This window comes from Ichthyophthirius multifiliis (genome assembly GCF_000220395.1).
Source record: "Ichthyophthirius multifiliis unplaced genomic scaffold scaff_1120509249450, whole genome shotgun sequence".
Lineage (NCBI taxonomy): Eukaryota > Ciliophora > Oligohymenophorea > Hymenostomatida > Ichthyophthirius > Ichthyophthirius multifiliis.
Genome location: NW_004087699.1, coordinates 1 through 55,110, shown reverse-complemented (window position 1 = coordinate 55,110; position 55,110 = coordinate 1). Strand labels below are relative to the sequence as shown.

At 14.8% G+C, this 55,110-nt stretch overlaps 5 protein-coding genes across 5 annotated transcripts in view, besides 87 other annotated features; 4 read left to right on the top strand and 1 right to left on the bottom strand. All coding sequences in view use genetic code 6, as the record gives it.

Annotated features, from left to right (window-relative positions):
- IMG5_005330 (ubiquitin-like modifier activating enzyme 2, putative) overlaps positions 1 to 79 on the top strand; it is a gene marked incomplete at both ends in the record, with an annotated part of 3,046 nt that extends 2,967 nt beyond the window's left edge. The window contains one exon of the mRNA XM_004039895.1: positions 1 to 79. This exon is cut by the window's left edge and continues 33 nt beyond it. Within this exon, the coding sequence (XP_004039943.1) occupies positions 1 to 79 (79 nt within the window).
- A 148-nt stretch (positions 80 to 227) lies between these two features.
- Positions 228 to 267: a microsatellite.
- A 353-nt stretch (positions 268 to 620) lies between these two features.
- Positions 621 to 686: a microsatellite.
- Positions 687 to 1,131: 445 nt separating this feature from the next.
- Positions 1,132 to 1,176: a microsatellite.
- Positions 1,177 to 1,599: 423 nt separating this feature from the next.
- Positions 1,600 to 1,670: a microsatellite.
- Positions 1,601 to 1,705: a microsatellite.
- Positions 1,706 to 1,801: 96 nt separating this feature from the next.
- Positions 1,802 to 1,844: a microsatellite.
- A 545-nt stretch (positions 1,845 to 2,389) lies between these two features.
- Positions 2,390 to 2,424: a microsatellite.
- Positions 2,425 to 3,058: 634 nt separating this feature from the next.
- Positions 3,059 to 3,098: a microsatellite.
- A 100-nt stretch (positions 3,099 to 3,198) lies between these two features.
- Positions 3,199 to 3,266: a microsatellite.
- Positions 3,267 to 4,765: 1,499 nt separating this feature from the next.
- Positions 4,766 to 4,800: a microsatellite.
- Positions 4,801 to 6,339: 1,539 nt separating this feature from the next.
- Positions 6,340 to 6,419: a microsatellite.
- A 246-nt stretch (positions 6,420 to 6,665) lies between these two features.
- Positions 6,666 to 6,734: a microsatellite.
- Positions 6,693 to 6,742: a microsatellite.
- Positions 6,706 to 6,761: a microsatellite.
- Positions 6,709 to 6,761: a microsatellite.
- Positions 6,762 to 7,437: 676 nt separating this feature from the next.
- Positions 7,438 to 7,496: a microsatellite.
- Positions 7,497 to 8,073: 577 nt separating this feature from the next.
- Positions 8,074 to 8,118: a microsatellite.
- Positions 8,119 to 8,398: 280 nt separating this feature from the next.
- Positions 8,399 to 8,430: a microsatellite.
- A 965-nt stretch (positions 8,431 to 9,395) lies between these two features.
- Positions 9,396 to 9,447: a microsatellite.
- Positions 9,448 to 9,993: 546 nt separating this feature from the next.
- IMG5_005320 (hypothetical protein) lies at positions 9,994 to 13,783 on the bottom strand (the record flags this gene model as incomplete). The annotated part of the gene is made up of 9 exons (XM_004039894.1): positions 9,994 to 10,123; positions 10,235 to 10,377; positions 10,430 to 10,722; positions 10,939 to 11,290; positions 11,373 to 11,411; positions 12,365 to 12,489; positions 13,376 to 13,433; positions 13,533 to 13,665; positions 13,754 to 13,783. Coding segments are annotated over 9 exons (1,303 nt in total), but the record flags the coding sequence as incomplete, so codon positions are not given.
- Positions 10,183 to 10,222: a microsatellite.
- Positions 10,567 to 10,615: a microsatellite.
- Positions 13,438 to 13,526: a microsatellite.
- Positions 13,439 to 13,512: a microsatellite.
- Positions 13,439 to 13,528: a microsatellite.
- Positions 13,468 to 13,528: a microsatellite.
- Positions 13,784 to 15,705: 1,922 nt separating the features above from the next.
- IMG5_005310 (hypothetical protein) lies at positions 15,706 to 17,553 on the top strand (the record flags this gene model as incomplete). Its single annotated transcript, XM_004039893.1, has 4 exons — positions 15,706 to 16,343; positions 16,394 to 16,563; positions 16,617 to 17,045; positions 17,117 to 17,553. 4 exons carry the CDS (start codon positions 15,706 to 15,708, stop codon positions 17,551 to 17,553), a joined length of 1,674 nt encoding a protein of 557 aa, XP_004039941.1.
- A 228-nt stretch (positions 17,554 to 17,781) lies between these two features.
- Positions 17,782 to 17,925: a microsatellite.
- Positions 17,926 to 20,097: 2,172 nt separating this feature from the next.
- Positions 20,098 to 20,384: a microsatellite.
- A 343-nt stretch (positions 20,385 to 20,727) lies between these two features.
- Positions 20,728 to 20,757: a microsatellite.
- Positions 20,758 to 21,255: 498 nt separating this feature from the next.
- Positions 21,256 to 21,312: a microsatellite.
- A 722-nt stretch (positions 21,313 to 22,034) lies between these two features.
- Positions 22,035 to 22,089: a microsatellite.
- A 396-nt stretch (positions 22,090 to 22,485) lies between these two features.
- Positions 22,486 to 22,564: a microsatellite.
- Positions 22,533 to 22,585: a microsatellite.
- Positions 22,586 to 22,758: 173 nt separating this feature from the next.
- Positions 22,759 to 22,801: a microsatellite.
- Positions 22,802 to 23,553: 752 nt separating this feature from the next.
- Positions 23,554 to 23,597: a microsatellite.
- Positions 23,598 to 23,663: 66 nt separating this feature from the next.
- Positions 23,664 to 23,704: a microsatellite.
- A 7-nt stretch (positions 23,705 to 23,711) lies between these two features.
- Positions 23,712 to 23,748: a microsatellite.
- Positions 23,749 to 25,342: 1,594 nt separating this feature from the next.
- Positions 25,343 to 25,392: a microsatellite.
- Positions 25,393 to 25,627: 235 nt separating this feature from the next.
- Positions 25,628 to 25,662: a microsatellite.
- A 3-nt stretch (positions 25,663 to 25,665) lies between these two features.
- Positions 25,666 to 25,701: a microsatellite.
- A 663-nt stretch (positions 25,702 to 26,364) lies between these two features.
- Positions 26,365 to 26,420: a microsatellite.
- Positions 26,421 to 26,909: 489 nt separating this feature from the next.
- Positions 26,910 to 26,954: a microsatellite.
- Positions 26,955 to 27,222: 268 nt separating this feature from the next.
- Positions 27,223 to 27,261: a microsatellite.
- Positions 27,262 to 27,400: 139 nt separating this feature from the next.
- Positions 27,401 to 27,436: a microsatellite.
- Positions 27,437 to 29,556: 2,120 nt separating this feature from the next.
- Positions 29,557 to 29,600: a microsatellite.
- Positions 29,601 to 29,875: 275 nt separating this feature from the next.
- Positions 29,876 to 29,916: a microsatellite.
- Positions 29,917 to 30,579: 663 nt separating this feature from the next.
- Positions 30,580 to 30,644: a microsatellite.
- Positions 30,645 to 31,605: 961 nt separating this feature from the next.
- Positions 31,606 to 31,644: a microsatellite.
- Positions 31,611 to 31,698: a microsatellite.
- Positions 31,632 to 31,693: a microsatellite.
- Positions 31,651 to 31,698: a microsatellite.
- A 2,042-nt stretch (positions 31,699 to 33,740) lies between these two features.
- Positions 33,741 to 33,795: a microsatellite.
- Positions 33,796 to 33,932: 137 nt separating this feature from the next.
- Positions 33,933 to 33,978: a microsatellite.
- Positions 33,979 to 34,210: 232 nt separating this feature from the next.
- Positions 34,211 to 34,243: a microsatellite.
- Positions 34,244 to 34,411: 168 nt separating this feature from the next.
- Positions 34,412 to 34,473: a microsatellite.
- Positions 34,424 to 34,470: a microsatellite.
- Positions 34,474 to 35,897: 1,424 nt separating the features above from the next.
- Positions 35,898 to 35,945: a microsatellite.
- Positions 35,920 to 35,960: a microsatellite.
- A 2,282-nt stretch (positions 35,961 to 38,242) lies between these two features.
- Positions 38,243 to 38,325: a microsatellite.
- Positions 38,246 to 38,325: a microsatellite.
- A 129-nt stretch (positions 38,326 to 38,454) lies between these two features.
- Positions 38,455 to 38,514: a microsatellite.
- A 202-nt stretch (positions 38,515 to 38,716) lies between these two features.
- Positions 38,717 to 38,780: a microsatellite.
- Positions 38,781 to 39,046: 266 nt separating this feature from the next.
- Positions 39,047 to 39,103: a microsatellite.
- Positions 39,072 to 39,126: a microsatellite.
- Positions 39,123 to 39,197: a microsatellite.
- Positions 39,145 to 39,211: a microsatellite.
- Positions 39,203 to 39,240: a microsatellite.
- A 766-nt stretch (positions 39,241 to 40,006) lies between these two features.
- Positions 40,007 to 40,083: a microsatellite.
- Positions 40,007 to 40,089: a microsatellite.
- Positions 40,035 to 40,089: a microsatellite.
- Positions 40,090 to 40,227: 138 nt separating this feature from the next.
- Positions 40,228 to 40,267: a microsatellite.
- Positions 40,237 to 40,279: a microsatellite.
- Positions 40,280 to 40,470: 191 nt separating this feature from the next.
- Positions 40,471 to 40,517: a microsatellite.
- Positions 40,518 to 41,146: 629 nt separating this feature from the next.
- Positions 41,147 to 41,203: a microsatellite.
- A 113-nt stretch (positions 41,204 to 41,316) lies between these two features.
- Positions 41,317 to 41,381: a microsatellite.
- Positions 41,382 to 41,535: 154 nt separating this feature from the next.
- Positions 41,536 to 41,595: a microsatellite.
- Positions 41,538 to 41,595: a microsatellite.
- Positions 41,556 to 41,597: a microsatellite.
- A 460-nt stretch (positions 41,598 to 42,057) lies between these two features.
- Positions 42,058 to 42,091: a microsatellite.
- A 995-nt stretch (positions 42,092 to 43,086) lies between these two features.
- IMG5_005290 (hypothetical protein) lies at positions 43,087 to 49,443 on the top strand (the record flags this gene model as incomplete). The annotated part of the gene is made up of 4 exons (XM_004039892.1): positions 43,087 to 43,154; positions 45,654 to 45,732; positions 48,063 to 48,615; positions 48,671 to 49,443. The coding sequence occupies 4 exons, from the start codon at positions 43,087 to 43,089 to the stop codon at positions 49,441 to 49,443; spliced, it is 1,473 nt and encodes a 490-aa protein (XP_004039940.1).
- Positions 46,481 to 46,519: a microsatellite.
- Positions 46,685 to 46,736: a microsatellite.
- Positions 49,444 to 49,772: 329 nt separating the features above from the next.
- On the top strand, positions 49,773 to 50,354 carry IMG5_005280 (hypothetical protein; the record flags this gene model as incomplete). The annotated part of the gene is made up of 1 exon (XM_004039891.1): positions 49,773 to 50,354. Exon 1 carries the CDS (start codon positions 49,836 to 49,838, stop codon positions 50,352 to 50,354), a length of 519 nt encoding a protein of 172 aa, XP_004039939.1. The 5' UTR covers positions 49,773 to 49,835.
- Positions 50,211 to 50,254: a microsatellite.
- A 16-nt stretch (positions 50,355 to 50,370) lies between the features above and the next one.
- Positions 50,371 to 50,455: a microsatellite.
- Positions 50,456 to 53,607: 3,152 nt separating this feature from the next.
- Positions 53,608 to 53,665: a microsatellite.
- Positions 53,666 to 54,289: 624 nt separating this feature from the next.
- Positions 54,290 to 54,334: a microsatellite.
- A 242-nt stretch (positions 54,335 to 54,576) lies between these two features.
- Positions 54,577 to 54,611: a microsatellite.
- Positions 54,612 to 54,644: 33 nt separating this feature from the next.
- Positions 54,645 to 54,682: a microsatellite.
- A 324-nt stretch (positions 54,683 to 55,006) lies between these two features.
- Positions 55,007 to 55,110: a microsatellite.

The following is a 55,110-nucleotide window of genomic DNA, read 5'->3' as shown; positions in this document are numbered from 1 at the left end:
AAAAAAAATTCATTTTTTTAATAAATATTTTTTTTTTTTCCCCCTCCCCCCCTCATTATTTGTTATTATTATTTTCTGAATTTTAAAATAAAATATTTTCATAATCTTATAATTCTTTATCTTAGTCATCTAAAATTTTTTGCAAATATTCAATTTTAACATTATAGTTTTCTTACCCATCCTAATATTGATGGGAATCCAATTTATTTTTATAAATATAATTAGATTTTTTTAATAGTTAAATTTTATTTTATAATAATTATATTTAGTCTTCATAGTCATTTTAAAGGATTGTTTGTTCTTATTCAAATTATAATAAATCTTTAATTATATTTTATTTTTCATCATTTATTTATTTTCTTAAATATTAAATAGATTTAATTTATGAATTTTCTTTGTTTTCTAAATATTGTCTTAATTATTAATTCACGAACTATAATTCTTTTATTTATTAATTGTATAAGGATTCATTTTAAATAAAAGACTATTATTCTTAATTAACTTTAAAATTTAGAATCTTATTTTTTATTAAATCTATTTAAATTAAAACTTGTTCTTACATATTTAATTTTTTATTAATATATACAATATTATTTTATAAAAATATTTTAAATAAATACATATATATATATATATATATATATATATATATATATATATATATATATACATATACATATATATATTTTTAAAAACTAAAAAAAAGAATAAAAAGAAAAAAGGAAAAAAAAATGATATAAAATGATGAAAATGATCAAAATTATTACAAATAATAAATAAGCAAAAACCTTATAGTTGATTTAAAGCGAAAAGGAGATTGTATAGCCTAAGCTTTTTTTATTGCCAAAATAGTTGGAGGAGTAGATTTTCAAAGCGATGATGGTTTATTTTGCGAGTTAATTTTAGATATAGGACCTTAATGGAATTTATTAAGAGGTGCTTAATTAAAAAGTAGTAATATATAATAAGGAAAGGAATATAAATCAATATAAACATAAACTTCTTATGCAGAATAAGGATAAATGTTTGTTTGGAGTCATCCCATTGATTTGGAGTTTATTATAGGAAATATTAGTGGATGGCCTAAGGCTATTTTTAAAGTTTGGAGATTAGATTAAACTAATAAAATTGATATAAGTATAAATAAAAATAAAAATATAAAAAAGAATATAAATAGTTTCTTATGGGAGTATGAATTTCCCAAAATAAGAAGGTTATCATAAAATTGAAGTTTAAACTTGGTCTCCTATTGGAAATTGGTCTTTCATAAATTTAAAACATTATTTAGGTTCGTAACCAAGATTAGCTTCTTTTGATGTTACATAATTTAATAATAAATAAAATTAATTGACGGGTTTTTCAAATGGTAAAGTAATTGTAGAATTCGAAGTATTTTATTTATTATTTATTTAGAAAAAATAAATATTTTTTAGGTTTTGTTTAGAAATTTTTCTATAATAGATGTTACAGGATAAATTTGAATTTTTGTGATTATAATTTTTTATTTATAAAAATTTTATAAAAAAAAAGTAAAAATAAGAATGTAAATTAATATAAATATTTTTTACATATATAAATAACTTAAAAAGATGGCAAATAATATATATATATATATATATATATATATATTATTTTTATAAATATTTTATTTATAAATTATATATATATATTAAATTCTTTATATTATTTATTAAAATTTTTTTTAGTTATTTTAGTATACAAAAAATATAAATATATATTTATTTAATTTTTTATAACTTTATAATAAAAAAATTCCAATCAGCATTTTAAAAGATAAATAATTTATTTTTACTATTATTTTTTATTTATTTATTTTTATTTATATTTTTTAAGAAAAATATAAACTTAATTTATTTTTATTTTCATTAGAACTTGTAATCACTTAAATCTAATTTATATTCTTCTTAATTTTTATTTAACTCCTTTAGTAGTTATCTAAAATTATATTTAATTCCTCCTTTTACAATTTCTTCGTCACTAGAAACATCATCATCTTATTTCTTTAAAAACTTAAAAAAATAGAAAAAAATATTATTTATACATGTTATATAATCTATTAATATTATTCTGGAATATTCAAATGTTTATCTTTAAAAATTTTACAATATAATTAAAATTCATTTAATTTTTAAATTTCATGGTAAATTTTTTTTTTAGGGGTAATTTATTTTTTTGGTTTTTATTCCTTTTAGATTATTAAAAATTAGTTTTCTTATTTTATTTTATTATTAATATCTGTAATATCATTAAAAACAATTCTTTGTGTATTTTCAAGTTTTTATTCAATATATTTTTTCTAAATGTTTTTTTTTATTTTTTTTTCAACACAGTATTTAATTTTTAAATCAACTTTTCTTTTAATTTAATCTTATTTTTTCTATTTTTTTATTTATTTTATTTTTTAAATAAATAATTAAATTTTACTTATTAACTATAAAACGTTGGTTACCATATACATTAACTTTTTTTCATTTATTTATATTATTTATTTTATTTTATTTTTTTATTATTTTAAAATTTAAAATATGTTTTATTTATAAATAAAATAAAACTTATCAATAAGTTAATATTTATTATTATTTAAAATTTAAAATTTAAAATCAAATTCAATTATAAAAATATAAAAAAAAATACGTTGACAAAAAAATTTTTTTTTCTAATATTATTATAATAAAAATATATATATATATGTAGTAAGAATTTTTTAATTTATATATATTTAATAAAAATATAGTTTTTTTGATTATTTTTATAATTTCATTAATTTAATTAATATATTTTTTTATAAAAATAACATTCAAATAATTAATTTTATAAATTTAATAAATTAATATTTTATATTTTTTTAAAAAAACATATAAAATATATTACTTATTTTTTAAAAATATACAATTAATTTTTTTTGCAAACATGCATTTGTTTATAATAAGACTTGAATCTCGAAAAATCACATAATATAATTAAATTATATATCTCAATATTTGTTAATATTTGAAATATTATTTTTTAAAGAAATATTTATATTATAAGTGTAAATTTTATATATAATAAAATAATTTATATGTAAAAAAATAATTATTTAAAATAATTAGAATAAAAATTTAAAATATATATTTGAATCGAATAAAAAACAAAAAAATATAAATAAATATTAAATAACATTAATATTTTAAATAAATATAAAATGTATATAAAAAAATAATTTATATATAAAATAGAAATAAAAAAATAATATTATTTATAAATGATTTTATTTTAAAAAAAATGGTTTATTTATATTATAACATTATTATTTATAATAATAGATGAATTATTATAAAGTTTTATAATACTTCCTTCAAATTAAAAAAAATCTAATTTGATAATAAATATTGAATATGTTCGATTATTTTATTTTATAATTTAATTTATTTCATAATGTATATACAGAACATATCAATTTATAGTAAATATAAATGATAAATAAAAGCTATAGCAAACATAAAAACCATAAAATAAATAAAAATAATAAGTTCTAACTTTAATAACATTTTCAAATGAACAATAATTGGAAAAAACTTAAATATAATACTTTTTTATAATTAATTTTATATTGAATAATATAATGCTTTTTTAGATAAATTTAGAACTTGAATTATAATATAATTAAATTATTAATATTAAAATGATTTCTTTAAATTTAATTTAAATTAATATTTGTTAAAAAATGCAGTAGGATTTATTAATTTTAACTTCCTTGTATTTATAACATTTTATATAGTAGCTTTTCAATAACTAAAGTAATAAAATTGATGTTTTTGTTTATTAAATTTTATCAATTACGTTTATGTATGTAGTTTTTGCAGTAAATATAAAACATATTAAATATTTTAATGACAAAAATTAACCTAAATAGGATAGTAAATGTAAAAATAATAATATTTTCAAACATAATTCAAATCAGGTAAGTAAAAAATAAATAAAAGAAACATTAAAATAATAAAATAGTGATAATTTATAATAATTAAGTATTGATAATAATATAAAAAGATCTATAATTGAAAGAAAATTATATTTTTCTAGATAATCAAATGGCCAAAATAATCTTTAAGAAGAAAAAACTGATATTTAATAACCAATTTCCTTAAATTAAAATGAATTTTTTTTCAAGGAAGTTATGAAACAAATTTCTAATGGAGTTGCTATATTTGATGTAATTAAAAAAATAAAAGGATAAAAGATAAATATTTTTTTTTATATTTTTAGTTATAAAATAATTTGATATTTTAAAATAAAGAAATTATAAATACTTTTGATTTACAAAATTCATCTATTTATGATAAAATATTAAATAAGAAAAATTTATTAAGCAAAAATAAATATTCAATAAATCATTTATATAAAAATACAATGAATTTAAGTTCTTCTCAATTGAAAAAGGCCACTTATTCAATAGATAATATAAACTCGACAATAATGTCTGTTAATATATAATAAAACTTTGAGATTTTATAAAATCATTTAAATAAAGAATGCTTCTAAACCTTGGATTTAAAAACATATAAAATGATAAATTGGGTAAAATCTATTATTGTAAATGCCCTACTATAAGCATTTTATATCATTATATGTTATAATAATTATCTTAGTTATAAGACTAAGTGAAATAAAATAATTAGAATATTAATGATTTGGAAAATATATTGGAAAAACATAATTTAAATATTTAATACAAGATGTTGATTAAATCAAATAATTATAGCACTATTAATTAATAATAAAAATATTAATTTAATAAAATTAATACAAATTAAAATATAAATGAAAGTAATGAACTTAAAATATATGAGATTATATTATCTTAATTGTTTATAAATAACTAATTTTATATAGTATTATAAACAATAGATGTAAGTTTATATAATTAAGTAAGAACTCTTTAATAAATAAACTAAAACTAATCTATTATTCTTAGTTAAGTGGCACATGAAATAAAAAATCCACTATCATATGTTATTAGAATGATATAAAATATGAAAAAAGTAAAAAAAATAAAAAAATTAAACTTTAAATAAAAATAATAAATTAAAAGAAAATTATTTAATATGAACAATAATTTATATATTTTTTAATATATATAAATAATTAAGAATAATATAAAAGATATATCTTTAGAACTTGCTTTATCAAATTCTTTAATATTAAAAAATTTACTTAATGATATATTAGACATGTCTTAATTAAAAGCTGGTAAATTTTCTCTTTCAATCTAATAATTTAGCCTCCTTGAAGTAATAAAAGATGTAATAGTATTAATGACTGTAATTGCTTAAACAAAAAATATAGAAATTAATTTAATGGTCAATGAGTTTTAGAATGAAATTATTTTATCATCAGATTAATATAGAATACGTTAAATACTAATAAATTTGATAAACAATTCAATAAAATATACATAATAAGGTTGTATTTATATAGAATTAAATCAATATTCAGACTCAAAATGCGTATAAGTGTCAGTAAAAGATACAGGAGTAGGTATAAAACAAGAACAAAAACACATTATTTTCAAAGCTTTTTAAAATATAGAAGGCAATCACGAAATAAACTCCTAAATAGTTTATTTAGGATTGATAATAAGTAATTCTTTAGCAATAAATTTATTACCAAAAAGAATTTCTGGTAGTTAAAGAGGACTTTAATGCGAGGATTGGGAAAAAGGAACTGTTTTTTCGTTTTTAATATATGATTATTAATAGAAATTTTCTTAAGAAAATTCATAGGATATTTAGTCGGAAAAAAATAATGATTCGGTTGGGTAAATAAATAATTTTAACTCTGTTATGTTTAAAATGAGTAATATACAAGAAAATTCTAAAATTATATAAAGTAAACATTAAACTGAATAGAATTTTGTTAATGATTATTCAATTGTTATTATTTAAAAATCATATAAGTATAATATTCTTATTGTAGATGATAATGTTTTCTATATTTCTGTATTAGAATAGTAAATATAGGAAATACTTAATGCTAATTAAATTAATATTGATAAGGTTTACTCAGGAGAATAGTGTATATGTTAGGTTAGGTAGAATGATTATGATGCCATTTTTATGGATTATGATATGCCTGAAATTAATGGGGTTAGCACTGCGTAAATAGTTTTAGGAATCAAACCTAATATTCCGGTATATTTGTGTTCAGGGTATGAAAATATATAATTTAATGTGGATAATATTAAATAATTTTTGTAAAAACCGATTAGTAAGAAGAGTTTGATAGAGGTTTTGAAAAGTATATATAAATTATGAATATTAAATGTTAATTTCGATTAATTATATATATATATATATATATATATATATATATATATATATATATATTAATATATATATATATATATATATACATATATAATGTTTTTAAAATATTATTTTAATGTATATTTAAATAATAATTAAAAACATATATATTAAATATAAAATTTTTATTATTTTATTTAATAAATATATAAAAATTATAATAATTAATATAAAATTATTTTTTATATTCATATGTTATTATTATAATGAAATCATATTATATTTTTATCCAATTAACATAAATAAAATAAATTTATTTGAAAAAATATTTTAATAATATATAATTGATATATTTTCAAATATATATAAATTATTAATTATTTGAGTATATTTTTATAATAAATATATTAATATTTAATATTATTATATTTATATTAAATTTAAAATATATTATATAATTCTATATTTTTTATTTATTAATTTGTTTTAATATCTTTTTGACCAAAATATTTATCTTTTAAAATTATAAAAATTTATTATTATATTAACTACTAATCATTATAGTTTTATTTTTAATAATAATAAATTAGCTTTAAATTGTATAAGAAAAATACAATAAAATGTCATATTGTTCTAATTGGTAAGTATTTTCTTAAAATAATATAACTTATAAAAAATAGTAAGAAGTTTGTTGATTAAGATAAAATTTTATTACACGAAGCATATTGTATAAGAAATATTTTATAATGTAACTAATGCCGTGTTTATTATGATAAAAAAGATATTAAGGATCATTTAGATAAACATGAATTTGTATAATATTTTTAATATATTATTTTGAAATTAATATAAAAAGATAAAATGCTAATATTGTCCTATTTCTATCGAAAACTAATATATTGAAAAGCATTAGAAAGTAGAGATTTAGAACAGGACTTAATAATGTAATTATTGTAAAGAATTTATATTAAACGAAAAATAAAATGAGCATGTTAACATATGTTCTTAAAGAACAAGTTATTGTGATAAATGCAGTTAATCTATAATATTATCTTGTAAAAAAATAATAATAACATTTAATATATAATAAAATAAATATTTTGATGAAAAATTAATAGTTTTTTTTAAAATTTATATAAATGTATAAATATATATATATATATATATATATATATATATATATATATATATTTTAATTTAATTTAACCCTATTAATAAAGAATTTGATATCCATATATGCTCAGTGTAATAAAATAAATTTTAGAATCAAAATAATTTATAATTTTAGCATTCATAATATAATATTTCTAATTTAAATAAACAGGATTTTTAATTTTTTACTTAGTTTAGCAATTATTAGAAATAAAAAAATAAAAATAAAAATTTAATTGTTTAAAAAGTTAAAAAAGTTTAAAAAATTATCAAAAAGAATTTAAAATAAAAACAAAAATATTAAAAATAATTTAAAAGTGTAAAAAAAGCAAGTATTTTATTTAATATTGTTTTATTTTATAATAAAATCTATATTTTAAACAGTTGATAATTAGCAAATTTAACTATAAAATTAAGAAAAAGATGAATGCTTTTTAAAAGCTTTAGAATTATCCAGAAAGTTTTATTGAGAATTATTAAAATAACCTATTTTTGAAATTATAACTTTCTAAAAACCGAAAATATTATTATAATATATAATTTTATATATTTTAATTAAAAATTTGATTATAAAATTTTAATAAAAAAAAAATAATTAAATTTTTTTTTTATTAAATTATATTTTTAAATTAAAGTTTATATTTTTCACATAAAGTTTATAGAATCAATATTATTGAATTCCTTAATCATTTTAAATCTATTTTTTCCTTATCTTAATTAATATTCAATCTTTAAATTTACATATATTAAATTAAATTATTGATGTTTTTCTATATATATATTTTTAATTTACTTGTGTAAAGTTTTTTCTTGGTATTTGTGCATTTTATTTAAATTAAGCCTAAATATATTTCTTCAGGCTTGATTTTGTTGGCTTTATTTATGAAATATTTAAATAATATAAATAAATAATTATTAAATTATAATTTAATATTATTAAGTAAAAAAATAAAAATAAAAAAATATAAATAAACCTCGTAAATAAACTTACTTCAGATTTGATATTTGCAAATTTTAATGTTTCTCTATAAAATTATAATACTGAAAGTTATAATTAAGATTTTCTTGGTATTCTTGACATATTTTTTTTTTATTTAATTATTTATATAAAATAATTAAAAAACAAAAAAAACAATTTTATTAAATATTTTATTTTCATAAAAATAAAAGAGTAAAAATAATTTTTTAATCAAATCAATAAATATCTATACTTATATTAAAAAATTTTAATAAATATATAAAATGAAAAAAGCTACATATTTTGTTTCTCGTTTAATACCTACAATAGTACATGGTGGTGTTTATGTAGGTACAATATCATTGGTATTATCTTAAATAGATAAGAAATATTGGGATAAGGAAAAATTAAAATACATAGGATATTTTTATATGGGATATATGACTCCAATGAAGATATTTTAAAGCTTTGTAAATAAACAAATTTTGAAAAATATGGGACTTCCAAATTATAATTTTTTTTATTTGGCTGAAAAAAAAACACTGCTATTTGATATAGGAATAAACCATATATTGTTTCATTTAATAAATATATGTGTATTATATAATTTTATGTAAAATATGTATCCTAATAAGTTCATTCCTAAAGAATAAACTGTCAGAAAATTTAAAGATTAGAATTAGAATGAGATTTAATAATAAAAGAATATACTAAAAGACATTGCAATTTTTAGATTACATATATCAGCCGTTAGTATTTTGTGGGATATGGGATTTAATTAGTTTGATATGCTTAGGTAGAAAGAATAAATTGTTACTAATATATCAAGGAATGGGTAGAAAATTTAATTTTTAAAAGGACTTATTATTGGAATTGTGTGGAATGTATATACTATTGAAAAATATTTTGATTATCATCACTGAAGAATTATATATATTATTTAAATTTTATTTTTAAAATCATATATTTAGATAAAATTTTTTATATTTTTTTATTATTTCTTCTTGTTTATTATTTTTTTCTTTTTTTCTTATATATATTATTCTAAATAATTTTTAACATTCATAATCATTATTTTCAGCCTATTTAATTGTATTTAATTTTATATTTTTTTATTATTTACCATATTTTATTCATATATCTTTAAAACATTACATATATTATTTTCAAAATTAAATGCAATTTCTATTATAGGCTAAAGTAAATTTTCCAATAGAATGTACTATATATATATGAATAAATTATTATATATATATATATATATTATATTTATATTTACTATATTCACTTTTTAATTAAAGTAGTTTTAATTGTATTAATTTCTAGTTTTAAATATTTTCCGTATTTCTCATAATCAATATCAAATGTATATTTATTTACATCTATTATTGCATAAAAATATTCTAAGCAGAATTATCTTGCTATATTTTCCCAAAGAATTTATTAATATTCTTTTGGAACTCTTTTGTTTATTATTTAATAGTAATCTTCACATTCTTCTAATAAATTTAGTATAGAAAAATTGTCTAAAATTAATAAAAAATTACAAAAATTTATTATATATGTTTAAATAAATACATTATTTTTAAAATATTTCTAATTCTAATTCTTTAAATTATTAGTATTCAAAATTAGTATTTATTTTAGAAAATAAGTTTTTTTTCCAAAAATGTGAAACAATTAATTTTGATGTTAATTTTGAAATATCCTAATTAATTTATTTTTTAATATAAAATAAATATTATATAAATAAAATTATTATTTAAAATATATATATATAATATCATATATATATATATATTTATATTTAATGTTTTACATTTGCAATATTTAAGAATTCATTTTTTACTCCTTGAATTGTATTTATATTCATTTTAATTATATTTTCTTATATATTTTTTATTTATTCACTTAAGAAATATAGATTTCCAAATCTAAAGCATACAGATTTTAATTCTTTTACTTTAAATAAAAAAATATTATAATTTTTTTGTTAAAAAATAGATTAGATTACAATTAGAAATAACTTCATTTTCATTATTTTTTTAATTATTTTTAGAAATAGAAGCTTTAGTGAAAATCGGATTATTTATAGAATTTAAATAATTTAAACTATTTTTAATTTCCTTAGAATAATCATTCATAGATTCATTTATTAATATTTCAAATTTTTTCTTTATATATTATTTAAATTTATTCTAATCATTTACATCTATTAAATCTTGTAATATCTCTATACTTTTAAATAATAAAGAACAATAGTCTATAACTGATTTTGTATAAAGGGATTAACCTTCTCCACTTTACCTTTATATTATAAAATAAATATATAACAATATTATAAGTAAATTACCAATTTTCTTAGTTTAAACAATTTCTTAGCATTGTTTTGCATTAGTATTCCCTTATTTTTTAAATAAATATAATAAAATTAATCTTAATATATAATTTTATATTAAAAAAAAAAAAAAAGAACACATATAAAAATTAAAAAGAAAATAATTAAATTAAAAAAATATTTACATATTATTAAACCAATATTCAAGAAAAGGTGTCATAACTAAATAATAAGACTAATAATTATTAATTTATAATGAAGACATAAAATCATCTAATTTAGAAAGTTCATGTGCAATTTAAAAAGAGAATATAGAATTATCATTATTTATTATATTTTCATCTATATGTAAATTTATTATTTTAATAATTTCTGCCAGAGCTCCTTCAATGAAACTTTTAATGAATTCAGATTATATTTCCTCAGGATTTAAATCAAAAAACGGTGCTAGAAATTTCGTAAACAAAGGAATATAATTATTAATTAATCCTTTTAAATTACTATTAATAATTTTTAATAAATCACCTATTTTTGGCACTTTTTTTTTTATTAAAAAATAAATAAATATAAATATATATATATTATATTTAATAATTTTTTTTTTAAATAAAAAAAATACTTGTGTATTTATCTAATGTATCATGTGGTTAAAATGAAGCTTTTTTATAAAAATTAGATGCAAATTTAAATCCTCCACATGTAAAAATATAAATTATCATCTATTATAAATCATTATATATAGTGTATTCTTATTAATTTAAGGAAAATACTATTAATAAATTACAAATACACCTTATATAGTTTTCATTTGGTGGGAAATATATCCAGAAAGATTTAATAATATCTGAAAAATTTAAAAAGACTTTATTTGATAGTTTATATTTGAGGCATTTTTGTAATTCTGGTTCATTTTCTATTTCTTCCTTTTTTTTTTAATTTTTGGAAAATTTATTTTAAAGCTTCGTCCAAAACTGGTTCAATATTTTACATAAGTTTAGTATTTTTTCTTTAAGAATTAGACTAGAATGTAGAATGTTTTCGTAAAATAATTTAAAAAAATCAAATAGAAATTCGCAGGAGGAATTTAGAGCACTTTTTGTGCAAAAGAAACACTTATTTGGAAATAATCTTACCAAAAATCACACATTTAATCATTACTCTCGAAAAAAAAAGGCATCATAATTTAACATAGGGAATAATTTAAAGGAAAAGTGATATTTATGTCCTAAAAAAGATTCAAAAAAGAACTTTAAAGTATATTTTACTTATTAGAATTATCACTTTGAAATATATTCAGGATAATTTCGAAGTTATTTTTATATGTAATTACTATTTTTTCATTATTATCATTAGAAAATGCTTTAGGCAATAAAATATCCTTCCAATATTAATTAATAGCAATAAAAACATATAAATTTTATAAAAATTTTAATGTAAATGAAGTTTCTTCTTCATTAATTTATTCTGGAGGACGTTTAAGTATTTCAAGAGAATCTTAGAATATATTTTATAGATAATTATGAGTACTTTTTTTTTCTTGATTTTTCGAATATAATTTTTGGATTAATTTAAAGTCTTTTAAGTTTATTTTTAGTTTGTTTTTTAAAAAACCTAAATAAGACTCTAATTCTTCTATATTCTTCTCGTTTTATTCTTTTTAGTCTTTATAATAATTTCTACCTAATATACTTATTAAAATTCCGAATTGATTAAATTACAGTTATTTTGAAAAATCTCTTTATATTTAATATATATTATATATTAATTCTTATATAATTTGTATAGTATATTTTTTTTACTCTGAAAAAGGGATTTCAATATTAAAAATTCCTTATTAATTTTTAATAATATTTGGGATTTATTTAATAATAACAGAATCGTATTTTATATTAATTTTCCTGATTCGACTTTCTTTTAAATTTTAATTAAATTCTTCCTTTTTTTCTCCTAAGCTTTTTTTATTAATTTGTGAATCTTATTATTATTTTTGTATATTCTTATTTTTTAAAGGGCTAAAATTCTTATTATTTTCATCCAAACCATTCGAAAAGGTACTTTTTAATTAAAGTTCAATTTATTATACATCAAAGGTGGAAGGTTCAAGTTAAATTTTTGTGTAATTATCATTTATTTTATTTGAAATTCTTACCATATTTTCCAATTGTTTTCCTATTAACTAACCAAATTGAGCAATCACCTATTTTAAATCGAAATTTCTTTTATTTTCCTACTAAGTAGTTTTCTCTAGCATTTTTAAAATTTATTTTACTGAATTTCCTTCAAAATCTGATATTTCTTTTTGTAGTAAATCTACCTGTTTTTACATTTCTAAATTATGGGGATTTTTTTTAGTTTCGGCAGTATTTTTTTTTAATTTTTCTTGATATAATTAAATTGGTTTTTTTATTTCGTTTTAAATTACACGTAAAAAATCACTTTTCATCATTTTACTTTCCATATATATTTAATTTAAATGAAATAATAATTCATTATTTATTTTTTAAGTTATTTCATTGTTTATATCAGATAAACTTAATATAAAACTTAATTGCGAATCTATCAAATATTGTATAGTTCTGATTTTATTAATATATTTAATTATTTTTTTAATTAAAAATTTACGGATTTTCATTCTCTCGGCATTCTAGTACAGTCTTTTTTAGACCCATGTATTTACCAGCTAATTATATTATAAATATATATATATAAAAATATATTTATATATATATATATATATATATATATATTTATATATATATTTAATTCTATATATTTTTACCTGTTTTAGTTAATTTTATTAATTGTTCGGAATAGTTTTACTGAATATTTGCGAATGATTTATAATAGGCTACAAAAGCTTTACATGTTGATTTTATTGTTGAAAATTTATCAGATAATAGTTTATTGCAATCCTTTTTTTATATTAAAAATAATGAATTTATTAATTATTTTTTTATTTTAAAATTAACAAATATTAATTTAATTTTTGCATATACTTACATCGATTTATTAAACGATTTCTTTATGCATTTTTTTTTCAAATAATTTTTTTTATATTTTAAAGTTTTTTTAAACAAAGATAATTTAATAAATCTATATTTTATTAAGTTAATTCTTTTTTATAATATATATAAATTTTAAATTTTCTTTATAAAAATATATTAATTCATATTTTATATAGTATAAAAATAAATTTATAATAAAAACAGCATGTCTCTTTTTATTCCAGGATAAGTTATTAGTATAGCAATTATTTTAAAATATAATTAATAATTATTTTTATAAAAAAAAGATATTGGAGATGGCAAATATACTGCAGGAGAAGGTTGTTATGTATCACATGGTCGAATTATAGCATCAATATGTGGCAAATGTTAAATAAATAAAGAAAATAATAGTGTAAATATATTACCTTAATCGAAAAATAAGGCAGCATAATTAAAAATTGGATCATATGTTATAGCAAAAGTATAAAAATCATAAGAATAAATATATAAAATTTTAAGGTTTAAAGAATAAAAGAAGATTAAGTTCATTTAAAAATAATGATAGTAGACGATATCCCGACAAATTAAAACATAGAAGGAATAATAAGAAAATAAGATATAAGATTAACAAATTTAGATATTTTAAAAATGCAGGAATGCTTTATTCCTGGAGATATTGTAAAGGCTAAATTTGTATAAATATATAATATTCCTTTTATTTTATTAACTTTTTTTTTTTTTATTTTTTTTTTCAATTTAGATTTCATTTGGAGATTCTTAAAAAATTTACCTTTCTGTAAATGAAGATGAATTAGGTGTTATTTTTGCAAAAAATTAAGATACATGTATTTTTTTTTATTATATTATTAATTTATAAAAAAAAAAAATAAGAATAAATTATGTTACCTTATAGTTGGGATGAAATGATTTGTATAAATACAGGTTAGAAGGAAAAAAGAAAGGTAGCTAAACCTAATATTTCTATATTTTAATAGTAATGAGTTTTATTATATTTTATAAAATGATGAATTAGATTTATTTTAATTTATATTTTTAGTAGTTTTTTTAAATAGGTTAGTTTTTAGTAAAAATGTTTTTTTTTTTTTTATAAAATATATATAAAAATAAAGTATATTATTATATATTATTATGATAATATAAAATAGTATATTACATATTATAATTGTATAATATTTTAAAAAGAATTGTTTTATATATAAATAATTTTGTTATTTAAGTTTTAAATGTTTAAATAAATTATTTTCTATATGAATATAAAAATATATATCATATTAATATCATATTGTTTTCTATATACTTTAATATTATATTATATAATTTTTTTTTTTTCCCATCTTTCCCTCCTCACCTTATTTAATTCAATTATTTTTTTATATATATGCATATTTTATAATATTAATTAAAGTATTTTGTATATAACAATTATTAAATTAAAAATAGATATATATATTTATATAATTATATTATAATATATTAGTAAGTATATATAAAATAAAAATAAAACGTCATAAAGTCCGTCATTTTCTTAAAAAAATAATAACTTATATTGAAATAATAATAAAATTTGTAAATAAATAAAAGGCAAATAATTTTTTTTTTTTTATTAAAATATATATATATATATATAAAATGCATCCAAATTTTATAAAATAATTGAAAAATGCGTCTGTAACTCCAGATTAGCTTTCTTGTTATGCCTATCGAAATGAAGAGGAAGCGAAATTCTTCAAAGAATCATTCAAGTTCTTAAACGAATAAAAAGAATTATAAATAGATCCTGAATACTATAATTTAAATAGAATCGAATAAATTAAATATTCCGCAAATCATTTCAAGAAATTCGTCACAATTCACAACTAAAAATTTAATGCGAACGAATAACGTACTAGTTCCTTAATTTTTTTACAATTTCCTTTCAGTTTTCCTTCCTCTGTTCATTAAGTAATGTTTGTCCCCTGTATTTAACACTTATCATCTGAAAAATAATGCAAATAATGGCTCCCAGACATTTACTCTTATAAAATAATCGGCTGCTATTGCCAAACTGAATTAGGACACGGAAGTGATGTCTAGTCTTTAGAAACAACTGCCACATATGACGAAACCACTCAATAATTTATAATAAACTCGCCTACAGTTTCATCAACTAAATGGTGGGTCGGAGAACTCGGAATATGGTGTACACATGCAGCTGTATTTGCCTAATTAATTATTAAAGGAAAAAAATATGGAGTTTATACTTTCTTCGTACCCATTAGGGATTAGTAAAACTATAATCCACTTCCAGGCATATAAGTAGGTGATATTGGACCAAAAGTAGGAGTTAGTGTTAAAGATAATGGGTTTGTGAGATTCAATAATGTAAGAATTCCAAGAGAAAATATGTTAATGAGATATTAGAAAGTTTCAAAAGAGGGCGTTTTTACCCAAGTTGGGAATCCTAAAATCGGATACGCAGTTATGGTTTAAACTAGATTGGCTATTTCGACATTCTTTCCAAGAACTTTAAGTATTGCTTTAACTGTTGCGATTAGATATTCACTTTTGAGAAAATAATTCAAAGATAGTAAAGGAGAAGAAAGGTTTATTTTTATTTAAGTATTTTTATTATTAATATAATTATATTTTTTAGAACAATTTTAGATTATTAAACTTAATAAGAAAAATTATTTGTTCCTTTAGCTGAAATATATGCGATATTGATTAGTGCTTATAGAATATAAGATATTTTTTTAAATTTAATGTAAAGAGTTTAAAAAAATGACTTTTCGACTTTAAATGAAACTCATATAGTTGTTTCAGGTAAAAAATATATATATACAATAATATTAACTAAATTTAAATATGTCATATAGGTGCTAAAGCAACATGGACTGAAAGCGTTTTACATTTTTTAGAAATTATAAGATTAGCTTGTGGAGGTCATGGATTTTCTTAATATTCTGGACTTCCTGGAATGGTTTAGGAATGGAAACCTATGGTTACATTGGAAGGAGACAATACTATTTTACACATGTAGGTAGCCAGATTTTTATTAAAATAAGCTGAAAAAGCAATGAAAGGACTTCCTTTAGGTTTTTCAGTTTAATATATGAAAATTATATCTGAAATACAAGGAACTAAACTTGAGAATGTAAATACAATTAATGAAATTAGTAATTTGTAAGTTCTATAAAAAATTATTGTTGCTAGTGCGATTTTCCATATTTAAAGTGCTGCTAATAAAATGCTTACATTTATTTCCTCTGGAAAAGGGTCTAGAGAAGCATGGGATAAACATACAGGTATAGTATATACATATATATATTTATATATATAATTTTAAATTTTATTTTATTTTTTTGTAAAAAAATAGGAATTGAATTAGTGGAAGCTTCAAAAGCTCATTTTTTAGTTTTCACAGTAATGAATTTTGAGGAAAGAATCTAATAGGAAACTTAAGAAAATGTTAAAAACGTATTAACAAAATTGTGCTCATTATTTGCTGTTACAAAAATATTAAGTAAACCTATATAATTAATTGAAAATGAGTATATTACTGGTCATCATTTGAGCTTACTTTAATAAATTAAAGATTAAATGTTGAGCGAAATTAGGAATGACGCGCTTGCATTAGTAGAAGCTTTTGGGTATTAAGATATGTAGTTAAGATCTGCGATTGGAAGTTAAAATGGAGAAATATATAAAAATTTATTTAATTGGGCTAAAAATTATAATTCGATTAATTAACAACCTGTTATCGACGGATATGAATGGATTTAAAAATTAAAAAATTTGCATGCTTCACTTTGAAAAGATATTACTTTTTATAAATAAGGAAAAAATATTTTTTTATTGTTGTTGGTATATTTTATATTTAAAAATAAATATATATATATATATATAACAACTAATTTTAAATAAATAATATATGTGATATATATAATTTTTTAAAAAATGTATATATATAAATATATATATATATATAAACGAAAAAAAAAATAAATATATATTAAAGGCTAATAATAAAAAATACAATCTTTATTATTATTATTATTATTATTATTATTATTATTATTATTATTATTATTATTATTTTATATATTATTATTACTATTATTATTATTATTATTTTAACTATTATTTTATATTTTATTATAACTATTATATTATATACTATTATTACTCTCACTCTATATTTCATTATTGCTATTTTATAAATTATTTGATAATGAATTTAGTTTTTATTTTCTTCACTCGCCGATTTTATTAATCCTACTGACGGAAAACTGGAAAAGAATAAATTTCCTATTTTATTTAACTCTTAAGAAGATTAATCTCTTCTAAAGCTTAGCAAACTAGCTGCATTTGCACTTGCCTTTTATAATTAAGAAAGAATTTGTTTTTTTCTTCTCTGGATTTATTCGAAATTGCACTTCCTTCCTATGAGTTTTTATTAGAATTGTTACTATCGTTTAATTAACTTAAATCTTTAATTTTATCGATTTCAAATTTAATGTTTTACTAGAATTCTTAGTTTCTAATTAATAATTCATTTCTTCTAATAAGATTTTATATTTTTCAACTTCTTCGAGTAGAAGTTGCTTTTCTTCAGTTAGCTTTTTTAATTTTTATTAATAAATTATTATTTGTTCATGTTCTATACTATTTATGGGCTCATGATGGGTTTATTCTAATAATTATTCGTTTACTTATAAAAGTTCATTTTATATAATTTATAATTTTTCGTTTTTTTCAGTTGTTTTTTGTAATTCAGTATTTAAATCTTCAATTTTTCTCTGTTTTTTTCGGTTTCTTCTTTCAATGTTTCTATTAAATTTAATTCTTAGTTTTATTCTTCATTTAATTAACTTTAAGAGGATTTTTGTTATTCTTATTTTTAATTTTGTATTTATTTTAAATCAGTTTCTAATTATTAGTTAGTTTATTGTATTTATTAAAGGACGTGGTTTAAGTGTTTATTATTATTTTCTTGCTAAATTAGTTCATTTTCTAAACTTATTATTAATTCAGTTTCTTATTTTAATTATTTTTAATGTTATATGGACATTGTTTGAAACTTTTCTTCGTGTTTTTAAATTATTTCGGCTAATTCATGCTGAAATTTTTCCTTTAGTTATTAAATTTCTTGCTCTTTTTCTTATTTTATTTTTCTTTTTTTCCTTGAAATTTTTAATTTTATTTAGTTTAGAAATTCTTCTTTTAAATTCTATATTTAAATATATTTATTTTCTAAAAGTTTTTCTTTTAAAATTTATTAAAGTTGATTTTCTTTTTGTTAAAAAGCATTTTTTAAATTTATTTTAATTTTTAGAATTTTTGATTTAGTTTTATTTATTAATTTTTTCTCGTTTTCAAATAATTTTTATTTTAGAATTTCTTGGATTCTTTATATGTCTTACTAATGATTTTTTATTAATTTTTTCTTTGTTTTTTCCTTCATTTTTTATTTTATTTCATTTATATCTTATTCACATTAATTTTCTTTTATATTTTGTTCTAAATTTTATGTTTTTCCATTTTCTTCATTTAATATTTAATCTTAATCTACTGTTGTTTCTTATAGTTTTTTATTATATTCTTGATTTTATGTTTTTTATATAAATTCAGACTTTATTAATTATATATATTCATTTTTCATTAATATATACTTCTTTTTGTATTTTATTTATATGTTTTTTTCGTATTAATGTAGTTAAGTTTTTTATTCATTTTATAAGTTTTAAATCTATTAAATTAATTGATTTTTTAATAATTACTTTTCTATTTCAAGTTCTTTTTTTAACTATACCTTTACTTTTTATATAAATTCTTTTTATAATTTTCCTTCGGTTCTATTTAGACTATTTTATTATTCTTCAATTAAATAAGACTCTTTATTTGAAAACTCGCTATTTGGTTCTTTTATATTCTGATTAATTTAAGATTCCTAAATATTTGGATATTCATTGTTTAATACATCTAAGTTATTTGAATTGTTTAAAATTTCTATATGTGAAATATTTTCAATACATTAAGATTATATATTTGAATTATTTTAATTTAATTTTTGAAGTTAAATAGCAAGTTTTTATTGAATTTATTAAATTTCATTATTTTTTTCTTTTTCTAATTGTTTTTTTATTTAAAGTATTTTTTAGTTTAGAAAATCATTTTCTATATTTTTAAATTAACAGTCTTTACCTTGATCCTCAATAATTTATTCATTTAAATTAATTTTAGAATTTTGGTTATCAATTTAATTATATTTATTTTCTTCTTTTTAAATATTAGTTTCCTTTTTATTTATTTATTATTCTATTTTTTCTTAAAGATCGTTTATATTATTTTCAAAACTTTATTTTTATTCTTCATATTATTATATTTATATTTCAAAATTTTATATTTATACTATATATTGTTATATTTATTCTTCATATGTTTATATTTATTCTTCGTATTTTTATATTTATACTATTTATTATTATAATCTTTCTTCATATTTTTATTTTTATTCTTCTTATTATTATATTTATTCATCCTATTTTTATCTTTATTCTTCATAATGTTATATTTATACTTCATATTATTATTTTTATTCTTCATTGTTTTGTATTTATTGATCATATTTTTGTTTTTATTCTCCTTCATATGATTGTTTATCGTCTTAATGATTATATATTTAAGTTTAATATGTTTTTTAATCTTAATTAGTTTATTTTTATTATTATTATATTAATTCTAAATCTCCAAAGTTTTAATTTTAATATTCATTTTTTTCTTAAAATATTTCGATCTAATTTTACTGTTATTAATTTTTTATTTAATCTTAATTATTTTATTCTGAATTTACTTCTTAATTATTTTTTTATAAAGAAATTTAATATTATAATAATTAATTTTGTAAAATCTAGATTTTTTCATTTAAATTAAAAACTACTTCATTTACTTAATTTTAGACATTTTAATTTTAAACTTAAGTATCTGAAAGTTTTTGTTTATAAAGTTTTTTTTTATTTTTTAATTTTTAACTATATTATTATAATTGTAAAACTTTGTCGTTTTCTTCTTTTAATTATTATTATATAATATCAAATTATTGCTAGTCTTAGTTAGAATATTGTTTTGATTTAATTATTCTATTAAATGTATTTATTCTTAATTTTATAAATTCATTTTTTCGAATTAACTTTCATTTAATTAATTTTAATTATGTAATTAATTGTATTCATTTTACAGTTATTCTAATAAATTCTGTTTTTCTAAAATTTAATTATTTAATAAATTAATTAAATTTTCGTTTTTTTATAATTATGATTGTAATTATTTTATTTATTCATCACTTTCAATAATTTAAGATTCTAATTAATTAATTTAATATTTATTTTATTAATCTTATGTATTATATTAATCAATATAATCTTCTTTTTCTGTTTATAATTAAAATATTAAATCTTCTTTTTATTAAATTTATTAGTTTAAAAATTTAATCAAATTATTATCTTATTCTTCTTCTTATTATTATTATTATTATTATTATTATTATTATTATTATTATTAATCTTATTATTAATATAGTTTTGTATTATACTATTGAATTACTATTTCAAATTCTTTTTTTTAATTTTAAATAATTTCTTTTTTTTATAAATTTTCATCTTATATTTAATTAATTTAAGTTTTATATTATTAAATTTCTTATTAAAATATTTCATTTTATTTTTTAAAATCTTATTAAATTTCACTAATTTTTTTTTAATTCTCTTAATCAATTTAATTTTTATTTTCTATTATTTCTTATATTTAATTATATAGTTTATTTATTTCTTCTTAATTATTTTCTAAAATTAGATTTTTTTAATTTAATTCCGTATCTAATTAATTTATTTCATTGTACTTTTTTTCCAATTTTTATTTTAATTCTATGTCTTAATTTTCCATTTGTTCTATTTATTATTATTTTTATTAAATTAATTCTTATAAATTTTAAATCTCTTTATTCTTTTATTCTAAATTTTCTATTAAATTTATATTTTCTTCTGTTTCTTATTTAAGTATTTATATATTATGATTTTTTTCCTATATTTATTAATTTGTTAATTATTAATTTATAACTTCTTCGGTTTATTCTTTATTTTTAAAATATTATTATTCCATATTAGAATTTATTTATTGTATAATATCTTCTTTTTCTTAATTTTTTTTTTATAAAATGTTAATTATTTCATCTTTTTCATTAATTTAAATTATCATTTCTTCATTTTATTAATTAATTTAAACTATTTTTTTCTAAGATTCTTAAAATTAAGAAGTTTATTATTAAAATTAGGATATCTATTCTTAAAATTAAGTTAATTAATTATTTTTATTTTAAATTTCTAATTAATACTCCTCTTATTATAATTATTATTTAGATTCTAAATCTTTTATTTTTAATAAGAATTATTAACTAATTTCATTAATTAATTATTCTTAATTTATTTATAATATATTTAATTTTTATTCATAATCATTTTATTAAAATTTATTTTAACTTTTTAGTTCTTCTATATTTTATAAATATCCTTAAATTTATTTCTTTAAAGCTTCTGTTTGTTATTAATAAATTTCTAGATTTGATTAAATAATTTAATTTAATATATTTGTATCTTACTCTTGTTATTAATTATTTTAATCTTATTCATTTATTATTTTTTAAAACTATTCAATTTAATTTTAATTATTATCCGAATCTTATATAATTTATTAATTATTTTCTTCTTTATTTTCTTAGTTTTTATATTTTTAATTATTTTCTAATATTTATTATTCTATCTATATATTTTATTCTTTTATTATTTTTTATAATTATTCCATTTGCATTTCGTATTATGTTTTATTTTATAAAATTTATACTTATAATTAATCTATTTACTCATTCTAAATTTTTTATAGTTCATATTATTAATTTATAAGTTTTTAATCATTCTCTAATATATTTTATTCAAATATTTAATTATTAATTATAATCTAATTGTTTAATTATTAAATTTATTATTCATAATTTTATATTAATTTTTCAATCTTATTATCTTGTTCTTCCTTTTGTTCAGTCTTTTAAAATTATTCATTTAATTTATATATCTATATATCTTTATTTTCACATTATATTTTAATTTTGTTATTTTCATTGTTTAATTATTCAATAAAGTCTTTCAATTTTAAGATTTCTTGTTTTTAATTAAAAATTTCTTATTATTAACTTTATATTTATATCTTTAAGTTATTTTCTTGAATTTATTATTCATCTAAATCTTAAATATTATTATTTTTTATTTAATTTTCATTTCTTTTTTGATTTTTAGTTTTTTCGATTTCTTATTGTTAAATCTATATTTCGTTTTGGAGATTTTCTGTATTATTTTTTAATTAAAAAACAGTGTTTTCATTTTCTTTTGATAATATTTTTTTTATACATATATAAATTATTTATATATTTATTTATTTATTTTTTTTTAAAAAAAACTTATTTTTTCATCTGAATTCAATTTTTAATTTTCATTTTAAATAGTTTTTTCTTCTATTTATATCAATTTTTGTTAAAAGTTTTAAATTTATTTGATTTTTTCGTCAATTTATACATTTTTTGAGTTTAATTGTTCATTTTACTGTAAAATTATTATATCTTTTTATTAAAATCCTATTTCATTTTAACATATAATAGTATTTTTCAAATTTATTTATTATTATAAGATATCATTTTCATTATTTATTTAAATATTGGTATATTTTAATTCTTCTAATAATTAATTTAAATTGTTTATAATATTTTCTTTATCATTTATTTATTCTATAATTATATTTATTTAATTTTATAAATTTTAAATAGTCATTTCTTTTTATTCAATTAGATTTTTTTTATTATCTATTATAATATCTCTTTCTTCGATATTCTTTTACATTTATTCGATATTTTTTTACATTTCTTTTTATTTTTATAAATAATTTTATTATAAATTATTTTTTTATTCGATTAATTTAGATATTTCTTCGTTTTTTTTGTAACTATCTTCTATTTTACATTATTAAGGGTTATTATTTATTTCATAAAAATGAATTTTTTCATTTAAAACTTCAATTTAATTTCTTTATTATTCAATTATGTTTTCTGAATTATAGATTTCATTTTTCTTTTATTTTAATTAAATTTAAAATTTATCATTCTATATAGTTAATTCAAGTAATTATTAATTTTATTTATCATTTTCTTATTATAGAAGTTATAAATCCTTTTCATATTTTTATATTTAAATTTAGTTTTAAGGAATAATATCTTTAATATTATTCTGTAAAATATAATTAATATTTTATTTAATTCCTTATTATTAAAAGACTAATTTCTAGCTTTCTTAATTATGTAATTTTTTTAAGAATTTGGTGATTCATTTAATTAATCAAAAATTTTTTCTGATTTTTTTGAATTAATTTCTTTTATTTATTTTTCGTATTTTTATATCAGTTAATTTAAACGATAATTATTTTGTAATAAATTATTAAGTTAATTTAAATCAAGATTTTTCAAGTTATTATTATTATTTTAAATAAGTTATTAATTTTTGTAATTAGGAAACAGTTATTAATATTTTTTCTCGTTTTAAATTTACATTTCCATCTAATTTATTTAATTTTCGTATTTGTTTTTTAGATTTTATATATTTTCATCAAAAAACAGCTTTTAATCTTTTAATTTAGTCTTTAAATTAATAATATCGAATTCTGACTGTACTTTTTCCTAATTCAATCTACTTTTTAATTATCTGTTTTCTTCTTATATCTATTCAAGCTTTTTTTGTTGCTATTTATTGCTGTTGATTAATTTTTCAACATACGAGTTTTTTAAATGACTATTATACTCTTTTTCCATTTAACAATTTTTATCTTATGAATAAAAACTGGAATTTTTGGATGCATTATTACTTTGAAAATTCATATTTTTTATTTCTTTTTTTTTTTTTTAATATTTTATTTTAAAAAAATACTTTGTTCATAATTATCAATTTATTCCTTAAAGTATTAAATTTTTTATTTATGATCATTTTCTAGTTATTCGAGATTTTAATGATTTTATTTATCCAAAGAATACGTTAATTATTTACATCCTTTGATTATAGTAAATTAGCTTTTATTTATTATTTAAGGTTAGATAATTTTTTGTTTAAATAATGGACTATTAATAATTGGTTTTTATATTTAAAGAATATTATTTTTATTTTTATAGTTTTAAATATTTTATGGAGAAAATAAATTATGATATTAAAAGTATGTTTCCCTAAATCTTTTATATATATTTTATTTAATCATTTTTTTTAAATAAAATACTTTTTTTAACTTTATTTGTTATTATTTAAATTATTTAGACTGCCTTCGTATGATGTTTATTAAGGGTATACTTTATATATATATATATATATATGTATATATGAAAATTGTTTTTTTAATAAATTTTTAGAACTTCTTGGCTAATATGTAAAGTTTTAAGTTGAAATCATAATTTTTTATTTATTTTTAAATATTGTAAATTTTGATTAATTAAAAAATAATTATTTAATATAATTTAAAACAAAAATAATATATATAAATAAATATTATATTCAAATAAATAATATATAAAATTATTTTTTGTTTTGATATTTGTAAAAAATAAAAAGATAATGTATTTTAATACTACTAAAAATAAACTATTAATGTAATTTAAATATTGCATTATGAATTTTAGAATTTTATAAAGGAGAATAAAATTTATATTGAATAAATATATATATATATATATATAATTTATTTTTTACTAAATTTGATTTTATTTTATTTTAAGATAAAAATAACTGAATTATATATATTTAATATTTTATTTATTTTTATTTTTTCCTTTAATTTTATTTTTTCTACAAAAAGTTATTTATAATCAAAAAAGTATTAATAATCTTTAAATGTTATTTTATTTTATTGAATTTACAATAAATAATAGTTTTTAAAATTGAAATTGATTTCTAAGTAAATTCTTTAAATAAATAATTAATACATATTTTATATATATTTTAATTTTATTTAAGTTGAATTTATAATAAAATAAGAATATACTAAAATATTATTAAAATTTTAATAATAACTATAAGATTCATTTTTAATTTAAATACATAATAATTCTCTTTATTTTTATATTAATTATATATAAATATATGTGAAAAATTATTAGTTATATTTATATTTTATATTTATTAATTAAATAATAAAATATATTTATTTAAGATACTCTTTATACTATTATATAAAATTTTATTAATACTATTAATATTCAAATGTTTAATTTTTTTCAAAACATTATATAATATACAAAAAAAAAACAATAACATATTGCAATTTTAGAAATAGTCAATTATTTTTATAATATATAATATGATATTAAAAAATGATAAAGGTTTTTTGTATATTTCAAATTTATATAAAAAATAAAATAAAAAAAATAAAATGATTTTATTTTAAAGATTTTATAAATATAATGTAATCGCTTTTTTATTATTTTTGTTTAAAAAATATAAAAAAAGAAGTATTTAATAAATAATTATTAATTATAAACATAAATTTTAGAAAATAATAAAAAAAATTAAAGATTGAAATAAAAAAAATAAATTATGAATAAAATATTAATTATTTCATTAATAATTATAAATTTATTTAATTAATTATACTCAAATAATACTCCAAGAACATTAGATTAAGTAAAAGGACATTGTACATAGGATTGGATAGAATGCTCATAGGTATGTTCAACTACTGATATTAAATGTTATTAAGATTGCTCAAAAATAATATATTAATGCTTAGATGAATCTCCAAAAGTTATTTGCATTGATGAATGTAATATTAAATTTGATAATTATATACATAATGAAGAAATCGTAAAAAATGAGGAAAACGATTAAAAAGAAAATTAGAAATATTAAGATTGTTTACAAGAATGCGATAATGCAAAAATTGGTAAAATAGACCTATGAATATAAATAAATTAATAGTATAAAAATAATTTGTTAATTTAGATTAATATTATATATGAAAATATAATTATTTAATAATTTTTTTTTTTTTTCTTTCTTTCTAAAATTAATTAAAAATTCAATAAAAAATTAAAAATATATATATATATTTAATTTATATTTATATTTATATATATTTATATTATAGCATTTTTTTTTTTTTTTTTATAAAATATATAATTAATATTTATTTTTTTCTTAATCAATCAACTAAATTAAAATATTCTATGTTAAGTATATTTTTAAAATATCAACTATATTTATTTATATTAAATATCAATATATATTTATCTTTTTTATTTTAAATCTTTTATATATGTAAATTAATATATATATATTTTTTTTTATTAAGTAATTTAGTTTTCATTTTATTATTTTATGTTTTTTTTAATATAAATATTTTTACTTTTATAAAATATATATTATATAAAAATTATAATATTAAAAATTAAAACAGTAGATTCCTAATATTTTTTTAAAATTCAAATAAATATTTTAATAATTAATTTAAATTATATTATATTATTTGTTTAAAATATTATATTTTTTCTTATAAAACATAAACAAAAACAATAAAAAACGAATTATTAAAATTATAAAAAAATAAATATAATAAAAATAAATTAAATTCATAATATATTTAAAATAATCGATTTTAACTTTTATTTTCTATTTGTAACATAAAATAAATTATTTTTTATATAAAATATAAACTTTATTTTCTGATATTACTAAAATAAATCTATTTTCTTTTATTTTTATAATCTTCAAATTATTTAGAAAAATTTCATTAAATTTTTAATTGAATTAGCCTCACGACTTTATTTTTGAACAAAAAAAAATTATTAAATAAATAAATAATTTTAAATATAAAGTAATAAATACTTTTTGTAAAATCTCCAATAAGTAGTATAACCATTATTTTCTTAATCAATTTCAATAAATAACCTTTAAATATTTATAATAAAATATAATTACATTTTACTATATTTTGGTATTACTATTTAGATATTTCACAAGGTTATTCATATATATATTATTAAGATTATAGACTTAAATTACTTTATTAAATAATACAATATTCTATTTCTGCTTTTGTAATAAATCCTTTTTTATATTTATCAAGTAAATTAAACAATATAATTAAACACCGATATTTTTAATCTTAATAATTACACAAGTTCATAATTCCAAATCCCACTTCATCAATATCCAAGACTCCATCATTATTCTTTATTTTTTTGTTTAAAAAAAAAGATAAAATAACATATAAAAAAATATTGTTTTTTATACTAAATCTAAATAAACAAAAAATTGTTTAATATTTTATTATAAAACATTTGTAAATTTTTCTGAAAATTATTAGAAATTAACTTTCTAATCATAAGAATTTTTAAAAATAAAATCAAATAATTCTTAAGCTTTAGTTGTATGTAATTAAAAGTTACTTATAATATCTATTATTTGCTACTTTTTTTATGAAATAGAAATCTTTTCGAATAAAAAATTAGGGATTTCTAAAAGCTAATAGAAGTAAGAGATTATTATTTTTCAAATATTTATATAGATTTCTAAGAAAATAACTATCTACTATCAATTTATGAGTCATTTAGGTAATTATTACTATCATTTTATAAAAGATTATTACTTTAAAAATTAAAATTGCTTTCTTTAAGAACCTATTTATTATATTATCCTCCCATTTGAACTTATTATTATTAGAGATTATAAATAATCTATTTAATGTCATGTCTTTTATTTTCTTATTCTTCAGGCATATAAACTTAAATATAACTTTCTACTTTTTATTACTTATACTAACTTGAAGGCTTTAAAAATTCATTTTCTAATGCAGTAATTGATTAATTGAATACTTTTTAATTTCTTTAAGGAATTTTTGTGATTGAATTTTCTAAATCTATTTTTCTTGATAATTTATCTAAATTTTAAAAATTATGATGATTTTTCTTTTCATTTTCTATTACTAAATCTACCATTTAACTTTATGACATTTAAATCACTTCAGTAATTAAGCTTCGTTTTTCATCGTCTTATTTTAAAAAGTTACTTTTATTAAGTATTTTAATTTATCAGATTTTTAATGTCTTTATTATATAGTTAAGAATTTGATAATTATATTAAATTTTTTTATGTTAATTATTTAAAATAATATTTTGGTTTTTGCTCGTTGTTTTAATAGCTGTAGTTCTATCTGGGACTTTCATATTCATTTTAATATTATTATTATTAGTAAAAGCCGTTATTATTTTCATTTAATTTAGCTTTTACTGCACATATTTTTAGCTACATATTTAAGGTTTTTAAATCTTTTTATTATGTTATAATTTATTTAATATTTTTTTAAATACCTTGGTTTTATTAGTATTTATCTAATATTGGTTTTAATTTTCCATCTTTGAAAATTTAACTGATGTAATGTTTGTCTGTTTCATTCATATCTTTTTATTTTAAAAATATATAATTTTATAGATGTTAGATATTAATAAATTGAAAACTATATATAAATATGTAAATTTAAAACCTAACCTTAAAATTTATTTAGTATGTCAAATAATTATTTTAAAGATAACGACATTTTTTTGTAATTATTATTTAAATATATATAATTTTTATTAATAATAGCGTTAAAATCTCATAAAATAAAATATTATATATATAAAAAATCAGATAAAAAAAAAATATTCAATTGAATCAAAAAAAAAATAAAAAAGTATTAATATAAAACATATATATATATATATATATATATATATATATATTTAATATATAATCAGTTTTCTTATCATATAATTTATTAAATATATATTATTTTTAATCAATAAAATTCTATTTTTTTTATTTAAATATTATATATTTGATTCTTTATATTTTATTTTATATATATGATGTTCATTGTTTTTATAACTATAATTTAGTTTTATTTGTAATGATTTAAAAAATTAGAAATTTCATCACTTTTTAATATTTTTTATATTTTAATTATCTTCTATCTTTAGAATTAATAAAAATATTTTTGTATACTTGATTTATTTTTTATAAATTACATTTTTTTATTTTTATATAAATTTTTTATATGTTTTTATATTTTAAATTTATCATATTATTATATTGTTATATACATATTTAAATTTTATTCAATAAGTTATCCTTTTTTTCTTTTTTACAAGGAATTTTAATCTAAATTACTAAAAAAATATCTATGGTTAATTTTATTAATATTTAAAATTTATTTAAAACTTATGCTTATTTTTGTTCCTGAAAATATATACTATTATATAGATTTTTTAATTTTCACTTTAATTATAAATAGTTTTTAGGAATTACTTTTTTTATTATTTTCATTATTTTGTTTATGAAAATATATAACTTTTGAAATATTGTAATAATTATTTTTCTTTTTTTTTGATTTAATATAAACTAAGTCTTATTTTTTTAATTTTTAATAATAATACAAAAAATATTTTGTATATTAAAACATCTTTACTCATAAATATATATAATTATTTTTATTATATTTAATATATTTTTTTTTTTTAAATAAAAAGATTATTAGAAAAAAAACTAGTTATGATTTTTTTTATTTATAATATTTTAAAATTAATAAATAATTTTTCTTATCAAATTAATAAATTTAAATTATTATAAAAAATATTTGTAAATAATTAATTTTTACTACAAACAAATTAACTGTTTTAAAATATAAAAAGAATAATATAATCAATGAATTTACATTATTCTTATAAAAAATATTATTATTATTTTATATATATAATATAAATTACTTAATTTTTAATATAACAAAAATTATTTAATATAATATAATTAAATATAATAATATTTATATAAAAAAACCTTGTTGTATTTTTTTTTTTCAATATTTATCTTTTTCCATAATTAGTTATAAAAATATGTTTATTTTTTAAAGCTAATTATTCTTAAGTATTTTACAAATAAATAACTTTTTATTATAATTTTGCATCTTTTTCATTAATTATATCGTTTAATTATTAAATTCTATTTATGTTTTCATTAGCTAATTTCCTGTTTTCAATTTTTTCCAAATTTAACTTATTTTTGAATTCTTATATAACATTAAAGTTTTATTGTCTTTCTTTTCTTAAAGATTCTTTATTTTCATTAGCAGCTTCTTTTATTTTTTATGTGTATTCTTGAATTACTTTCTATATATCTTTTTGATTTTTATCCCCTAATGCCTTTATTTTATGTTCCAATATAACAACAGAAAGTAAGCGTTCTTACATAGATTATAATTCATTATTTTTTCTTTGAAGTTCATTTTTTAATATATATATATCCTATTCTTTTTATTTAAGTTCATTAATAGCATTTGAAAATAATAATTTTATATCTTCCATTTCTTTTTATGCATATTATGCTAATAATTCAGCTTGATTTTCGCTATTTTTTAATTTTTCAGAATAAACTTATAATGAAAGCCTATATTATTAATTTTCCTTTTTTTATTTTATAAAAATATTTTTTATTATTTTTATATTTACTCTTGTTATTTATCTAACAATAGATTCTTAATTTTATAACAAAAAAAGATAATCTTTATCTTAAGGCAAGTTATTGTTATCTTTAGGAAGTTAACTTTTTATTTCATTAATTTATTAAACTTATGTATTATAAATTTTAAACAAAGAATTAAATAAGACTTCAAATAAATTTAATATTTCTTTAAAACTTTTTGTCCTATAATCAACATCCCATTAACTTTCTAAAAATTCTTTTAATTCATCAGAAGCCTTTATTAAAATAAATATATAAATTTAAAATAATTATAAATTTATTTATTTATAAATATATAAATTATATATATATATATATATAAATATATATATATTTTTTTATATATTTATTTACTTATCCTTTTATTAATTTATTCATATTTTTATATGTTAATTAAACATTACATTACATTTCTTCTATTTAATCTTCTAATTCTATAAAGTCTTCTAGATTAAATTTTTTTCTTTCTTTTCTATTCCTTAATTAGATTGATTGCTTTAATATTTATTTTCTTATATCTTGGCATTACTTATGTGTATATTTGGATGAGAAATTTCTTTCTATGAATGTCTTAATGAAAGGTTTGTCGAACGTACTGTTTCATTTTATTATATATTTTATCTATACTCGTATTTTAATTTTTCACTTTAATATGAATTACATATTTGCTTCTTATCTTAATTTTTTTGAATAATTCCTTATTAGTTAATTTATTCCATGTATTTTATTCATTTTTATTATATTGTATTTTTTATTAAATGTAATAAAATAAAAATTATATAAACTGAAATAATATAACAAAAAAATAAAAATACAGATTTAATAATTTTTTTTTTTAATAGAAAATAACTAAAAAAATAATTATTTTTGTCATAAATTAATTATATTTTTTAAAATTCGAAAAATAGAAATAGAATTTTTACATATTTTAAAGTTAAAATAAATAATTAAGAAAAAGATAATAAATTACATATTTTTAATATTCATTATAAATTATACATATATATAAAAAAAAAAATTATATAAAATTTTATTTATATTAATAAATTATAATTAATTAGATATATAAAATTTTCGTTTTTTTTTATAATTTATTTATAATAATATCTTATATATATATAAAAATTAAAAATAAAAAATATTTAATTTTTTTTCTTAAAATTAATATATAAATATAATATATTTTTTATATTTGTTTAAACATAAATAAACAAACAATTTTTTATTTAATTATTCTAAAAAATATTATATAAATAAATTTAATCAATAAAAAAAAAGAAATAATTATTTATATTAAAAAAAATTTTAAATTAATTTAAATTTATGGATATCATAAAGAAAGCCGCATTAGAATTGTAAAAAAAAAAAAAAAGCATAAAAAAAAGTTAACCTCAATAAATAGAAAAGAAAGATATACAAACTAATCTTAATTAGATAAATGTTTAAATGAAGCCACAAGTAAAGAAAATTGGGCTACTCATCCTAAAATTCTTTAATAAATAGCTGATGCATCCCATAATTAGTAAAAAAGAAAAAATATATAAATTATCAATTTATTTTCTAAAATAAGTATGGATTTTGAAATAATAATAAAATTTATTTGGGATAAACTTAAAAGTTCTGAAAAAAATTGGCAAGTTTTGTATAAAGTATTTTTTTGTTTACTTAAATATATTAATATAAATAAAATTAATAAATAGGTTTTATTTTTAATTGATAATTTAATAAAAAACGGAGCACTAAGATGTGTTTGCGAATTCAAAGAAGAAATCTAAAGATTTAAAAATCTTAAAGATTATTAATACTATGAAGATTATGAAGATAAAGGAGTTTAAATAAGGTAAAAAGCCCAATATATTATCAAATTATTACAAGAAGAGGATAAACTAGACTATGAAAGACAATAAGCAAAAGAATTAAGAGAAAAATTAGGAAACGCTAATGGAATTTATTCTATAGGATTATAAGTAAATAGTACTTTTTAAGAAAACTCAAAATTTTAGGGATATTCTTCTTAAAGTTATAAAGGTATAGAAAATTTTAAAAGATTATTTTAAATTAATTTCATAGAAACAAAGTATGCAGGCTATAGTTCGAAAGATTTTCCTCTTATAAAAAATTAAAATCAAAATAATAAAGATTCTTTAGAATACAATTCTAAAGAAAAATATGACGATAATGAATTTAAAGGGCTTGATAAATTCCGATAAAAACAAGAAGAAAATCAATAAAATAATTAGAATGAAAATGAACCTAAAATTTCTTTTTAAGGAAAACTTAATCCTTTACCAAAACCAGGATAATAATAAAAAAGTAAGGAATAATAATAAGGTTAAGTTTTAGATTTATTAGATGATGATACACTATATAATAAAGATTAATAAAGTATATATATATATATATTAATAAAGTATATATTTAATTATTAATATTTTTTTTTATTGCAAAATAAAGATGATGAATGGAATTGGACTAAAGCACCTATATAAAATGAAATCTAAAATTAAGAAAACAAATAAAATGAAAATGATTTATTTGGAGATTTTCAAGGAAGCTAAAATTAAGTTTAAAATAATAATTAATTAAATTATAAAAATAATCAATAATAAAATTAAACAACAAATAGCAATTTATAAAATTTATATAAAATAAGCCAATATCCATAATTCTAAATATAACCTTAACTTATGTATCAATAAGGAAATATGATGTATCCTTAGACGATTGGTTACCCTTAAATGGGATATGGATATTAATAAATGGAATATGGATAATAAAATATTGGGTATTCGTAATAAGCTGTAGGATATGGACAACCTTTGGGATATGGATAAATGTAATAAGGTTATGGATATGGATATGGATATGGATATGGATATAATTAAAATAGTAATATTTTTTTTAAATTAGATTCTTTATTTGTTTTTTTATATTAATAGATTATAGAATATGAATTAATAATAGTTTTTTTGATATTAAATAGGAAATATAAACTGTATTTTTTTTAATTTTTATTTTTATAAATAAATATAAGATATATTTTTTTTTAATTATAATAAATATATATATATATATATATATATAATTATAAATATAAATATATATAATTTTTATTTTCTTTTTAATTTTATAAAATTAAAAATTATTTATTTATAATAATTTTTGTTTCTTTTTTAAAATAGAAAAATAATATTTTTAAATAACTAATAAATAACACTAATTTTTTTATTTTTAATACATATATTATTAAATAATAAATGTGTTTTTTTCAATATTTATTTAATACATATAGAATTATTATAAATAAATAAATAATTTTTTTCTTATTAAACATTAATATACACGAAATAAAAAATAATTTTTATTTTTAATCAATCTTCATTTTTATTAAACTAATAAAGCCTTATAGCAATAATATTTATTACGAAAAAAATCAATATCAAACTAACAATAAAGGCAGGTCTAAATTTAAATGTATTAAAATTATTGTCTATTTTATATACTTTTTCTCCACATTTCCAAGCACACTTTAAATAAAAAATAAAATAATCATCTTAATATAAATCTTTATCATAGCAAACATTAAAGCATTCCTATGCTCGATCTTAATCATTATCATCTGATTTAAATTATTTTTAATTTAAATGACAGTTTTGGTTATCAATTAAGCATTTATTAAATTTATAAGAGTCTTTTTAAAAAGATTAAAATTATTCCTTTTACTTATCAATTATATTTGAGCATTGTTATTTTAAACATAAATCAATTATTTCATATTTGTATAAAGATTATGTTTAATTGATAAAAATTACAAATAAAATCAACAATATTTTCATATTTTAAGTTATTTATTTAATACTTTATTTTATTTTTTAATGCTAAAATTTTTATAAATATTGTTTTTTTTTTAAAAAAAATAATAAATATATTTTATCAAATATTTAACTTTTTTATGGAAAATCAATAATTACTAAGCCAGAATTACAAAGAAAAAAAGTTATTATTTTTAAGGCCAATTTATTAAATAAATTTATAATTTAATTATATAATATATATAAATAAAAATAAAGAACTAAATACAAAATCTTATCTATAAATAAATAAAACTTAACATATTATAAAAAAAAATATGTTATATATATAAATATATTTATAACTTTAAATTTTTTAATAATAGTATTATTTTATAAAATTTAATATTTATAAAATAAATGATTTAAATATATAAATTTAAAAGTGTTTTTATATTTTTTTATTTTTAAATTAATTTTCTAGAAAAATTATATTACTTTTAAACTTAAATTAAAGAAGATATTTAAAAAGAATAGAGTCTGCTTTTGTATAAATAATTTTTAAATATTTATATCTAAATTATAAATATTAATAATATGGATATAACAACTTTCTAATAAAATTAATTTTTAAACTTCAATGTCATTATTATTTTTTTTTGTAAGAATTAAATAATTAAAAATTTCAAGTATTCATAATAATAAAACTGTAATTAATTTAAAACTTAAATATTAATTAGATTTTATAAATAAAAAATGTTTTAAATAAATAAATATTTAATAAATAAAAGTTAATAATTAAATAAAAAAAATATACTTTGTTTGATAAATAAAAAATAAATTTTGAGAAAAGAATATGTTTTAAATAAAATACATTTTTAAAATTAAGAAAATATGTTTTTATTAAAAATTTATAAATATAATCTACTTTATAAAATTATTTATTCAATTATTTTTTTTCTATACTTAAACTTTTTATATTAAAATATCTTTTTTAATTTCCTAAATCTTATTCTGATATTTTTAATTTTTATTTATTAATTTTTTTTCTTCCATTTCTAATAAATTAATGATGTTTTATATCGATAAAGTTTATTTTTCTAATTAAATATTTTGTTTATAGATTTATTTTTTATCTATTTACAATTATTCAATCTATTATTAATATTATTATTTTATTTTTTGTTTAAAATCAATAGCCTCATTACATTGTTATTCTAATTACAAAATTTGTTATTTTTAAGTTTCATTTTATGCTTCTAGTATTTAATATTAATTTTTAATACATTTTAAGTTATTTTTTTCTTTTTCATAACTTTAATTATTCATTTATATATTATTTTCTTTTAATAATAATAAATTTTATAGACTTTTTAAATTTTTTTCTTGGTTCTTATCTTTTTAATTTTCATTTTTAATCCTATATTAATTTTCGATTTCATAGCTTTTATTAATTTTCAATTTAAACTTCAAATTTTCTCTAATTTTTAAAAAGTTAATTTTTTTTTATTTTTTTTACATGTCTTATTGTTATTTTAAGTTTTCATGTTTTATTTATTATAATACTTTTTATTATATTTATAATTATTAATCTTATTTTTAAACTTCATTCTTTAAAATTTAATTATCTTATTCTTCTTATTATATTTATTATTATATTCGGATTTTTTAATTATGTAAATTATTTATTTTTTCATTTTTATATTTGTTATTTAAATTCTGTTCAGATTTATATTTATAATCAGATATTTTTTCTTATTTTTTTTTAAATTTTTCTTAAAGAGTTTGTAAAGTTCTTTCATTTTGACTTATTTAGTAATTATTAGCTTCAAATTTCTACTTTAGATTTTGATTTATAATTATTTCTTCTTATATATTTTAATTATTTTAATTTTAAATATTTTTTTTAATCATATTTATTTCTAAAAATTATGTTTAAGTTAAATCAAATGTTTCTTTCATTTCTTTTTTTTTATTTTTTTATTCTTTTAAATCGTAACTTAATTAGTTTATTTTTAAATTATATTATTAATTTTATTTTTATTATAACTCACTTTCATTTGATATAGTTTAATTCAATTGATTTAATTTAAACCTATTTTTTATATAATACACATTTTGTATTTTATTACATTAAGTTCTTTATTTGTTGTTTTTTTTCTTTCTTTTTTTTATATAGCTTAAGTATTTAATCTTTTTAAATCGCCTGCTCTTTTAATTTTTTACTTATATCTTAATCATACTATAATAACTATTCTTTTTCTTCAATCTGTTATTACAAATTCTAAATATATCCTTAAACTAAATTTATTTAATTATCAATATCTTTTTCATAATTATAATCATAATTTATTTGATTATCTTTTTGATAAAGTTTATTTTGATTATAATTTATTGAATTAATTTAATCTATATGTTTGTTTTGAGAGCTTAAGAGATTATTATCTTAGATTTACATTTATAAAGATTAATTAAAAGTTATTTAAAAAATTAATTTAATTGATTATTTTTTAATTGAATACACATAAATAATTTGAAAAATAAATAGATAACAAATAAATTATTAATTTATAATATTCAATTTATTTTTGAAAAATCTATTTAATTATTTGTATTATTCAAAGTTCATATTTTACTTATTAATAGAAGTTTTTTTAACTTAAAAATAAAAAATTATAATCATATTTGTATAAATAAATTTAATAATCAAATATAATATAAAAAACAAATAATTTAATAAATAATATAAATATCTAAGTAAAAATATATATAAAAATTTATTTTTATTATTTTTTTTATATAATAACAATTCATTATTATTTTAAAATTTCTATCTTTTTAATTTTATAATTAAAAAGCTAAACATAATAAATAATATTTTTTATTATTAAAATGATGGAATTTTAATTTTATTATTCTTAATTATACAAGCTAAATCTAGAGTAAATATTTTGATCTATCTATATATATACATATACATTAAAAAAACACAAAAAATTTTTTATTGTAATGTTATAATATTATTTAAGTAATTTTATGTTATTAAATTATTTAAAAAATTAATATTTAAGAATAAAAAGTTAATTTTATTATAATAATAATAAATATTAAAAAAATAAAACAAATAATAATTTAAATAAATATATAAAAATAAAAATATATATAATAATTTTTAATAATTGTAAGTTTTGTATGTTTTTCATAAGAATTTATATTATAATTATTTTCGAATAGTTATTTTATTTTAGATTTCATTCTATAATTTAAGATTATGTAAGTTTATATTCAATTAGTTAAAAATTTATTATATTATCTTTGTCCATTTTTATTTTTTATATCTTTTCCATTATTTATTTATTTGTTTATTTATATTATTAAAAAATTTAATTTTGTTTCTCATTGATTTTTTGTTATTTTCTAAACGTACAACCCATTTTTTGTTATTTTTTACTCTTCTTACTTTTTTAATTATTCAATATTTTTAAGTTATTATTTTTTATTAAAATAACATCAAAATTTAATTATATAAATTTTGTTTATAATTTCTTAAGCTAAATAAATAAATTATTATAATATTTTTGTTAAAATTAATAATTAAATGTTTTTAAAATTTTCTATAATATTTCAATAAAATATAATTTTGTTTAGAAAGCAATCAGTAAAATTAGAAATGAGTTTTAGATATTTTTTTTGAATTTAAATTAAATAAACAAGTGAATATAAAAAAATTATTTTATTTTTATTTTGTTTTTGTATTCTTTTATTTATTTAAAACAGTAAAATAAGATATATAAATATATAATATAAATTATGACAATCTTAAAAAATAAAAAAAATTATAAAATAAAAATCATAGTTTATTATCTATATTATAAATATTGTTTTTCTATTTTATAAAAAATCAAAGTTATAAAAAATTAAAATTAAAAAAATTAATGTTATAAAAAAAAAAATATAATTTATTAAAAAAATTTAATATTAATTTTTGATAAAATATAAATTAATATTTTTTAAATATATAAATTATATTTTATTTAAATATTTACGATTAATATTAATATATTAAAATTATTATATAATATTATGTTATTATATGTTATATTTAAATAAAATACTTTTTTATTTCTTAAAATATAAGAATAATTTTTTTTTTTATTTTAATAAAAAAAAATCAATAATAAAAATTTATATTATAAAAATATTTAAATTAAACAATAAAAATAAAAAATATTATTATTTAATTTGTCATTTCAATTTATTTATTTACTTGCCCAAGCCTCAGTACTATCATTATATATTTATTTAGAACTAAATTTAACTTTTTGAACATCATTTTTTGAATTTACAGCATTTTCTTGAATTCTACTATTAATTATTTAATTAACAGAAATATTTTTAGAATCTAATGTTTTAAGTCTTTAGATTTCGCTCATATAATCATCAATACTTTATCTTTATTTATCTGAAAAGAACTGTCTGTTTTTTTTTAAAAATTATATATATCATAAATTAAATAAATAAATACTTCTTATCAACATATATATCTTGCATTAATCTATAAACTTAGTATTTTGACCAATCTTTAATAAGGAAATTTTTAGTAGATATGATTGCATTAAAAATCAATTATTATTTATATTACAATTAATCATTTTGATTATACTTTTATAGCAAAAAATATATATAAAATAAATAATTTTTATATATTTTTATTACCAAAATTTATTATGTTTATTACGATAATTGAAATTCATATAATTTTAAGTCATTTTATTCATTATTTTCATTATTTTATAATTTTTATTAGCAATTTTATTAATTTGATTTAATTTCTTCTGTTTAGTTTTCATATTCTTTTTATTTTTATTTTTATTTTTGCTTTTGTTTTTCTTCTTCTTCTTCTTCTTTTTGTTTTTCTTTTTGCTTTTCTTCTTATTTTTTATTATCAAATTATAATTATTATTATTAATCTTATAATTTAAATGGTGCTTCTTGTTAATTTTAATTTATTTCTTATTATTTTTATTAGCAATATTAATTTATAAAATTTATTAATTTATCAAGACTTTTTTAAAACTTTTATTTATTTATAAAAAAATATAATTTATTTATTATAAAAATATACATGAAAACTATCATCTGTATATAAAAGTAAATTAACTCTAAATATATCCAATATTTTATAAAAGTCTCCAAATTATTATTAAATGCAATGTTCCTTTTTTTCTATTATTTAATATAAAATAGCCAAAAGGTGTTTTTTGTCATTTTTTTATGTAAATTTTAATGACATTAATGATAATTAATAGACAGTCTATAAATTTTAATAAAATATATTAATTATATATTTTAATTATATATTAAAAAAACTTCTAATATATGTGAAGGATGTATACGTGAAATTTCATTTTTAAATAACTTTTTAATTAATTCTAAACATTTTGAAGATTTATTTTCTTAGTTTATTTGCTTTAATATTTTTTCTAGAGCTTCGTGTGGTAATACTTTTTTTTTTTATTTAACGAAATAAAATATTAAAATTTATTTTTTGGATTAATATAATAAAAAAAAGGAAATAATTATACGATATACTACATTTATATAATTTTAGTTCAAGTACTTGTTTTTTCTTCGTTTGTTTTAATTTTTTTTTAAGGATTTTCTTAAAGCAAATATTAATTTAAATTTTATTTTTGATACTAAAAAAATAATAAATTTATGGCTTTTAAAAATGATTTACTTATTCAAAATCATTTAAAATTTGATCAATTTTATTTTCTGATGCAGTATTATTTGCACATTCTCTTCTAAATTTATTATCAAAATTCATTGTTTTATATTATAATTGAAATTTTTATTTTTTATATATAATATTTTTTTTTAAAAGCCTATTATTATTTTTAATTTATTAAATATAAAAAATTTTAAAAGGAATTCAAATAATTATCATTTTATATGGATAAATAAAAACAAACATAATTATATGATAAATTAAAATAAAAAAAAATATATAAATTTATTTAAAATAATTAAAAAAATATTAAATTTTTTGATTAAGTCATAATTTAGAAAAAAAATATTATTTATAAAAAAAATTAGTATACAATATTTAAATAATTAATAAAATAATAAGAAATTATATAATAGGTGATTTATATTTTAATATATTTATTTTATTAAAAATATATTTATTTTATTAAAAATATATTTATTTTATTAAAAATATTAAAAAAAATCAAAATTAAAATAAATTGTAATAAAAGGTTTATATATTAAATGTAATACCAAATTATTTTAACATAAAAAAACATGTAAAAATATTTAAATTAAAATAATTATAAAGGAAAAAAAACAAATTAATTTTATTATAAATTGATTTTTAAAATTATTTTAAGATAAATAATAATAAATATAATTTTTAATGAATATAATAAATTATTAAAAGATTTTCTAAATTAATAAATAAAAAATTACTTAAAAAAAAATATTAATAAATATATAAATAAATAAATATAAAGGCATTAATATATAATTTTTAAATATAAAATTATAATATTTTAATTTCATTTTTTATTTATTTTAGACCAAATTTTTATTATAAGATTTTATATAATATTTTATTTTATTTGAGAATTCTATTAATTATTTTTTTATGATTTTGTAAATATTTTAAAATATAAATTTTTTAAATTTTTATTATTTTAAATATTTTTTCTTCCGCCATCTTTTTATATTTTTTTTAATTATTTTTTTAAATTTTTATTTTTATATTTATTTTAATTCATTTTTTATTAAATTTATATTTAACATATTTTATTTTATAAATATAAAATTTCAATTTAAAATTATTTTGTAAATAATCATATTTTTATTTAAATATATGCATAAATTATTACTTAATATATAAATTTAATATTATTATAAATATAATTTTATCTTTTATTATATTATTTATTAATTTATGTTAAAAATGGATATATTTAAATATATTATTCAAATATAAAATAATATTTCTATAACAAATATTTTTTAATAAATAAATTTTTATAAACAAATGAGTATATTTATTATAAAAATTTATAATAATTTTTTTTTTAATATAAAAAAAACATATATTTATAATTTTTATATAGAAAAAAGGCTAAGTAAAACATAAACCTTTTTTAAAAAATTAAAATGTATATAAGTTATGTAAGCATGTTTTTTTTTTAATTTTTTAAAAAATTCTTTTTTAATTTCAACCTTTTTTTAAGGAAATTAATTTTTTAATATACAAATAAATATTTTTTTATATATTTTTATACAAATACTATATTATATTATTTTTTTGTAAACTAGAAATATTATTTTATATTATTTTTTAATAAAAAATAACTTTAACAATTTATTATAATATAATAGAAGATATAAAATTAATTTAATGTTTTTATCTAAATTAATATAAATATTTTTTATATATGTTTACTTAATTATAATTATTATATTTTATATAATAATATAATTATTTTTATAAGATGACATCATTATAATAATTAAATAGTAACTAAAATTTTTATATTTCTCAAAAATGAATTTTTAATTCCTTTTTTTAAAAAAATATAGAAACTAAACATAATACAAGCAAGAGCTATAAATATATTTGGTAATCCGAAATTTTAATCAACGATATTAAATAAATAATCTTATTTATTATATTTCTCTAAAATAGTTAATATTATAACTTTTACTAAGAAGTTCTATTAATTTTTTATATATATACTTTTATGTTTAGTAGAATTAGATATTTATACAAAATAATTTAAAATAGATGGTATATTATTCCATTAAACATATAATCGAAATATGTAATTAAATATAAACTAATAATGAAGATAAGCTTATTCATGGAAATATAAGATTAAAAAATATTTTATACAAAGAATAAGAAAATTATGGAAACCGCCTTTCCTTCTGATTTCGAACATTCTGAAAACTAGCAAGTTCAAGAAAAACATGAGCTGTAAGCGAATTAATAGTTTTTTTATATAATTCCTTAATAAATAGTATTTATTTCTAAACAGATATAGGCTTTTTAAATTTAAAAAAGTAGTATTATTTTTTATGGAGAAATAGTATCAATGAATTATATTAGAATATAGTTTATCCTATTGAAAATAAAAGAATTACTATCGAAAGTGCTATGTTTTTTAAAAAGCGGATATTGATAACATCTTTCAGACATGAGAAATCACAGCTATAATAAATTTTCGATTAAGTAAAATTTATATATTTAATGTAAATAAATTTTAATTAATATTAAAAGAATTTTTTTTGAGAATTAATTTATTATTTTCCCTTCTATTTTTTTAATTAATAATCTTTTATTAAAAACAAAATAAAAGTTAATGTGTTAAATTAATTTCAAATTCTATTAAAAAATATTTTTTTTCTAATATTAAAAAAATTATTTATCTATAATTTTATTATTACTAAAAGATTTTTATAAATGATGTATAGCAATCTAGAAGAATAAAGATAATCAAAAATTTTAAGAAAATTTAACTCTATAAAGTAAGAATAAGGAACTGTATAATCTTCGAGTATAAAACTATTAAATAAAAATTATATTTACTTTTTTTACAAAATAATAATATTTTAGATTAAGTAAAACATGTATTTTAAGAACCATACTTTTTAAATTCTTTTTAGATGGAACCTCCTGTTTTGGCAATATTTTTTTACTTATCAGCAATTATATATGCATTATATTATTATTATGACAATTAAAGACATGGTTTATTTAAAAAAAAAACAATTTTTTAAATATATTTATATTTAGAAAACAAAACAAAATATTATATTTATGGAAGCGTAATTTATTTTATTAATATTTTGGATATCATAATGGGAGAAATTACTAATTATTTTACCAATTAAATGAATACTTAATAGCTTTATGAATATTAGGAAAATTTAAAATAATAAAAAATTCTAATAAAATATGAAGTAAAAGCTTATCATACTGAATATTAATATTATTCTAGAAAGAATAATAGTAGAACTGTAATTACATATAGAAATAAAATAAATATGAATTACGATATTAGCTAAGATTAAACAGAAGAGATTACTTAATTTTTTGATAAATATTTGATTTTTAGAGCACATACATTTATAGTTTATTCTTTTGGAAATGAATAAAGTAAAAGAATATGGTAGGAAATTAAAAATTATGAAATGTATGAAGCTAAAAGAAGAGACAAATATTAATCAGATAAAGAAGAAATTTCTTTGCAAAATTTAAAAGAAAATATTCTTATTGTAAATGATATTAAAAAAGCATAAAATATACCATTTTTTAATTAGTTAGTTTTATATAAAATATGTAATTTTTAATTTTTTTATTTACTAATTAATAGTAAAAGTTTTGTTTTATTTTCTTTATTTGGATTATCTATTCCTTATAGAATGTATATTAATTCTAAAACTTCCTTATTGCTGAATTATATACATAAAGTTATTTATATTGAACCATCAAATCCATAATATTAAAACATAAAAAGAAGTTCATAATAAATTTTTAACAATAATTATTATGAAGTATTTTTAAAATTTAAAAAATATATATATATATTTATGTTATAAATTAAAAAAAATAGAATTTCTAATAGTAGTAATAATAATAAGAATATTAAGAACCTCCAATAAATCCAATGATAGACTGAATTTGGAAAAATCATTTTATTTGAAAGTGAAAATTTATAAAAAGTAAGCATTAGTTAATGCTTTTTATAAATAGCAATAAAATAATTTTATATATGTTTTTGATAAAAGAAATTTTCTATTTTTTAATCTTTTTCATTTATTTATTATATTATTTTTTAATTATTTACTTTCATTTAATGAATTTATATAATGCTTTAATTAAAAATTAATGATTTTTTTTTATTTAAACTTATATTAAAATAAAATATATGAAAATATAAAAAACATTATTTTTAAAATACAATTTCAATATTAATTTTATTAAAATATAAGCAAAATAAAAATGCTTATTTTAAAATTTTAAATATATATCAATAAAATAATTAAATTCATTTTTTTCTTTTTATCTTTAAATATTATTAAGTTTATTAATAAATATATTTATGAATTGAATCATATATTATGCTCTAAATAATAAAAGTATAAAAATATAATAATTAATTATAATAATAAAGATTACGAAAATTTTATATAAATTAATTTTTCGTTATTAATTAATATCTCTGTCAACAGTTAATTTTTTAATATATATGACATAAATATTATATTTTAATAAGTCTATCATAAAAACATAAAAAAATGGCTATATATTTATATGGTATATTTTAATTAAAAAAAATTATTATATTTTGTACTATTTACTAATATATATTAAATTAATAATTATTATTAATAAATTTAAATAAGTATTATTAATATTTTTTATATTTTTTTTTAAAAAACATAAATTATATTTAAATATAAAATAATGTAGCAAAATTAACCTTTTAATTTAAAAACAACTCCATAATAAAAATAAAGCCTTGATGAATTCTCAGCTTTGCTTGAAAAATGTAAAAAAATTTAAATAAAAATATCATTTGTTCATATTTTTTTTATTTTTTTAAAAAACTTAATCAATAAAAAATGCAATAATCCATTTTTTCTTTCATTTTTTTTGATTGAGTTTTTTTTAAAAAAAATACTGAAAATACATATATTTAATATCAACTAATTTCATATTAAAATTATTATTATTATTATTTTAATTTTAAATTTAATTATTTAAATCCATAAATAATAGATAAAAACAATCCAAATGCTTTATCTTAAATTTATAAAATAATGAATTATAAGCCTGTACCTTAGAATTAAGGAGAGTCTAAACTAATCGATTATGAAACTATGAGAGAATTTTTAAAAGTTAACAAAGGAACATCTGAATTCGATTTATATGACGATATTTTATATTATGATGAAAACAAAATAAGAGAAGTTGTTTTGAGATAAAATTTCTTGATATCAAAAGGTTATTTTGATCCTAAAAAATACTTCCCTTCTATTTAAATTAATGATTTAGAAGATACATAATTTGATTAAAAGATAAAAGGTTTTTTATATTAAATAAAGCAAAATAAATATATTTTTTATTTAAGATATGCTTCACAATAATGTGAATACAAATTGATTTAGAATTTCTATTTATACAAAGAAATGAGTTTTTAATAACTTAGAAAATTAAATATAAAAACATAAGATATAATAAAAATAATCGAATTATATATTATTTTAAATATGAAAAAAAAAATTCTTTAAATTGAAATATATAATATTTTTTATATATTAATTTTTTTTATTATTTCACAATTTATTTAATGTTAATTATTTTATAATTATTATTTATCTTTATTTTATATAAAAAGCAAATATTAAAAATATATTTAAATTATTTATAATGATAATTAAAAAACTCAATTTTAATATTTTATTAAAAAAGGAGTTTTTTTAATAAATACTTTAATTTTCAAAAATAAAATTTAATAAAATAAAAATAAAAAATAACAATAACAATAAAATATATATATATATATATATATAAATATAAAATGCAAAATATAAACTCATAAAATCCATAAGAAATATTAGAAGCTTAAGCTTTTGATATATTAGAAATGGAGTTCCAACAAGTTTTAAATGAATTATCATAAGATTAAAGTCTTATAAGATTTAAATAAGAATTTGAAAAATTCCATAGGGCATTAAAGATTTCGCATGAAAACGAGAAAAGATTGCTTGCGAAATGTCGAGAATATACACAGGATATAGGTTAAAATACTGAAAATTTATAAAGTGTATTAAAAATGACATAGGAAGATAATAATAATATTAATAATTTAAAAAATGAGCTTGAAAAAACATATAAGATATTAGAAATGTCAAAAGATAAAGAAGTGAAAAATAAACTAAAAGTGGAAAATTTATTCAATGAAATTTAACATTTAAACAAATTAATTGAACAAGCAAACAGTTCAACTTCAAATAATTAAACTACTACTGTACATGATTTATTAGTGACCAAAGAAGAACTTTAGAAAGAAGTTGATTAGTTAAAAGCGAATATTAGTTTTATTAAAGAAGATATTCAAAATCTTAACGACAAAATAAAAACAAATGAAAATTATTATTTAAATTTTTAGAATGAGTATGGACAAATTCAAGAAGAAAAAAAATAATTAGAATTTATTATTTTGAAAGATGATGAAAATAAAAAATTTATTCAATAGGATTTAGATTAGATAAAAAACGAATATGAAACTTCTAAAAAAAAGCAAGAAAGCTTAAAAAAAGAAATGGAAGATAAGTTAAAAACGAAAGCTAATTTGTCAATTATTATAAAATAAAATGTTTCTCATTTGAACGAATTAAAAAATAAAACTAAAAAATATTTGCTGAAGAAAAATTTAATTTTAAATGAAAAGATATTCATGGATAAATAAGAATTTTTTGAATTTTAATAGAGGTTTAATGATTTAAAAGATAAAGAAATGCAAATAAATGAATAAATAAATTCTGAATTATAAAATAAGAATCATAAAATAGCATAGATATAACATTTGTAAAAGGAGATTAATGTAATTAGTCAATCTAAAGATGCGACTGAAAAATAAAAGATATTCTTTAATAGGGATTAGTTTAAATCGAAGAAGATATTATTCAATAAAGAAGAGTTGCAGGAGAAGATAGGAGCCTATTGGAAGAATTGAAAAGAAATAGAGATATTTTGTAAAAGGAAATTAATAGGGCGGATGGAAATAATAAAGAATAATTAGAAGAAATATTACAAAAAGTTAAAGTTATTAAGGAAAAATATAATGAATAATAAATTCTTATAAAAAATATTTAGAAAATAAATGAAGAAATACAAGTGGTTAAGTACGAGAAAGAGAAATATGGGGATTAGGCTGCTTAAGCTAATGCAAAATATTTCCATGCTTTGGAAGAAATTAAACTTAAGGACAATTTGATTTCTGAATTTATAAAAAAAAATATTGAAACTGAGGCTAAGCTTAAATAGTAGTAAAACTTATACGAAAGTGTTAGATAAGAATAGAATTTTTTCTCAAAAAATCTTACAGAAGCTCAGAAAGATTTGGAGGAGATTAAGAAAAAACAAAAAATAGTAAATTAACAGATTTCTCAATTAAAAGAAGAGATTGATGTTAAATAAAAGCTTCTACTTTAAGAACATATAAATCATAAAAAAAAAGACGAAGTCGCAAAAGATAAGGCAGCTCAAAGTTTAAAATATAAAGCAGAAATGGGGGAAAAAATAATTATAATTAAGTAGTTTTAACAGGATATTTCAAAATTAAGGTATATGATTTCTGAGTCGGAATCGTAAAGACAAAAACTTTAAGAAGAATATGAACTAGTTGTGACAGAAAGGGATATTTTAAGTAAAAAATTAATTACATACTATATTATTTTTTTATATATTTTACATAAATAAAGGTACTTAATTAATAAGAAGAAACACAGAAGCTGCTTTACTTTATGAAAAAATAAAAATTAATTAAGCCACATTAAAAAAAGGAGAAATTTTATATGCATAAAGATTAGGGGATATAATTATTTGGAAAAGTAAAATTGCAGACTTATTACTAGAAATAAAATACTTTAAAACATAAACAAAAACTATTTGTGAAATGTAAAAGGAAGTACGTAATTTATCGAAAGAATTAATTGAAGAAAAATTAAGAGTGAAGTTTCTTTCTCAAGAATTTTCTAATCCCTTAAATATACATAGATGGAGGAAACTCGAAACTACAGATTATGAAGCCTATGAGTTGCTATTAAAAATTTAATCTTTGTAAAAAAGATTGATTTAAAAATCAGAAATTGTCATTTAAAAAGAAAATAATATTAAAAATAAAGATATAGAGTTGTAAAAATTAAAATTAGAAATGAAAAGATAACCCAGTAATGAAGAAGAATAAATGATTTAGGTGTTTTAAGATACTTTAAAATAAAAAACAGTATAATTAAAAGCTATGAATGGAGAAATTACAATATATTAAAGTCATTTGAATGAATATAAAATGGAAATCGATAGATTAAATAAGGATTTATAATAAACTAATAAAAAATATTATGCCTAAAAAAAAGTTCAGTAATAAAAAATGGAATAATCTTATAAATTTAATCAAGCTTCAAAATTAAAAATTAATTTACCAGATAAAAGAATTGTGGGGGGAGGATTTAATATAATCTTATATCATAGTTGAATATATATAATAATTTCTTTATTAATTACGTAAATATTGTAAAATTTATTATAAATTATTAATTAATAAATAAACAAGCAAAAGTTTTTTAAAATTATATATTTTTTCCTTTTTTTTAATTTAAGAATTTTTCTATCTATTTTTTAGTATACGAAAGTAATATTTATAATATATTATTTATATTTAAAATAAATATTTAAATATATTATAAATTCACTTATTTTATTTATTAGCAAAAATTAAATTTAAAATTTAAATATTAAAATATTTTTTATTTATATTATCAAATAAATAATATTTTTTTAATAATAAAAAAAAAAAAACGCTTAACTAAAAAAAAAAATGTAAAATTATACTTCACTCAAAGATCTTCCTGAAAGCCTAAAAAAGCAATGATTCCATTTTTCTTGTACAAATAAGAAGTTTACGAAACTGTAAAACAATAAAATCCAGAATTAAAGATGACCGAACTAACATCTTTAATAGCTGAATAGTACAAAAAGCTTCCTGAAAAGGAAAAAAAGAAATATGAAGATGATTACTAAAGAAAAAAGCTTGTTGCTGATAAAGCTGTTGATGAATGGAAAGCTAAGTATGGAGATATCGAGAAGAAACTTAAAGATGCTGAAAAAGAAATGAAAGAAGAAAAAAAGAATCTAAAAGAACAAAAAAGTAAATCCAAAGAGTCAAAATAAAATTCTAAACTAAATGAAAAAAAAGGATAGGAAAAAGAAAATTAAAAAGAAAAAGAAAAAAAAAAAGATGCTAAAGATCATAAAGAAAAAGATCATAAAGACAAAGAACATAAAGAAAACAAAGAAAATATCCAAAAAGGAAAAAAAATGTAATCAAATGGAAATTAAGTAAACTAAAAGAAAGAACCAAAAAAAGATAAAAAATAAAAAGATTGAAAATAATAAAAAATAAATATTATATTATATATATTAATATATATATATATATATATATATATATATATATATATATATATATATATATATATATATTATATTTATTGATTTATAAAAAAACAAAAAATTTTTAATTTATATTATATATATTGTGATATTTGTAATTTATATAAGTATTTTCTTATAAATTTTATATGTGAATAAATATTTTTATGATTTATTTATTATTTTTTCATAAATTTATTTATTTTCTTTAATTTTTATTTTAAACACTAAATCAACAAATAAAATGAAAAGCGACTTTTTTGTTTTGATCTATACAAAAAAATACAATATAAATAAAATTTATAAATATAATAGATATAATTTATGAAGACATTATTTTTTTAATTTATAAATATTTTTTTTTTGATTTTCAAATAAATATTTTAAAAATAAAAAATATATTTCAATTTGAATTTTTTGTTAAATAAAAAATATATATATATGTAATAATTATAATTAATTTTTTAAAAATATAAAATTCAAAATATATTTTTAAATTATGCATAAAGCAAATAATTTTTTTTTTTTAATGTTTTATTTTATAGATGTTAATTTTAAATTTAATAAATATTTAAAGTTATATTTTATATAAACATTTTAATATATCTTTTTTATCATATTAAATAATTATTTTTAATTATAATATTTAATATATTAATTTATATGTATTTTTTTTTTTATTTAGTAAAATATACATGAAATTTATTTTTTTTAATAGTTAAAATAAAAAAATAAATAATTATAAAAGAACATGTATTTATACTAATAATTTAAATGTTTAAAATATTTATTATATTGAAGTTTTTTTATTTAAAAGCTATTAAAGAAATTTATAGATACAGAAAGAACATATAAGAATTACATGTCTTTATTTAAAATATTTTCATATAATTGGCAATACTACACAAATTACTATAGATATTAATAATATAAATATTACTATTCTAATTTTTAATTTTTTATAGAATAATTAATTTTTTATTTGTTTTTCTTGGCTAAATTATTATTTTTTGTATATTTACTAACATGATATTTATGTTTCTCCAGTTATTTACTTTAAATTTTCTTAAATTTTTAATTGAATTTCCTCATTCTAAATTTGTTTGGCTTCATCATATTTTATTTCTATTATTGGAATGAGAAAAGTTTTACAAAATTATCTTAATAAATTTATGTTTTACTTATTATAGTTTGGTAACTTTTGTAATTCAATTTTTAGCTCATTTAATAGATTTTCTATGCTTTATTATGGAATATCTTAACTTGCTAATATTGCATATAATATTTTATTTTAATCAATTTTATAACAGAATTATCCATCATATGTTTGAATATATTAAGTTTAATTAACATGCAGCTCTTTAATTTTTTAATATTCCATTAAAATTTAGTTCTCAACAAAACTCTAGTACTAATTTAAATCAGACTAAGAGTTGAAAATATAAACTTAATCAATAACACTATAAATAGTAAAATATTTTATGTTTTATTACATAAATATCTATAATAATTTTCGAAATAATAAATAATTATTAAAAATTATGTATTGTAATTTCATAAATAAAAATTTAAATTTATCTAATAATAATAATGTATTAAAATATATAAAAAACTATAAAGAGAAAAGATAGTAATGCAAAAAAATTAAAGTTATTCATTTTTTAAAAATATAAATTTTTAATATTTGTTAGTAATTTTATTAATATTTGTATATTTTTTTATATAAAGTTAACTTCAAAATATTTGTGAATAACTCTATTATATTTATAATAGAATCATAGATAAATGGGTTATAAATTGTGTAAATTTTATAATATTAATTTTTTAAACTTTTTAATGATTTTTTATAATTAATAGTTTATATAAAATGATATCTATATTTTTAGAATTAATAATATATGCATAATTATCTTAAAACAAAAAAACAAAGACTTATAATAAATATTAAAGTTTCAATCAAACATATATTATAAAACCAAAAATCTTAAAAAGCTTATCAGTCATCATATTTTTATTCTTTTCTTTTTTTCCAAATAAATTAATATCAAATATATTTAAATTCATAATTTTTATATATCAAATAAAATGATTTTTAATTTAAATACATTTTTGTATCTATTTTTATCTATTTATTAATAATATTATATTTAAACCTAAGATAATTTGTTTCAAATTTAATACATTTTTTAAAAATATAAAAAATTGACTTTTATAAAATAAATTTCTTTATAATTATGATAGCAATTTTAAAATAAAAACCAATTATTATTAAAATATATATAAAATGACTTTGTTTTTATTAGTTTATAATTATAATATTAATCTTCTTTTTTAATTAATTATATATGTATTTTAATTTATATACTTAAGTTATATTTTTTTTATATTTTTTTTTCTTCATTATTCTTCTACTTATTTAATTATATTTCTAAGAAAACCTTTTTATTTATCACTATCATATAAGTCATTCCATTAATTAAAGTTTATATTAATTATTTTATACTTTTTATTTATCAAATAATTTTCTTTATAAAGGTGATCTAAAGTAAACTCTTTTGTATTAAAATTTCTTATTCGATAATCAAATTTATAATGATAAAAACCATTATATTCTATTATAATATAAGGATGTATAAAAATATCTACTTAAAATTAATCAATTTAAACGTTTTAAACGACAAAATAATTTAGTTCTAATAAAAATTTATAAATTTTATTTTAAGTATTCGACATTATATTCTTTGTTTATTTGGGCTTATTTTATTTATTATAATCATCCATTAATTTTTAGATTTAAATATTGGACGTTGAATTTTTAAATTAACTAAAAAAATAACTTAATCCATATAAAACTTATGGATTGTTAGTTTAATTTTAATTTACAAATTCAATAGTTTTAAAAATAAAAAAGTCGTTTTTTACATAATCTTAATGCAAATTAGATATAAGAAATTTAATTAAATATTTTAAGAACTTCGTTTTATATATATAATTTTCGTTTTTATATAGGTTTGCATATTAGATTATTAATTTTTTTTGTATTTATTCGCTTATTTGCTTAAGTCTTTAATCATAATTAAAGGAGTTTGCATAATAATAATATAGTTTTAAGGATTCATATAATTAATTATCCCTTAGTAATGCTTCTAAAAAATTTAAATATTAACCTTTTAGTTAGTTATCACTAATTAAAATATTTAATTTACTGATTAATTTTATATTATTAGGGTTAAATTAATTAATATTATATAATTGGTTAATTAATTCATAAAGATCTTGGATTTCTTTTAATTAATAATTATTTAATTTAACAAAATTTATAAGCTTTTAAAAGTTTTTAAAAGAAATGTTTTTCACAATTGTATGCAAAATATCATATTTTATTGGGATATTTTTTCTTCTATAAAATTGAAAAACTAATAAAATTGATCGAAAATTATCTTAAATAAATTTTTAACTTAAATTTTGAACTAAAAAATTTTATACTTTTTACATAATTAAGTTTTATAAATTTTTGTTAAAAAATTAATTATCAATTTCTAAAAGTAAAGAAATACTTAAAAAATCAAATTAATCGATATTTTGTTTTATATAATTTTGAATAAAACTATATGTATTCCTTGTTTCTAAATTTTAAAGACAAATAAATTCTATATATTATTATATTATTTTAATATTATATTTCCTGTTTGTTTTTAATATTTTTTAATGAAAGCTTTCATAAATTGAATTTAGAGTTAATGATTAATCATATAAAAAAAATTAATGTTATTTACTTATATTTTAATTATCAATTAATTATAAAATCTATTACTCTATATTATTAAGCATATCAGAATTTTATAAATGATTTATTGAAATAATATAATTAAAAAAAAAATTTTTTTCAATTAAGGACTATATTTAATAATTCGTTAAGGATTAATTTTATAATTTAAGCAATAAGTTATTATAAAAAATTTAATTTGCTAAAATTTATTTGCCATTTATTGAACTATAAGAATATTTAAATATTTATATTTTCGATAGTTTTTTAAAAGAAAATAATTTAAAAAATATAATCATAAATAAAATGGTATTTTTTTTTTTTCAGCTTTTCTTTTTTTTTATTATGAAAAAAATATAAAAATAATATATTTTTTTAGATATTTTTATTATTAAAGTAAAAGTAAATAAATAAATATAAAAATTAAAAATAAAATATTAAATATATATAATTAATTTTTTTTAAATTAAATTAAATGTATATTAAATATTTAAAAAATATAAAATTAATTAAAAAAAATATTATTAAAAAATAAATTGATATTTTATAAAAGATATTTAAAAAGAAATTGTATTTAATGATAATTATATTGTTTAAATTAATTGTTTAAGAGTAGAATATAATATTATTAGATTGAAATAAATTTATAAAAATACACAAAAAAAGAATAGAATTTTGATTTCTATGAATATAAAAAAAACTCATATTCAATATATAAAAATTAAAAATACTAAAAAAATAAAATTAATAAGAAAAAAATAAATAAATTATTATAAAAATTATTGATATTAAGAAAAAATTGAAAAATTATTACAAATATTAAATATGTTGATGTAGATGATGGGGTTTGGGATTGGGATTGGGGATTGGGGTTGGGGTTGGGGTTGGGGTTGGGGTTGGGGTTTGGGGTTGGGGTTGGGGTTGGGGTTGGGGTTGGGGTTGGGG